Source organism: Papaver somniferum, chromosome 9 (genome assembly GCF_003573695.1).
Source record: "Papaver somniferum cultivar HN1 chromosome 9, ASM357369v1, whole genome shotgun sequence".
NCBI classification, from domain to species: domain Eukaryota; kingdom Viridiplantae; phylum Streptophyta; class Magnoliopsida; order Ranunculales; family Papaveraceae; genus Papaver; species Papaver somniferum.
The window spans coordinates 88,213,077-88,285,165 of NC_039366.1; the positions used below are offsets into that span (position 1 = coordinate 88,213,077).

The following is a 72,089-nucleotide window of genomic DNA, read 5'->3' on the forward strand; positions in this document are numbered from 1 at the left end:
ATATAGACGAACCTTGTGTTCAAACAAGACAGACAGGCTCAGAGACGAGTATTTCCGATTACCCTTCAAAAGAGTCTATTTCTCTAAATGAACGGGAAACAGCTAAAGAGAGTGTCTTGATTATAAAATTTTGCTAGAATCCAAGCTGATAAATTTAATCGGTTAAAACACCATGTCGATGTTCTGCTTGGTGTAATAAGGGACTGCAATTTCAAAGAAAATACTGAAGATCACTCTTCACGTATGGTTCTCGAGGTAGGCCTCAAAAAGGATGCTTTGGAAATAGAACATCACTTGAGTAAACTCTCTATTCCAGGATGCTGTAAGCAGTCTAATATACCAAGTACTTATGCTACGCCTGAAAACGTTCCAGCTCCAGAAGTAAAATCGGAATCCTTTCCTGTCAAAAATAATGTGTCTGAATTTCCCATTGATCAAGGATGTTCCACATCACATGGAAGGAAGAAATCTCCTAACGAAGTTGTTAAGACTACCTTGTCTAATCACTCTTGTGATCAGAAAGTATGCCTCTTTTGTGATGCAAAAGGCTCTGCTAAACAAAAGAGAAACTCTAAGTTGAATAAAACTTCCTTGGTTCAACTTCAATACACCTTAGACTTAATTCTCAAAGGTGTAACTGACATTCGTATGTCTAAACCAGTTGGTTTTCGTACTTATCATGTGTATGTTACCAGGAAGGTCAGTTCAATGAGTTCCTCAAATGCTCTAAAGCAGAATAGAAGTCTTAACAAGAATCGTATAAGGAAATATCAAGTCGTTTCCTCTGGAAACAACATTTCCCTTGATGTGAATGAAATCCCAGGAGAAAAGAAAAAAATTAATGACATGAGAAATAACCTGATGGAGATAATTGAAGGGTATAAAGAAATTGTCGACAGGTTGTCATGCTCCTCAAGTCAAAATTCTTCTGGTAAGAACTCAAATTATGTCTCGTATTTTGATGACAATAAGTTTTATGATAATTTCTCACATCAAAAGGGATCCCTCTCTAGATTCAGAAGGAAAAAGAGACTCGATCATAAACACAATTCTTTTAATGACTCAGATCTCATACTTGTGATAATTAATCACAAGGGTTAAAGAACTTACTCATTAAAAATCCTGTTGAGTAAGATGTGTCGTTTTTCAGGTACACTTTAGCATACTACTTCTGTTTAGTGAAGCTATTTTCTTATCGTCTATAACCAAACTACTGGTTGCAGAAATGGTTGCTTAAGTATCTTTTTATTGGTTCAGTTTCTATTAAGAATTAAAAAAAAAAATTGTGGGTCAAGTTTGTCTTCACACGGATACTCGTTCCTATACGAGACAACTATTTGTAAACCCTAAAAACTCTTCCTTGAGAAACCTTTAAATACCAAACCTCTGAGTCGTTTGCGTACTCCAGGTTATTTTGGTTTGTCAAGAATGTCTTCCTCTTCACGAGCTTGTGGTTTTGCTAGAGGCTTTCTTGATAAAGGTATAGGTTTCGAGTCCAAAGGGAGGAAGAAAAGAACCCTAGTAGAAGATGATCATCCTAATGCCTCATGTTATTATGCATATACTCATGAGGATGTTGAGAAGGAGGATATGATTTCTGCTGAGGTGGTCCATGACTTTCTTAAGTATTTTGAGGAAGCAAAACTGCAGCTTGTTGATACTCTGAAAAATATTGATGTGTTGAAAACTGAGTTGAAAAAGGTTTCAACTGACCTTGGTCTCCTAAAATCTCACATCAATGATCTTTACAAAGAGAATCTCCTCTCTGAAGATGCAATGGATGTTGCTAATCACAAGCTCAAAGACGCCAAGACTCGTGAGGATCCTGAACCATCTATTTGACCTTAGTTCGTGTTCGGCCATGGCACTGGAGTCTGCTTTTGTTCCTTAGATTGTTGATTTCTTTTATTTGCCTAGTAAATCTTCTATTTTCTTGTTTTTGTTAGAAGAATAACTAGAGTTTGGAATAGCCATTATTGTGATTACACATAGGTATGTCCAATGTTTTCATCTTCATGTTTTTAGATTTATTGGTTTAAATTCTAAATCTGTTTGGAAGATGATTTTTGCAGTATTAATCTTTATGGTTTTATATATTGCAAAATTGTTATGGGATATGTGTGTTTACGTCCGTGAACTATGATTGTCCCATACCTTGTCAAAAGTAAAGTCTTTTGTATGTCAATATGCATGTATTGATAAAAGAATGAATAAACTTTTGACAAATACAAAAGTTAAGCCTATTATGTCAATTATTGATGGAAGATAGGTTAAAATCTTTTGTTTGCAAGGATTATGTCTATTGAATATCGTTATGCAAATAGTGATAGAAAATAGAATGAATCCTTGTGTATTCCGCAATATTGATCTTCCCTGATCCATATTTTATGTATTACAGTGAGGCTCCGTAAAGTGTCTTATGTTGAGCACTAAAACGACCAAGTTGATTATTTTTATGATTAGCTTAGTTGTTGTTCCGCGAGATACTTTATGTCGAGCATATTCAAATAATAAATCATCTTGTTTGGTTATTTAGTTGTTGCTCCGTAAGTTTTCTTATGATGAGCATGACAAATTAAATTGATTACTTTTGTGATTAGTTTGGCTGTGCATTTCAATTAGATTAATTATGGGTTCTCTTGTGATTAATCTAATTGTATATTTTTGAGTCTCCATAAGTTCACTTATGTTGATCATTTTCGATTAAATTAATCATTTGTTCTCTTGTGGTTAATTTAATTGACCTTTTTGGATTCAAATTCATACTTGTATGTGATTTGTTATGTCCAAAGAAATCCTTATTTTCTTTCGAAATTAAGGTCGCTCTTGTTGTTCTTTCGGGAATGACATTTTATGGTGGAAAGTTCTTAATTGAACTTGTGCTTAATTGCCAAATCTTTGTGGGGAGTGCGGCTGTGGAATATTATAAGGGTTATCTTGTATCTTTATAAACTCCTTGATGAATGCATTTAGCTTCGGCTTTATGATTGCATCTAAATAAGTTGATATTTTGATTTCTTTTGGTCAAGAAGTGTCTCTTTCGGAAAGGTCATTAGGATCCCGTTCTTGTACATTTGTCAATTTTATTGACAAAAAGGGGGAGAATTAATATGTAGTTCACACTACAAATGCATATGGTTTTCGGATCATTATGTAAGGGGGAGTGGTTTCCATGTGAGATGGAGTATTGACTAAGGGGGAGTGATACATATCACCATAGTATTGTTGTTGAAGTTGTGATACAATTGAACTTTGACGCTGTGTAATGATACTATGACACCGTATAACAATGATTGAGAACTCTTGTTTTCTCGTTGTTATAGCTACGAATTTTCAACAACGATGATGCTGAACTTACAACCTTTGGGATCATTGGAGTACTTGGAAGTGACGAAGATTTCAAGTAATATTGAAGATTAGACATGTGGAATATGAGCTACAAAAGTTAATTTATTTATTTTTTGTATTCCATATGTATTGATAATTTTTTTGTCACTAAAATTGACAAAGGGGGAGATTATTAGAGCATTGCTCGGTCGAACTCGCATGCGTTGCTATCTCAAGCATGTTTGTCAATGTTAGTGATCAAAACTATAAGTCTTGATTTCTAGTCTACTATAGCTAAGGTCTCGGACTAGGATAGAAAGTGTAGTTGAGCTCAAGAACTTCATGAAAATCATCATACAATACGAAGGACTACTCAAGGAACCGGTGGATCTTCATCGACTAAAAGGTATGTGGAGACTTGAACTTATCTATCACTCAAAAGTCTATTTATCTCCTATCTTGAGACAAAAGTCGTTTTGCTATATAGACTTAGATTATACACATTTGCTATTTCGAGCCGAGTTTATCTCGCTTATCAATTTCTCGAAATATGTGTTGGTAAGCTTTCGCTTTAGCCAAGTTCATCTTTACCTAGTGACGAAAGTCATGACAAGTTTCAATCACTTTGAAAATTGCTTACTTTGACGAAAAATAGTTTGTGAATAACAACTATAGAATATCAACGTCCTCTAAGAATGTTTCAAATGATTGAAATGAGAGTTTAGATAATATAACCATTGGAGGATATAAGCATTATTGTGGAAACACATATATGTATAAGTCCTTATTCCTTGAACCGAATTTTGCGAACTTTTTTGATCAAGAGAACCGGAATAGTGCATGAGACAAGTCCGCGAACTGGCGGAAGTTCTCGACCCGAGAAATTCTGCAGGAGTTTGTGAACTCCGTCCGTGAACTTAAGTCCGTGAACCCAGTCCGCGAACTTGAGTAGGTTATATCTAAAAACGATGTTTGTGAACTTATTCTTATATAAACTAAGGAATGCAAATTGCAAACAGTGGCTATATAGTTCATGAACCGATTCGAGTGAATCAAATCGTTTTTGCTTCAATTGTGTCTTGTGTAGTTACATAAGACTTCCTTGCAATTGAACAACTCTCTAACTAGTTCATTTGAGTCACTTGAACTAGTTATGGTGAAGAAGAATATGGTTGATATGAAAGTGATCATATGGCTAACCATTTGGTTGACTATTATTGAACCAACAAATGTAAAAGTTTGTGTACGGTTATACAAGCCTAGAAACGTGCATTTCATTTGTGTGTAACAAGCTAGTTTTCGATCTAACAGTTGAAAGATATTAGCTTGAATATAATCAGGTTTTCATCTAACGGTGAATATTGAATGCTTTGTTACCAAGCTAACATTGATTGCAAATCCTGATTTGAAAGACTATATAAGGGAGAACTCTAGCAACTGGGAAACCTAATCCCCACACCTTCTGTGTGATACTAGTTGTGCTAAGCTAGAGTCGATTCTCCTTTAACCTTTGGTTTCTTCTTCTAAACCAGGTTAACGACTTAAAGTCTTCACCGGGATTGTAAAGCCAGACCGATACTACTTTCTTGTAGTTGTGTGATCTGATCTTGTTGTTTCTATCGTACGAGTACAATTGTAATAATGGGCATGAGATTGATATCTCTGATAGGCAAGATATAAAAGAAATCACAAACACTTCGTCTCATCGTTTGTGATTCCGCAATATCTTTTTTCGCTGCGTCGATTAAGATTATTGTGAGGTGATTGATAATAATAGGCTGTTCTTCGGGAATATAAGTCCGGTTTATCAATTGGTTCATGTTCACCTTGATTTATCAAAAGACGGAACAAAACTCGTAGGTATATTCGTGGGAGACGGATTTATCTATTACCGTAGACTTTTCTGTGTGATACAGATTTGTTTATTAAAGTCTTCGACTTTGGGTCGTAGCAACTCTTAGTTGTGGGTGAGATCAGCTAAGGGAATCAAGTACGTAGCATCATGCTGGGATCAGAGACGTATGAGCATAACTGTACCTTGGATCAGTGTGTGATTGACTGGAGTTCAACTACAGTCCAGACCGAAGTTAATTTGGAGTAGGCTAGTGTATGTAGTGGCTTAATACAGTGTGTGTTCAATCTGGACTAGGTCCCGAGGTTTTTCTGCATTTGCGGTTTCCTCGTTAACAAAATTCTGGTGTGTCTGTGTTATTTCTTTTCCGCATTATATTTTGTTATATAATTGAAATATCACAGGTTGTGCGTTGTTCAATCAATTAGAATATCCGACCTTTTGGTTGTTGATTTAAATTGATTGACACTTGGATATTAGTATTTGGTACCATCCAAGTTATCTCTCTAGTATTTGATAAAGACTCACATATTTCTATTTGCTTGAGTATATATCAAATTGAGAGATTGAGATATAAACTCTTTGATATACTTTTTATCTAGATTGAGTCTGACTGTCTAGTTGATTCTCTAGAAAGTATATTGGAGTTTGTCCATGAGCAAAATATTAGGTGTGATTGTTGTACCCCCACTTTTTCAGAAGCCGCACTAGCTCACGTGCAGAGGCGCCACTTAAATCTGTTGTTAATCTTATAAGGAGATCAAGTATGTTGTCTATCATTCCCTTAATAAGGTCCATGTTCCTTGAGTAGATTTCTTGTACTCGCACCAACTCGATGAAGGTTAAGACTTCTCCGTTTCCGTCGTTGGAAGGAGAAGTGTTGGAAGAATAAAAGTGAGGAATATTGTTGTTTGAAAGATTGTGATTAGAGTCAGTCGAATCTGACCTAAGACCGACCATCTTTGAAAGTTGGGCTTGCCACAACGAGAGGAATTATCTTTAAGTGTTTGTTAATTGAATGACATAGGTTTGATTACATTTAGTCTAATGTTATCAAATCATAGGTTCAAAAACCTATTTATGGCAGCACATCAATCTTCTGTAAGTGGTGACAGTTGAAGGAAGTGGAAGAATGAAAAGTGGGAGAACGTTTAAAAACCACTTCCACTTTGCGTGGAAGACTTGGTTGATTGACCATCCACTATTTCATTTACTCCTTAACTGTCAGCACGACTTACTCACATTTCTCATCATGGATTTTCCTACATCACACATGTTGTAGGCCGCTAGACTGAAACCCTAGTGATATCCCTTTATATGACATGAATTTATGTCTCATGTGAAAGTCTGTTTCGCATACTTATTATATATGGTCAATCTTTGACCTAAGACTACGAGTCTTAATCGATGAACTAAATAGTTCATAGCTCAAGGTCATGATGGATGAAGCATGAAGTGCTTGCTGGAATAACAACATGCTCTGTGGACTATGTACGTTGAATTAGGTCACTTGACCATGACATATCATTATGCTAGTTGAAGCAGTAATGATAGTCGAATGACTATTATGCTAGTGGAAGCAATAATGATTGTCAAATACTTGGATATGGTTTAATGAGATTGCTAGATAAAATGTTGGTGCGTTGAGCACTTTTACAGAAAGTCGTAAAATAAGCATTGCTGAATAATCATATAAGGTTCATCTTGATCCATGTGTCATGAGTCAGTCGAATGACGAGGAGAGAATATAATTAATACTAAAATAATGGTCGACTGATGAACCAAATATTGGTTGATGAACCAACAAAATACTGATAGATGGATCAATATGAAATTCTTGAATGTTGATTGCCGAATCAACATGAGAAATATTGTCTTGCAGTTGATAGTTGAATCAATAAAATATTAATTAAATATTGGTAACCGACCGAATATTAAATTATTAATAAAAATGTTGATTGCTGGATCAACATAAAAATTATTGGTGTTTGAACCTGTTCAGAATTATGCTAGACAAAGCATTAGGTTCAAAACCCTAATTTTGATCAATGGATGATCAACTGAGATTCAACCAATGGATGAGATAGGGACCGTCTACATGAGGTGATGGACCGTCCATATAACATCTAGGTGCTCTACTGAGCACTCACCAAAGTCCTTTGCATATCAGTTGGTGAAAGGATGATTAATTGTCGTTTAATCATTATTACAATGATGATGCTTGACTGAGCATTAGGTATTAAAAGCTAATTATGAAGAGAGAAGGGACCGGCCAAGGGGTGTGGAACTGACCCTTAGTGTCCGTGGGACCATCTGATGGTAAGTGGATCATCTTCTCAATTGCTGGAGAGAGTTTGAACCAAATATGATTTGTGAATGATTAATTAGGCCATTAATCATTGAAGGAGGTGTGACCGGTTTCTGCAAGCCAAGGGGAGAACCATGACCGACCATAGTGGCATACCTGTTTCACTATGCTTCCCGCAAATCAATCCTGAGAATTTTGGTATTTATTACCGCTCTATGGAATTAAGCTGAGAAAAGCCATGGATCCTGAGTAAGTGAATATTAGTGTATTTCCAGGAATTTAACTGTTGAATACTACGACTAGAATCAATTAGTGGCTCTATACTAGCATGCAATATCTCCAGGAGCAGATATGATGTGATCAACATCATATTTATTTTATGGGTCAGACATCAGAGATGAATTCCGAATCCAAAAGAGACGCTGAGTCTTTCAGCTTAATCATGAAATTCATTTTTTTTGTAGAAGGTGAAGACATGAATTTCTTATGATTCCGATACTGACTAGAGATGCATAGTTCTCGATGTCATTTTACGAATATGACCTTCGTCAAAAATCCACCATAAACAATATTGTTTGAAGAGTTTTTCACAATAGTGCTTAAAAGATATTAATAGGAACTTATGCATTTCCTTTCACCATCTATCTCATTTTTAAGTAGTTCTTGGTTTCCAATAAGATCTACTCCTTCAAGTAACCAAGATGTTTTTAATTTAGAAGACGAAGAAAGACGAATAATGTGGTGAAAATTTTTAGCACAAGTTGCTAATCTTCTACTTTATAGAGAGTTCAATATATTTTTCAACCCTGTGAAGACAATGGTCACTGACAAACTTACCAAAAGTTATCCAATTGATGTTGTAAAGAATGTGATAACAATTTTTCTTCTGCATACGGGAAAGTTTGTCAAGGTTGTTGGTCTTCCACTTCAACCTTCAGAAGAGTATTCTAACACCATTTTTGAGAATCTAATCACAAAACTTTTTAAGATAAATATTTTGAAAGATTAAAATATATATCTTCTTATAATAGAATCCTAGAACTTGTATAACAAAACAGGTTTTTATATAAATTTCCGAAATAAAATATTTATTATTGTTTAAGGAAACAACATATTTTCGGAAATCAGAAACCTTAATATCTCAAGAAGATATTGACCCATGTATGAGCTTTTTGGAACCAATTAGGTCCACAAAATATGAATATAGTATCCGCAGTGATACCAATCCATTTGAAAAAAACATAACATAAGGGTCATAGGCTATGTTCAGAATTTTAGAAATAAAAGTATGAACATTTTGAATTGTGGCATACTACAGACGATGATGAGGATAATAAGATTAATAATGTTGTGGATTTTGAATGAAGTGACACAGAGGACAACGAGGGTGATGATGGAAATGCCAAAGACTATAGAGATGGAGATAATAAAACCCACTTTGTTTCCCTAATGTTCCTTTCTTTTTACCTCTCCCGCGGAAAAGAACGAATCCCAATTTGTTTATAATCAAAGGTGAACATCTAAAGAGATTAACCCCAAAATATTATATTACTATCAAACTTAAGCTGCCAATCCTCTATTTTTCAAAACAACATTAAAAGTCAACATAACTATTCTTTCCTCTAATTTTTAAAAGAAAGCCATGTAAGCACCACCTAATACTGATTGGAAATTGGTGCAAAAAAGTGCGCATAATATATCATTTTTGTATAGATTAACAATAAGGATATACTTGTTATAACCCTTGACAATCAACAACATGTTATCTATATCTTGTGATGGTGATGTTTTTGAACAACAATGAATTTAATGTTTTAAGATTAGTGAAGAGAAGAAAAATAACCGTATTTTCCAAAAAATTATCAGCGAATAAGGTAAAAGATGCTTTTACCATCCCAAAAATATTAAAATAGGAAGTCAATACAAAATCAAACCTAATATTGTACCATTTTAGGGTGATAATTTATTATGGACCCGTAATATCATCCTAATGATGAGCCTTGAAGGGAGAGAGGCTCACAAATTTTCGCTTTTCTAACTCGGGGTACCCCGTGGCTAAAACTAGTAGCCGCGTGGATTGACGGTTCAATACAGAGTTGGTGAGTAAAAAGGAAACCAGTTCCCAAAGGGATTTTCTTCATCTTCCTCCGCCGCTTCTCATTTGGACCTATACTCTTCTTCTTATTTTCCGAAGGAGGAGCAGGTCCTTTCCTAGTTCTTCAAACTGCTGAGCTTTAGAACCTTATTTGTTCCTTCATCTCTTTCTCATCTCAGGTTTCTTTTTCTAATTACATATATATCTCCTGTTGTCTAACAACTTCTCATTCTCCATTCAAAACTAGGTTCTTAGAAAACCTAAGATTTGCAATGAATAGCCGGACCAATAAGCCTAATGATTTCCCCTTATATTCATGAAACAAGTTCATAAATGTAAATCCTTTAAAAAAATGTAAAAGATTGTTTCCTAGGATGAAATCTTCACCATAACCCATACACATACACATAATCATAACAATATATACAAGATTATGTCGATGTCATATTTATGAAGTTCAAAAGATAAGCGTTATACTTCATAGTCTAGTTCCCTAATACTATGATCATGTCACACCACTAGAGTATTATACAATATGAACAGTATATACAGCTTCGCAGTTATGTTTTCAATATGCACGACTTGAAAGATATGTTAGGAATGAAACAAGTTCAAGTCAGTATTATTAACCTCAAGTGGAAAGATAGTGTCGTCGTTGTAGTTCATTACTTCTTCACATTCTTCAGGTCTTCAGAGTAATACTTGTATGTCTCAACATTCCTAAACTTTCTAGTCTAACCTAAACAAAGTTGACTCTATTATTAAATCAAGCGACTCTAGATGAGTTTTGATACTAAAATATGACAACCAAACTTGACATACCAACGCTTGGTGAGTTTAACCGAGCTATGCTCTAACACATAGTTTCCTAGGATGAAATCACACCTAACCCCACACATAGTTAAGTAATAAAATACATAAATTATGATGATGTTATATTTACGAAGTTCAAAAGATAAGCGTTATACTTCGATATTCGATATAACTCCATGATACTTTGATGATAATGTTATGACCAAGTCTAATCACTAGAGTATTATAAATATAGATTCTTATGTTATGTTTTCAATATAAAGCGACTTGAAAGATACGTTAGGAACGGAAACAAATCAAGTCAGCATTACTAACCTCAAGTGGAAGGATGGTGTCTCCGTTGTAATCGTTACTTCATCACATTATTCAGGTCTTCAGAATAGTACTTGCAAGACTCAACATTCCTAGACTTTCTAGTCTAACCTAAACGAAGTTGACTCTAGTAATTAATCAAGCGACTCTAGACGAGTTTTAATACTAAAATATGACAACCAAACTTGACCTACCAACGCTTTGTGGGTTCAACCGAGCAATGCTCTAATAAACCAAATAAGTAGCTCTTGGTCACATAATGTTCATGGATCTGCTGCTTTTAAATTGAAGAAAAAACTAGATACTAATATAAGAGATCTATTTAAGTGGAATAGAGAAACTTTTGGAAATACTTATGATAATATTATTTGTCTTCAAAATAAACTAACCTTGTTGCAGCAGTCAAATACCAATGAAGAAATTACTCCTCAAGTTCAACAAAGTGATCAGGAAATTAATGAATGGCATGCACGTGAAGAAGAATTTTACATACAACAGTCAAGAGATACAATGTTTCATGAAGTTGATCAAAACACCATATATTTTCATCAACAAACCAACATGAGGAAAACAAGAAATCGTATTGAATCTCTACTCAAACCAAATGGTAGTTGGTGTTCTGGAAGGAAAAATCTTGAAGATTTTCTCACGTCACACTTCATCAACATAATGAGAACATCTGATCCAGTATACAATGAATATTTATTTAGCATGATACTGAACTGCATCACTGAAGCTGGAAATGCCATTCCCACTCGTATTCCAAATGAAGCTGAAATTTTTGCTGCTTTACAAAGCATACAACCATGGAAAGCACCTAGACATGTTAGCTTTCCACCATGATTTTTTCAAACACAATGGAGTACCATAAAAACTGATGTTATCCAGATGTTTTAAAGTTTCTTTGCAAGTGGAAGAATTCTCCGGAAAATGAACAACACCAATTTATGTTTGATTACAAATATCCAACTGCCACAATCTCCTGATGATTATAAACCAATAGTTATGTGTAATACCACATACAAGATCATCACACAGATTATGGCATTGCGCCTCAAACCACTAATGGACAAGTTAATATCACTAATGCAGGCAGCCTACGTTCCAGGGAGGTAATAGGTGATAACATCATTCTTGCTCATGAATTGACCCATTGCATGAAGAGAAAAAGAAGAAAAAGAGGTTTTATGGCTTTGAAGTTGGACATGTCAAAGGCGTTTGATCGTGTATAGTGGTCTTTTTTAAACAACATCATGAAGAGATTTGGATTTGCAGATCATTTTTGTAATCTTATACATGAATGCATCAGCAATTCTGAATTACATGTTATGTTAAATGGGTCTCCATGTAAGGAATTCAAAACAACATGAGGAATACGACAGGTGATCCAATTTTACCCTATTTATTCTTACTCACCATGGAAGTGTTCACTACAACTTTAGATAAATCTGAGATGGAAAAGAAGATACAAGGAATAAAAATAACAAAGAATGCTCCCCAAATATCACATCTTTTATTAGCGGATGATTGCTTGTTGTTTGTGAAAGCTGATCTCCACAATGTCAATAATCTTCTGCAAATTATCAACGACTTCAGCGCAGTCTCAGGTCAACAAATTAATTTATAGAAATCTGCAGTTTTCTTCTCGAAGCACTTGCATTCAAGGCACTATAAAATCTTATTAAGAAGGTTGAAGATGAAAAAATATCTTCATGAGAAATATCTTGGCATTCCCTTGTTTTTTAACAAAAGAAGAAAAATATCTTTCTCATCACTTGTTGCAGGGATGAAGACAAGACCGTTGAAATAGAATGGCAAGTTCTTAACACAGTCTGGAAATCAATAATGGTTAAGCATGTCCTAAATGCTATGCCTTCACATCAAATGAGAGTCTTCAAAATTCCTAAATCAACTATAAAAGAAATGGACAGAGTGCAGAGAAGATTTTGGTGGGGAAAAAATGATGAAAAAGGTATTTATTTGACTTCTTGGACCAAAGTTAATAGTCATACGCCTATGGAAGGTATGGGTTTTAGAGAATTAAAATGTTTTAATTGGGCATTGCTGGCTAAATCAGTATGAAGGCTTTTCCACAACTCTAACCAGTTATCGGTTAAATCTCGGAAGGAAAGATATTTTCCTGATACTTCCATTTTATATGCTTAAAAAAGGAAAACCTCAACATGGGAAGGGAGAAGCATTTACAGTGAAGTAGACTTCGTCCAAAAAGACAGTTTCATGCTTTTAGGTGATGGAAAAAAAAATACTTACTTGGAAAGATGATTGGACTATAAGCAAAAAAAAAACACTACTAGTTTCAACTGCAGACTTTGAAATGGCTGTAAAATATAGTACTATGTATGATCTTATTGATCATAAGCATGGAAAGTAACAATAATTCAAAAGATTTTCTCACCTGGGGATGTCACTAAGATACTCAATATGAGGATACTTGGAAACCCTCAATATAGAATAATATGGATACTCACTCGAGGATGATTGTTACTGTCAAGTCTGCATATAACAAATTAGTGGATATCAAAAATATACATGAACCATTAATGATGACGAAATGGCTAAGATATGGAAGCAATTTTGGGAGTTAAACACTTTACCAAGAATCAAGACTTTCCTAGTGGAAGTGCATTGGTGTGGTTAGAAAAGACACACAAAAGACTTGCAAGTATACAAGGCCAAGTTTTAGTATAGAAGGTAAGAGAGGGATCAGTCCACAGGGAGTAGGAGTGCTTAAAAACTTAACCTAAGCTGTCAATGAAGGATGCAAGCAATATGGCAGATGGGAAAGATGGGAAAACAGTTAACAAAGCAAAGCAAATGACATGTAATAAAAACAGCAAGGAACCAAGGCTGTAAGCCAAGGGCATGGGGGAGTTTGTGCACTGATTTCAGTGCACAACAGCTACAAATTGCAAGAAATTAAACAAGCAAAACAGGTAAGGAGATAAACTGAATAGGAAGCAAAACATAACTGAATTTATAAGTGACTGTAAAAAGGGATTGTGGCTAAGCCAAGGGCTTAGAATCCACCTTGTGACCTAATCAAGCAATGCAATTCTAGGTTGAAATTAGACTTAGCATACATTAGAATGGGAGGAAAATCAGCTTGCTCATGATATGCCCCTAGTATTGACTGTCTTTTGACAGCACAGTCAATCACAGGCATACAGAGCACTGATTACTTCCCATTGCTCAAGCAACAAGGCATCAAGACGACTATCCTAGCAATACATCATTCAACAGTGCACTAGGCTTCATCTGAGCCTTAGCTAGTGCAGTTTAGCTCATGCTAAGCATGTAAACAACATTAACATTCATCACATATGATAATCTAAACACAATATACAATTGAAGATAAATCAAAACAACATACACAATCAACTGTTAACTGCATAAAGAACTGGAATTTGGAATTGCAAAATAAAATTGTTTCAATTCTCTTCTGGCTAGTCCAGAGAGATATACCGTCCTTTTTTAGATACAACATAATTATACAAATATATACTCCAAAAATCCAAATTAGGTTCCAGCAACTTTCCCCCAAAAACAGAAATTAGGTAAAATTGATTTACCTAATTTAGATGAGATATTCACTCCAACTCGTCGACCCACTCTCCAATTTCTTCTCCTGGTTCATCTCTTGCTTCAATTTCTGCTTTAACATCACTTATATCCCCAATTTCTCACCTAGGGTTTCAGTGAGAAGAAAGGTGAGAAATTGGAGAAATTAGTGGTTGATAAAGAAATAGGACGTGTTGGCAATGATGGGTTTAGGTTTAGGGATGGTTTGGTGGCGTAGGGAGTGGTGGTGGTGAAGGCAGAGCAGGTGGAGAAGGTGGTGGTGGTCTGCAACAGGCATGGAGGGGGAGAGGTCGATGGAAGAAGGAGAAGGGGGTGTTTGGTAGGGGTATATGGCTCGGATGTTAGGGTGTTGGGCAGTTTCAGCGAGTGAAGATGTTATGCGATCCGGGCCGTAGGATGAGAAGATGGTAGGTAGATCTGACGGCGATTCGGAGGCAGGCGAGGAGCGACCGTCGGATGAAGGGATACAATGAAACGAACGGCATTTGATGGAGTTAGGTACTGTAGTGTGAAGCAGATATATCAAACTTTGATGCACAGCAAGGGAGCGACCGTAGGATGTTTCTGAGAATAAATCTGACGGCTGAAATCCGAGACGGGTATGGATTTGGGTTTTAGGATTTTGGGTTTAGAATATGGGTTTGAGAAATGAGTTTGGGCTTGGAAAATCTTGAGCCAACTTCTTCTTTAAGAACAAATTTCTTCTTAAAGCCCATTTCTACCCTTTTTGGTCTTCCGCACATCATTCTTCACAGCTTCCTTGCGTAATTCCTCCCGACTTTTCACTATTTTTCTGCTCTTTTCGCTCCGCAACTCATCCAAACTTTATTTATTCCCTAAAAATGCAAAAATTAAGTAAGAAAAATATTTATTCTTGAAAACAATGAAAATACAGAATATGGGATAAAATGTAGAATTAATGCATAAAAGATGAGTTAGATGCCAATAAAAAGGGATAAATATATATAATATTTGGCACTCATCAAATACCCCCAAACCTGAATTTTACTTGTCCTCAAGTAAAACAAAACTAAGGAAATCCTACCTATACCACTGTCGCTGGTCTCTCGAATGCATTTAGCATATGCACTAAGCCTTTTAAACCACTAAGTGTCCCTAGTGGACGAGTGAAGTCTCGTGAAGGTTTGCTTAGAACGTACCTACAAAGTTCTAGGTCAAAATATAAGCTCAGATTCCATCAAATGTGACATGTGCAAGACAGTTTAAGCTCACAGCAAAATGGAGATGTCAATCTAGCTATCTAAGGCACAATCCTAGCACTGATAACAAAAAAACATGTGATAAGAGTGTAAAGTGTATCTACACATGTGTCTAGAATGACCTGAAGTTATGACTACTAATCACCAAGAGATAGTTTTTAGGCTAAGAACCGAATTCTAAGCCAAGCTAGCTGTCCGGCTTTACGAGAATTGTGAATGTTCACCCAATGAGTTGGTGATATTTCAGTTTACCCGCGTTATACATCGATGGCTGCACCCTCCTTGCTTATTACAAGACTATTTACAACAAAAAGATGACTCTTTACATGACTCTTATTTACATTGATTACTCTCTTTTATTTTTGGAACAAGAGAGAACTATTGTCTTTAACATGACAAAACATGAATAAATAATTTGATTGATTTGATTTTTTTTTTTTTTTTTTGAAGAAAAAACTTTGATCTTTACAACATAATGACACTTTTGATACATGAACAAAAAGAAAAACATAATTACATGACTCTTAGCAAGAGGTGGCCCTTATCGAATGCATCCGGTCAAATTCTATGGTTGCTTTTCTTAACGTATCCTCCAACTTCTATCCCAGCCAACCAAAGAACAAGCTAGTCAAGTCTCATTCAGTATTCTAAAGTGATTGGCAATCTAACTTCCTATCAAACACCTTGAAGATCGAGGCTATACATGTATTGGTAGATCGTGCGCGTGCAAGTTTCTTATCACTATGTGAATTGTGCTAGAATCAGGGTGCCTAAATATCTAGACTAAGACTCCTAATAATTACATATTTGCACAAGAGTCAACATTTCAAGGTAAATGAGCTCCATTTTTTTATGATTTTTTAATTTTTTAATTTTTTTTTTTTTATCATTTTTAAATTTTTCAAAAAGAAGGAGTTCTTGTTTTCAATTATGGCATATTATCGTGGTATCTACTCTATACCCCCAAACCTAAACTAAACATTGTCCTCAATGTTTAAAAATATGGAAAGAATTAAAATGCAACATATGGAAAGGGACATGCTGAGTAGAGTAAAAGGAGAGAGAATACCCGATTTCGGCGAAAGCAGAATTAAAACTCCGTTATCCAAGGAAAAACTCCAACATATTCGGAGTCACAATGGATGAGCACAAAATATATACAAAAGGAAATTTAACTAACACATTATCTACAAGAAAATTTGGTTTTTAATGGGATTGGACTTTTTGGAAAAAATTTGGTTTTGTCGGGATTGAAAACTTTTTGGTTTTTTAGGGAAAAAGGCTTTTTGGTTTTCAATGGGGAGGAAAACGTAGCTACTTATGTACAAGGGTGGACCAGCTTAGTCCACATAGACTGGGTCCTCCAGGTTGGTTGTTTCAGTGTCGGGTGGGAATGGTTCAAGGAATGGTTTTAATCTCTGCCCGTTGACTTTGAAAATGTTCTTGTTGGAGACATCTTCAAGCTCTACAGCTCCATGAGGGAAAACTGTGTGTACTAGGTACGGTCCCTTCCATCTGGAACGCAGTTTTCCTGGAAAAAGATGTAACCGGGAGTCATACAGCAAGACTTTCTGACCAGGAGTGAAGGATTTGCGTAGAATACGCTTGTCATGAAATATCTTCATCTTCTGCTTATATAACCTGGCACTGTCATAAGCCTCATTTCTCAATTCTTCCAACTCGTTGAGTTGAAGTTTCCGTTGAATTCCAGCTTCTTCCAGAGAAAAGTTCAGTTGCTTGATTGCCCAATAAGCTCGATGTTCTAACTCCACAAGAAGATGGCACGGCTTTCCATACACTAGACGATAGGGGGACATGCCAATTGGTGTCTTATACGCTGTTCTATAGGCCCAAAAAGCATCATTCAATCTTATTGACCAATCTTTCCTAGACGGGTTAACCGTCTTTTCTAGAATGTGCTTGATTTCCCTATTAGACACTTCCACTTGTCCACTGGTCTGAGGGTGGTACGGAGTAGCAACCTTGTGAGTTATTCCATACTTGCGTACTAAAAACTCGAAGTGCCTATTGCAGAAATGTGAACCACCGTCACTGATGATAGCTCTCGGGGTACCAAAACGTGAAAATATGTTTTCCTTTAAAAAGGAAAGTACCACCTTGTGGTCATTTGTTCTGGTTGCGATGGCTTCTACCCACTTGGAGACGTAGTCAACGGCGACTAAGATGTACAACTTGCTGTCAGACATGGCAAATGGACCCATGAAGTCGATCCCCCAAACATCAAAAATCTCAACAATCAGAATAGGATTCAATGGCATCATGTTTCTCCTTGAAATGCTTCCCAGCTTCTGACAACGTTCACAGGCAACACAGTAATCATGGCAGTCCTTGAACAACGATGTCCAATAGAACCCACACTGCAAGATCTTTGCAGCGGTTTTCTTGGCACTGAAATGGCCTCCACAGGCTTGGTCATGACAGAAAGATATCACATCTTTATGTTCGGTGTTGGGGACACATTTCCTAATGATTTGGTCTGGGCAGTACTTAAACAAATATGGGTCATCCCAAAGGAAATGTTTAACTTCAGCCAGGAATTTAGAGCGGTCTTGTCTCGACCAACGTGAGGGCATCCTACCTGTAGCGAGGTAGTTAACAATATCAGCAAACCAAGGAAGGTCTGAGATAGACATCAGCTGTTCATCTGGGAATGATTCTCTAATCAGCTCAAATTCATCAATAGACTCTAAAGTCAATCTAGACAAATGATCAGCAACCACATTCTCACAACCTTTCTTATCACGGATTTCGAGATCGAATTCCTGTAATAATAGTATCCATCGAATAAGGCGAGCTTTAGCATCCTTCTTGGAAAGAACATACTTCAAAGCCGCATGGTCTGTGTATATGATGATCTTAGACCCTATCAGATAAGATCTAAACTTGTCTAATGCGAAAACGACGGCAAGCAATTCCTTCTCGGTAGTTGAATAATTGAGTTGGGCATCATTAAGGGTTTTGCTAGCATAGTATATCACATATGGTAGTCTATCAACTCGCTGTCCTAAAACAGCACCAACAGCATAATCAGAGGCATCACACATAAGTTCGAACGGAAGCTTCCAATCGGGTGGTCGGACTATAGGAGCGGTGGTGAGAAGGGTTTTTAATTCCTCCCATGCCTTCACACAAGCATCATCGAAATTGAAGGCAACATCTTTGGAGAGAAGACTGCACAGAGGTCTGGAGATTTTGCTGAAATCTTTGATGAATCGCCGGTAAAAACCAGCATGACCTAGAAATGATCTGATCTCCTTCACAGAGCAAGGTTGTGGTAGATGTTGGATGAGGTCAACTTTAGCTTTATCCACTTCAATTCCTTTTTCTGAGATGATGTGTCCTAGAACTATTCCTGAATTCACCATAAAATGGCATTTTTCCCAATTTAGAACAAGGTTCTTTTCTTTACATCTGGATATCACGAGGGCAAGATGCTTCAAACATTCGTCAAACGAGGAACCAAAAATAGAGAAATCATCCATAAAGATCTCGAGAAAACTATCTATCATGTCAGAAAAAATGCTCATCATGCAACGCTGAAAAGTAGCAGGTGCATTACACAACCCGAAGGGCATACGTCTATAAGCAAACGTCCCAAATGGACACGTGAATGTAGTTTTTCCTGATCTTCCGGAGCAATGTGAATTTGGTTATAACCGGAAAAGCCATCTAGAAAACAGTAGTGACTGTGTCCAGACACACGTTCTAGCATTTGGTCAATGAAAGAGAGCGGGAAGTGATCCTTCCTTGTTACTGTGTTCAACTTCCTGTAGTCGATGCATACTCGCCATCCTGTGGTTGTACGAGTAGGGACTAATTCATTCTTGTCGTTCTGAACTACAGTAATGCCTGACTTCTTAGGCACAACTTGAATGGGACTAACCCAGTTGCTATCGGGAATTGGGTATATGATACCCGCATCAAGCAGTTTCAGGATTTCTCCTTTGACTACATCTCTCATGTTAGGATTAAGTCTCCTTTGCATTTCCCTAGATGGTTTGGCACTCTCTTCGAGATTAATGTGGTGCATGCAAATGGTAGGACTTATTCCTTTGAGGTCTGAGATGGTCCATCCTAATGCCTCCTTGTGTTCCTTAAGTACTTCTAAAAGCTTACTTTCCTGTTCCGTGTCTAAACATGATGAAAGAATGACAGGTAAAGTATCATAAGAACCTAGGAATGCGTACTTCAACGTACTAGGCAATGTTTTCAATTCAAGCTTGGGTTGCTCAACAATGGATGGAATGAGCTTGGAATCAGAGAGTAAGGGTGGTTCCACTTCATATTTCCTTTCAGTGACGTCCATTTGAGGTACAGATTCGAGCAGAGATAGGACGTCACTACAGTATGCATCATCATAGGAATCCGAGTTAAAGTTCTCCATACATGCTTGAAAGGGATCGACGGATAGAATGTTAGTCAACGAATCTTGTATTAATCCTTCAATCATATTAACTTCATGCACATCATCATCATCAAGATTCACAGGTTGTTGACTAATATCGAACACATTCAATTCTATCGTCATGTTGCCAAAAGACAGTTTCAACATTCCGTTACGACAATTAATAATCGCATTGGACGTAGCTAAGAAATGACGTCCTAAGATGACTGGAATGTGACAGTCTGGGTTTTTTACAGGTTGAGTGTCTAAGACAATGAAGTCTACGGGAAAATAGAATTTGTCAACCTTGATCAAAACGTCTTCGACCAATCCACGAGGAATCTTGGCAGATCGGTCTGCCAGTTGTAGAGTGATAGATGTTGGCTTCAACTCCCCAAGACCTAACTGCTCATAAACAGAATATGGCAGAAGGTTAACACTTGCACCCAGGTCTAATAACGCTTTATTGACCGTGTGTTCTCCTATAGTGAAAGAAATTGTTGGACATCCTGGATCCCTAAACTTGGGTGGAGTTTTGTTCAGAATGATGGAACTCACCTGCTCAGCTAAGAAAGCACGTTTGTGCACATTGAGCTTGCGCTTTTGAGTACACAAGTCTTTGAGGAATTTGGCATAAGCAGGGATTTGCTTGATTGCTTAAAGAAAATGAATGTTGATGTTGACTCTCTTGAACAGATCTAACATCTCATTGTAATGGGTACTTTTCTGTTGATAGATCAATCTCTGAGGAAATGGGGCAACAGGAGAATGAGTTGGCAAAGGGACATTCATAGCGGTAGAATTGTCAGGTTTTCCAACTTGCTCAGATTCTTTGGTTTTTTGGGGTTGTGGAGACAGCGTGGAATTTGTATCAGATTCATTAGGTTCACCCACTTTGTTCTCGATGACTTTACCACTTCGGAGGGTGGTAATGGCATGTACTTGATCGGGAGAGGTTTCCTTGCAGGATGATGAGCCTGTTTGAAATATACTCTTTGGATTTTGTTGGGGTTGGCTCGGAAGTTTACCCTTTTCTCTCTCACTTATGGAATCACAGATTTGACCCATCTTTTGATCAATACTTTTCTGACTTTGCACCAGACTCTGGACAATCTCCTCGATGTTGGATAGTCTCTTGTCGGTATTGTGTTGAGGATATGATTGTTGAGGGTTTGATTGTTGTTGAGGGTTTCTCGGGTGTTGATAACCTTGATTGTTCTGATATCCCTGATTGTTTTGATAGCTCTGATTGGGTTGAGATGGTCCTCCCTGAGTGGGTCCTTTGGACCATGAAAAGTTAGGGTGGTTTCTCCATCCTGGATTGTAGGTCTGTGAATAGGGGTTATGCTCTTGTTTTTGAAACATGGCATGTGCCTGTTCAAGCCTAGATTCCTGGACTGCAAGCAAATCGGGACAATTTTGGAATTGATGGTTGGGATCGTTACAAGCGGCACATACAGACGAAGCGACATGTTCTCGGAGAGTAGTGGTGGAAGGTTTTGAATTTTTATGTAGTTCTAACTCTTCTAATCTCCTAACTATTGATGCCATGTTTGCTTTTCCCTCGAAATTTGCTTCAATCCTAAAAGCCTTAGCTTCTGATGTAGTCTTTCTGGGTTCACGGATGGATTCCCACTGTTGCGTCTTTTCAGCTACTTCATTCAAGAAGTCCCAAGACGCATCAGCAGTTTTGTCTACGAATAGACCATTGCACATCGACTCAACAGTTGTTCGGGTGGACACATCTAGACCTTCATACAAAATTTGCACAAGTCTCCATTTTTCAAAACCATGATGGGGACATTGGAGCAATAATTCGTTGAATCTCTCCAGGTATCTAGCTAAGGTCTCACCCTTTAATTGCACAAAGCTATTTAGACTTTGACGAATTGTCGTAGTCTTGTGATTTGGGAAAAACTTTTTGAAAAACTCCTTTATGAGGTCATCCCATGTCATGATGGATTGAGGCTGTAAAGCATACAGCCAGGCCTTTGCCTTATCTTTCAGGGAGAAAGGAAAGAGCCTTAACTTTAGGATTTCATCGGGCATTTGAGTGAAACGCAGAGTTCCACAAATCTCCTCGAATTCTCTCACATGGTGATAAGGGTTTTCATTCTCAACACCTCTAAAATAGGAAGCATTTGTATTGTGCTCGATTTCAGCTATAATGGCCATTAACCTCGGGTAGCACAATACAAGAAGGTTGACTGGTTCTCGTTGGGTACATATAATCCTTGAGTGTACGGGGTTCTCCCATTGTTTCTGGTTGATCTGGACTGTCTCCCTCAGAACTTAGAATTTCGATAGGTTCGTCTGGGTTAATTCTAACAAGTCTGTTTGTTTGGTCTCTGTAGGTCACAATCATGTCCTAGCAGGTACCTTAACTAACATTTTAGTCAGAGCAATCGGAAACAATTTTGGACCACAAAAAGGCCCAATATTTTGGTTTAAAATGGGTTTTGATGATTTGGTTTTGAGTGGGTTTTGGTTTTAATAAGGGATTTTGTTTTTGGTTTAAAATTGGGCTTTGGAAAAAAAAAATTTGAACTAAACCTAGCATAAATTAGCACAACCCATAAAAGAAAATAAAACAATAATAATAATTAAGACAAGCCCATAAAAAGAAAAAGAAAAAGAAAAAAAACAAAAAAAAAACAATCCCAAATAAAAAAAAAGAAAAAGAAAAAAGGAAAATAAAAATTAACAATCCCAAATAAATAAAAAATTACAAGCCCGAATTTGAATTTAAATGAGGCCCAAGTGGGTTAACTCATGGGTTAGGCTTACTTGATTTTTGGAGGGAAGCCCAAAAATAGGCTTTTGGTCCCCTTTTAGTTGCACAGCCCAGTTGGGCTTTAGGATCGTCCTAAGTAGCTCACGCCCAAGCCCAGCAACAGTTGGAGTTGGTTCAGCAACACGAGCCCAGGAGGATCAGCTGCGAAGCCCAGGAGCAGAAGATCACGAGCCCAGCAACAGAAAAAGGCGAGCCCAGCAGCAGCAGGTGACTAAGCCCAGTTGCAAAGTTTGGCGAAGCCCAGCTCAGGTGGCCAGCAACACAGCTCTGCAGCAACTCAGTGGCACCTGCAATGATAGTGAAGAAGCTCAGACAACTCAGTGCAATGATCACAGTGCAATCATTGTAGTGCAATGATAGCAAGGCAGAACTGCAATGATTGCACAAGCAGTGTGCAATGATAGTGAAGAGGCTAAACAGAAGTTGCAATCATTGCAGTGCAATGATTGCAGAGGTTATGCTGCAATGATCTGGTGCAAGTATGCAATGATTTGCTGCAATGATTGCAGGTCAGGACAGCAAAGGAAATCAGCAGCAGCAAGCACCACTCCCCGGCAGCGGCGCCAAAAACTTGGTGTGGTTAGAAAAGACACACAAAAGACTTGCAAGTATACAAGGCCAAGTTTTAGTATAGAAGGTAAGAGAGGGATCAGTCCACAGGGAGTAGGAGTGCTTAAAAACTTAACCTAAGCTGTCAATGAAGGATGCAAGCAATATGGCAGATGGGAAAGATGGGAAAACAGTTAACAAAGCAAAGCAAATGACATGTAATAAAAACAGCAAGGAACCAAGGCTGTAAGCCAAGGGCAGGGGGGAGTTTGTGCACTGATTTCAGTGCACAACAGCTACAAATTGCAAGAAATTAAACAAGCAAAACAGGTAAGGAGATAAACTGAACAGGAAGCAAAACAGAACTGAATTTATAAGTGACTGTAAAAGGGATTGTGGCTAAGCTAAGGGCTTAGAATCCACCTTGTGTCCTAATCAAGCAATGCAATTCTAGGTTGAAATTAGGATCTTAAGCATACATTAGAATGGGAGGAAAATCAGCTTGCTCATTGATATGCCCCTAGTATTGACTGTCTTTTGACAACACAGTCAATCACAGGCATATCAGAGCACTGACTTCTTCCCATTGCTCAAGCAAGACAAGCATTAAGACGACTATCCTAGCAATTCATCATTTAACAGTGCACTAGGCTTCATCTGAGCCTTAGCTAGTGCAGTTTAGCTCATGCTAAGCATGTAAACAACATTAACATTCATCACATATGATAATCTAAACACAATATACAGCATTGAAGATAAATCAAAACAACATACACAATCAACTGTTAACTGCATAAAGAACTGGAATTTGGAATTGCAAAATAAAATTGTTTCAATTCTCTTCTGGCTAGTCCAGAGAGATATACCGTCTTTTTTTAGATACAACATAATTATACAAATATATACTCCAAAAATCCAAATTAGGTTCCAGCAACTTTCCCCCAAAAACAGAAATTAGGTAAAATTGATTTACCTAATTTAGATGAGATATTCACTCCAACTCGTCGACCCACTCTCCAATTTCTTCTCCTGGTTCATCTCTTGCTTCAATTTCTGCTTTAACATCACTTATATCCCCAATTTATCACCCAGGGTTTCAGTGAGAAGAAAGGTGAGAAATTGGAGAAATTAGTGGTTGATAAAGAAATAGGACGTGTTGGCAATGATGGGTTTAGGTTTAGGGATGGTTTGGTGGCGTAGGGAGTGGTGGTGGTGAAGGCAGAGCAGGTGGAGAAGGTGGTGGTGGTCTGCAACAGGCATGGAGGGGGAGAGGTCGATGGAAGAAGGACAAGGGGGTGTTTGGTAGGGGTATATGGCTCGGATGTTAGGGTGTTTGGCAGTTTCAGCGAGTGAAGATGTTATGCGATCCGGGCCGTAGGATGAGAAGATGGTAGGTAGATCTGACGGCGATTCGGAGGCAGGCGAGGAGCGACCGTCGGATGAAGGGATACAATGAAACGAACGACATTTGATGGAGTTATGTACTGTAGTGTGAAGCAGATATATCAAACTTTGATGCACATCAAGGGAGCGACCGTAGGATGTTTCTGAGAATAAATCTGACGGCTGAAATCCGAGACGGGTATGGATTTGGGTTTTAGGATTTTGGGTTTAGAATATGGGTTTGAGAAATGAGTTTGGGCTTGGAAAATCTTGAGCCAACTTCTTCTTTAAGAACAAATTTCTTCTTAAAGCCCATTTCTACCCTTTTTGGTCTTCCGCACATCATTCTTCACAGCTTCCTTGCGTAATTCCTCCCTACTTTTCACTATTTTTCTGCTCTTTTCGCTCCGCAACTCATCCAAACTTTATTTATTCCCTAAAAATGCAAAAATTAAGTAAGAAAAATATTTATTCTTGAAAACAATGAAAATACAGAATATGGGATAAAATGTAGAATTAATGCATAAAAGATGAGTTAGATGCCAATAAAAAGGGATAAATATATATAATATTTGGCACTCATCATGCATCAACAACAATATTCCTTTAAGTGAACGTTTGGGAAGAGTTATGCATTATGGTGAAGAGAATTGTTATCTTTGTCATCAGGTGGTTGAAACCACTAGAACATATTCTATGAGATTTCCCTATTGCGCAAGTTGTCTGGATGTCTATAACTGGATCTAAGAGAAGCATGGATGCTAATGACACTAGTGTAGATAAGTGGATAATGAGTTGGTTTATATGTGACTTTAATAAACTCGATGAGCACATGATATGGAAGGCAAATGCGAGCTGGGAAATATGGAAGGCACGTTGCAGATGTGTTTTTCAAGGCCAACAACCAAAGCTAGTTGAATTAATTCGTAGCATATAATATCTTAATAGCATGACAGGAAGTGATGAAGAGAATGCATAATAGTGACAACAACAACAGTCTAGCCATCGTTACTCAGACTACATGAACACCTCCTAATACATTAACTTATTTTATACGTTGTGATGCTTCCTTTAAAACTATCAAAAAATCATACATGTCTGGACTAATCTTGTGTAATTTTGCAGGTGAATTTGAACAAGGACGCTGCATCTACGAGCATGGACACTTAGACGCGGAGCATGCACAAATAAATGGGATGCTGCGGGGATACTATAAGCAGAAGAACTCAGTGGGCAGAGAGTGTGCTTTGAGCTTGATGCACAGAAGCAGTAAATGGAGATTACCAAAAAATCAGATGGGAATCACAACCTCTTATTTTAGACATTTTAGAGCATTTTAGCAAACACCCATTATGGACCTGCAAGCTTATAAATAGGAAATTTAATAAACCAGTTGATAAGTTATGCAAAACACTCTCGCACTTTTAAGATTACCAGAAGTCCACCAAACTTCATTTTATTAGCATTTCATGCTTATAGTTTCTAATAAATTTCTTCTTTGAAGAAAAAGAAAAAAAGAAAAAAAAAAAAAAGTAAGTAAGGTGATTTAACCAAAAAAAAATATTAAAATAGATACAGTAGTCAAAAACAAAATCTAACCTAATGTACCATTTTAGGGTGATAATTTTTATGATGGACCTGTAACATCATCCTAATGATGAACCTTGAAGGGAGAGAGGGCTCACAAATTTTCGCTTTTCTAACTCGGGGTACCCCATGGCTAAAACTAGTAGCCGCGTGGGTTGACGGTTCAATACAGAGTTGGTGAATAAAAAGGAAACCAGTTCCCAAAGGGATTTTTCTTCATCTTCCTCCGCCGCTTCCCCTTCGGACCTACACTCTCCTTCTTCTTTTCCGAAGGAGGAGCGGGTCCTTTCCTGGTTCTTCAAACTGCTGATCTTTAAAAGCTTATTTATTCCTCCATCTCTTTCTCATCTCAGGTTTCTTTCTCTAATTATATATATATATATATATATATATATATATATATATATATATATATATATATATATATATCTCCTGCTGTCTAACAACTTCTCTTTCTCTGTTCAAAACTAGTTTCCTAGAAACCCTAAAAGTTTCAATAAGATTTATTTTCATATTCCATTGGAAAAAGCTCAGATTTTGTTCTTTCAATGACAGATTCTAAGGTAATGTGTTTTTTTGTATATATAAATTTGATTAATTCTCTATTGTTAAACTGCTTATGCTTAGAAGAATTGGATTATATTATTTATTTTTTTAATGATTTTTCAAGTTAAACTGAAAGATTAAAGCCTTAAAGGTTGCTCCTTTTAACTTAGGTTGACGGATGATTCTTGTGTTATAGCCGGCATAAATGTTCTTTCTCCGGTAGTATTGTATGATTGGGTTAAGTTGACTGTGCTTAGGAATGGTGGACTAAGTTCACATCACCCGCATACCCAAATTTCCTTCTAGTGAGACATTTCTATACCAATTAGGGTGAATAGTTAGATCTTCAACTGCAGACTTGGTTTTATTGCTTGTGTTTCATATTTTATATATGCTTGGATCCTGCACAATTTGAAAATTCTTCGTATAATGTGGTAAAGTTACCTTACAGAAATAAAGTTTAAGTATATTAGAATAAAGTAAGCCAACATTCTGAAGTTCTCCAGACTATTAAATACGAAAGGTTACACAATTAAATGAATTGTTATCTTCGTAGAGGTTGTTCAATGATGTAGCTTACACCACTCTATATGATACAGTAACCCACTGATCTTGATCCAATTGCCTTGCCCTATTACTATTATAATAGCTTCAGCTGTGAGGCAGTTGCCATTTTCAATTGCTGTATCATAATTTGGTCAGTGCATGAGTTGGATATCCACATGAGGCGAAATCTCTTCAATGTGTTGGTGCTACTTCTTTTTTTTGCCCATCGATTAGTTTTCTTCTTAGTTTGAATTTTGATATGGTTCAGATAAAGGTTATAGCTTACAGAGTTGCTTTTTAAACTTTCCTTATTTTCTAACTACGAAAGCAATCTCACTTAGAAAATCAGGTATCCAATCCGAATAAGATTGTTATCTAAACTACTTATTGGTAACTGCACTGCTGATTTGTTGAGTTTGTATTGGAAAGTAATTTAAACATTGTTGCTATGTATTGGATCTAGCAGGATCCTGTCATTGTATATATGTGTATGGTTTTGTTTTGCATACTAATATTTTGATTATTTCGTTATGATTAAAGGAGGTATTTGTTTTTGGGTCATTCACTAAAGAAGATGTCAGTTTGTTCAAAACCCAGCCATCCGCTAGTCAGCCTATGGAAAAGAAAGAATTACAGTTTGGCTCTTTAGACGCAGCAACTATAAGCTCCGTGGGTTGCTTTAAGGTTGAACACAAGCAGGATGATATTTCTAAAGAGGTAAAAAATGTCAATTCACCAAACCCTACGAGAAAGGAAAATCCACTCAAGAGTGTAAATACAACAAATGACGAACAGCGTAGAGTGTTCGCAAGTATTGCAGAGAATGGAAATGATACATCTTCCTCCAGCTGTCCTCCACTTGTCAACGGGGTAGTAGAGAGAACTAGCGCAGACATAAGTTCATTATGTATATCCCAAACTACAGAATGTGCGCAGGAGCAATCAATTTCAGACCTTGAGTATGGAATAGAAACTGTTACCTCTTTCCCAGAGGGGATAAATGCCGTGGACTCATCAGAAGGTTTGTCATCAAAACAGGATACTCTTAAGGTGGTATCGAATGGGCCAGCTGCATCTTTTAAAGCGTTATTACCTCGAGGTTTAATCAACTCAGGGAACCTATGCTTTCTCAATGCATCACTTCAGGCTCTTCTCTCCTGTTCTCCATTTGTTCAGCTTCTGCAGGAACTAAGAGCTTACGATATTCCAAAGGTTTGTATCCTCTATTTTATTATTTTTATTTATTTATCATATGGAGCATAGTACTAAGCATCCTTGTATTGAGAATTTTTTTTCGGTATCTATCCATAGGTGGAATGCTGTATAAGTTTCTTTAGATTTATAATCTCATTTATGTGATCCTTATCATAATCTTCTTTTTTTGCCAGATTGGATATCCTACATTACATGCGTTTATCGAGTTTATCTCCCATTTTGATACTGCTGATACAAGCTCGAAGAAATCCCAAATGGTGGTAACTCAGACTGGGATGCCTTTCATCCCCGCTATGTTTGAGCCGGTTTTGAAAAATTTCACTCCCGATGTACCAAATAGTGTGTCAGGAAGGCCAAGGTTGGTATTAATTTGCATTGTCTCGTCTCTTCCATTCTTGTATTCTTCTGTTGCCTCTCCTTATAATTGGTTGCGTAGAAGAGATTGTGTTGTTCATTATTATTTATATTCGAGCTCGACCCATCCATTGCATTTGTGTTTTTTGTGGCTTTGATTAATTTTGCCTTCATATACTATGAGCATGTGAAATTAATCTAGGGGCCTCTTGTAAGTACACATCAGGCATTTAGACATTACTGATGTAGACAATCATGACTATCTTAATTTTTGGACCTTTGATTTGTGAGTTAAAATCAAGCTAGCTATCGAGTCCCTGGCAAGGGGCAAGACCACTTTGCTGACTTGAATTGCTGGATTATACCCATGCCTAGGTATGGCAAGATTTTCAGAGACATCTCCGTAGAGTCTCCGTAGCTGACTTTAAGTGGGCAGAATGATAGTAAGAATGGTGATAAACATTGCGTTTTTCCAACAAGAATGAAGCCCCTGGATCTAGTAGGTTTGGTTTCCAGTCTAAGCATAGAGGAGAATGGTGTTCAAAAATATAAATCAGAGTAATGATTTATGGATGTCCTGCCAAACCCATGTCAGTTTTTGTGCGAGTTATTCAGGTGAACTACTGGGAGGAAATTCTTTAATTTCTCCTTGAGAAGCGAAAGAAGAAGTTGAGAAAATCTTTTACTATTATGTATAAGGAGAGTTCATGTAAAGCGACATGCAATTTTAAATTTCATATTTAACGACATTTTATTAGTAAATATTGGTACTGAAACTCCTTTTCTTTTACAGACAAGAAGATGCTCAGGAGTTTCTCTGTTTTGTGATGGATCAAATGCATGATGAAGTGCTCAAGCGTTTTGGTCAGGTTTCAAATACAGGTGGGGGGAATTTCTCTACCACTTCTCCTTCAGAAGATGAAGGGTGGGAGACTGTGGGTCCAAAAAACAAATCTGCAGTTACCAGAACACAAAGTTTAGTTCCATCTAAAATAAGTGAAATATTTGGGGGACAGCTGAGAAGCGTTGTGAAATCTAAAGGTAACGGATTTCTTACTAGTTTAGTTGCACCTATATAAGAAACATATTTCAATGCAAGGCACAATGAGTTGGCAAAGGCCAAAACACAGACGTGGTCCATACATCATTATATGTTTAACTTTTTTATTATGAACAAATGAACTTATAGTTGTTCTAGGCTTTAAATTCCTGCATATACCTGGAAAGAAATGATCTTGTACTTATCTCTATGTTCGAAACACTATCATGTTTAACTGCACACAAGATATACCCGCACTATCTAACGATATCCTGTGCAAATACCCATTACTTTGTCTGTGAGTGTTGGACATGGTAAGAAAACTAGAAAGTGGGTGGTGTCCTTGTTAGAGAGCTTTATCGCATATGCATACAACATGTAACCTGTCCGAGATGCTTTAATTAGTTATTAGTCTATCTTTGATTAGTGTTCGACTATTTTCTCAAATTTTCTCTATGTTGGCCGTTCATGTATTTGTATTTCATAGTACATTGTCATCCCCTTTAGTCTTGTTCAGCTGTTTTTTCTTTTTTATGCATGTGTGTTCCTTTTTTTTGTTTATCTATTGTCAATGGGGTAAATTATTGTCTGAATAGTTCTGACTGGCTTGGCCTGACAATTGAATAAAATGACGTCTTTTATTTTAATTATCAAGTGTTATGTTGTTTTGTAAATACTTGCATTTCTGTTTTGCTGGAACCATGAAATTCCTTGTTTACCTCTCTTCTATCAAATGCAGGCAACAAGGACTCTGCTACGATTCAGCCTTTCCTCTTGCTCCACCTTGATATTTTTTCAGGATCTGTTCGTACTGTTGAGGATGCACTTCGGCTGTTTTCTTCCCCTGAAACATTGGAAGGGTACAAAACATCTGCAGCTGGCAAGGTAATCTCTAGTGAGCTAATTGGATTAAGTCACAGTTAGACAGACAATTTCTTGCATCAAGTGTATGGGCTTGGTTGCTAGATTTTTTTTTTGAATTTCCAATTCTAATGTGAATTCTTGTTTGTTGCTCTATTAATTTGTCTGTTCAAATTTTCTTATGTATCAAACATTAATGGTCCGTGAACCGTAATAAGGTCTTGGTCATCAAAAGACAGATCCAACATATCTCACGAGGTCATGTCTCAACATATACTGATAATCTGGGAGTGTACACTTGCAGGCTGCGTCCGTGAGTGCGAGCAAGTCAATAAAGATACAAGCAACTTCCAAGATAATGATATTACATCTTATGCGGTTTAGTTATGGAAGCCGCGGAAGCACCAAACTCCATAAGCCCGTGCGTTTTCCACTGGAACTAGTCCTGGGCCGTGAGTTGCTTGCTTCTTCGTTATCTGAGGTCAGCTTCTGGTGTACCTGTCATTACTCTTTCACATTTTGTAACATTTCATAAACGTCGAAGTATCAGTAATTTTGGTGCGAGTCTATTTGGTTATTCAATCTAATGTCCTTAGTCTATTCAGAACCAAACATCACTAAAACCAATGGACTATATTTCGCAAAGAAAGTTCCATATTATGGAATCTTGCTATAAAACTCTATACCTCTCCTGGTTTAAATTCTATAATGAATAGAAAAATAGGCATACAGATCCAGTCACCTGACCTGTCAGCTACTTTCAGAATGTCAATACAAGTCTACACATAGGTTGATTGTTTTCTAATTCTGGTGTCCCAAGTTCTAAAGCATCAGGTTCCTGGTCCAACTAATGAGGAGTATATGAAGGCATAACAAGACTCTTACTCTTACACAGTCGACATTTAATTTTCCTAGAAAACACGACCTCAACATTGAATTCACAGTGTTGTCCTTTGTGGTATGCAGCTGAAATAGTGAAATGAACTGTAGCGGTATCTTGAGCATGATTAGCGTTTGAGCTACCACATTATTTTGATTAATGTTCCAGTCCTTTTGGGTGGTTGACCCTGGGGTGCGTTTATTGCAATATTTGGTTTAAATGTTCCATCAAAGTACTCTTAGGATCGTTTGCATGTCATTAGGCTGCTGAAACTTGGATGTGTCACTAAATGCAGAAGTTGTTGACATCCAAGTATGAGGAATATCATCAGAGCATGTCACATTTTGCCTTTCATTCGACATCTGTTTTAATATACTAACTGTTACAGGGTCGAAGGTATGAGCTCTTTGCAACAATAACTCATCATGGAAAGGAGCCGTCGAAGGGCCATTACACTGCCGATACTCGCTGTTCAGATGGAAAATGGTTGAGGTATGATGATGCTTCTGTAACTGCGGTGGCTGTAAACAAAGTGTTGCATGATCAGGCCTATCTCCTATTCTACAAACAAGTATAGGTAATTCAATTATTATCCTCTATCACCATTGTGTAAAAAGATCAGCGACAATGTGTGAGAGCCTACGCATTGTAACAATCAGAAGTCTTCTGCATCAGAACAATCAGAAGTCTTCTTGGATCTTCATCTCCTACATAGAAAAGTGCTATTACATGGAGTTCTCTCACTGTGAACGTTTTATTATTTCAAGGGGTTCCTGAAGGAGATGAAGAATCTTGAAGTTTCTGAACCAAGACTTTGTCCTTTTATCGTTTTATAGTTGATGGGTCCCCCTTTTCTTTGTTGGTAAAAAATGGAATGTACGAGTTTAGTTTATTAAGGGCAGAAGCTGGTTCCGGTGGTGTGTTAAACCAGTGTGCACATATTTCGACCAAGCTCAGACGGTTACGATGCGTGTTAACGTGACATCAACAAAGTTGTTTGCAGAGACGGGCCTATGAAGGGGTTAACTGAGGCTCTCACCCATCCTTCGATAGAGGAGATTTTTACTGAATTAGATATTTGCCCAATTTTACTCGTTATTAGCCCATGTATCATGTTATAACATCACCTTATTTTCGAAACCTGTTTTGGGGCATACTCATTTTTTTTTTTGAGGCATACTCATTCATTATACCATCTAGGGTGGGTTTATAAGGGGTGTCTAAAGATAGTATAATTACCTATATATCCTTAAACAATTTAAATTACTTGAGTGTCCTTATCCTCAAAAACCTAAAATCAAAAATCAAAATAAATTTTAAACTCAAACATCTTGGACTCCAATTAAATCAAGATATCGATCAAGCAAAGCAAAGCAGACACGAATCGAAGTGAGTGAGCGATGTTGAAGTGCGAAATCCAAATCTCAATTGCTCTTAGATGTATTTTAGAATGTATGTGTAACAAACCCATCTTGTTTTTGATTGATTTTATTTTGTTTGATCGATAAAATATGATTTCAAAGATAAAATTAAGATTTTCAGAAGATCAATTCGGCTGATCTTGGAGTATCAATTTTGAGCCAAATCTAGTGTATGATTTAGAGAAACACTATGTTCGGCTAATGTGACTTTACTAGATTTTGTTTGAACCAGCAAAATTCGTCAGTTACAGAGTGAAGTTCGGCTGAAAAGTTATCAGCCGAACTGTTCATCTGGTCAGTAGATCTGGGTTTTAAAAATTCAATTTTTTGACGGATTCAACTTATAAAAAGAAATTAAACCTCGTATAGAAGTCTACCTATGATTTGAATCACACATTTTGGTCACTTCTAATCATTAAAATCTCAATTCAAAGCCCAATTTTTTTTTTTTAACTTCTTCTTCTTCCTCTCAAAAATCCCAACTCTCTCACATAAATTTGATTTCTCTACTAATTCACCACTAATAATTTAATTTTTAATCAATCCTTAAAATTCTTAGCTAATCAAATCTAATCATAATCATTAACACCAATTATGTAAGGATAGTTATGCCATTATCAAAAAGAGTGGATAAGGGGTGATGTTGTTTTTTATTTAGTGACCCTATTTTTGCATTATTTAGTATGCCTCAAAAAAATTCAGTATGCCTCAAAATAGGTTTCTTATTTTCAGCCCATTCGGTTCCTTTTTAAACAATCATATTAAGTTTGATCTGATAACTAAGAATGATTTTTTAGGGACCATGGTTTTTTTGGGGGACCATGGTCTTATTAGGTCACCTTCCCTATAGTTATAAGGGGTGTCCTATAACATTGAAATGACTAACCTACCCTTAACCTAATTTAATTTAAAACCAACCCAATAACCACCTCTACATACATATATATATATATACCTCCATATATATATATATACCGCTGATTACCACCACCAACCACCGATTACCACCACCACCGCCGCCCACCACCGCGGATTACCACCACCACCACCAACCACCGATTACCATCACCATCGCCGCCCACCACCGCCGATTACCACCACCTCCAATTATCACCACCAACAACCACCGATTACCACCACCACCACCGATTACCACCACCACCACTATATATATAGCTTAATTTAAAACATTACAAAGATATTCTCACAAACCCATTACTTGTCATTCGTTTTTGGTTGAATAAATGAGAACTAATCATCAAAATGAGTTGAAAATGGAAGTTGTAGAGAGGTTTAATGGAGTTTTTTTTTCAGTAAAAAGTTCGGCTATCACAAATTATTTTTTTCTTAACCGAACTCAAAGTTCGGTTGATTCGCAAAAAAATACTTTTAACCGAACTCCTTGTATTAGAACAATACAAGTCCATAAGTTCGGTTCGTTCGCAAAATTATTAAGTTATCTTTGTAACCGAACTCTACCTATAAGCCCAGTTCGGTTGATTTGCAAAATATGTTGAAGTTTGCGAACCAACCGAACTTCTAACACTAGGTTACTTTTAACCTGCAGTTCGGTTGGGAACTTGGTTGCGTTGAAGTTTGCGAACTAACCGAACACACAAGATGTACTCAAATAAATTGTCAAGTTCAAAGTTCGGTTACCTACCATTTATCCTAGGTAACCGAACATTGCACTGTACGACCAAAATCTCCATTAACGAGCGAGTTCGGTAACCTGCGTGTTTGGAAAACGTAACCGAGCTACACTTTCAGATGTGTTCGGTTACATGTTCTTGACATATGGTTAACCGAACTGGCCCAAAATTACATAAAAAATTTCATTTTTTTGAAAGTTTGGAGCAATTCAACCAACATTATCTAAGTTTGAAGCGTACCTGGGTACCCAAATACCCTTCCTCCGGTTGTGGTTGGTAAAATCCATCGTTTTTCATGTTTCCTTCTTCATCTTCTCTAACTTTAGTCTCTCAATAATTCTACTTCTTTAAAAAAAACCATCTGATTTTTTAATCTCACTAATTATCTTTAACTTAATCATCTCACTAATCATTACACTAACTATTATTAACATTAACAAATCATCACCCAAAATTAATCAGGAGGGTAATCTAGGTATTAATATAAATATCTAGATAAGGAGTGAGCTAGATTTACTTCTAATGTCTTTACCCAAAATAAAACCATGGTCCCCCAAAAAATCCATGGTCCCCAAAAAATCGTTCACAACTAAGGGGTGAGCATTTGAACCCAAACCCGCCAATCCGACCGAACCCAACCCGTTTATGGGTGGATTGGGGATGGATACATATTTGAAAACCCAATAAATATTGGGTTGGGTGCATGTGCAGGTCTAAAATCCATTGGACGCCCACACCCGCTAGGTTAGGGGTAAATAAGAATACATAGCAATATAAGAATGTTTTTAAATATTATAAATCAAGTGTTAATGTTTACAAAAAAAGCAGCCTTTCATTTTTTCCTTATTTGCTTAGATTTGGTCCTTTAGCGGCTGATTCTGAGCAAAGATTACTTGTTTTTGATTAGTTTTGTTGATTATAATAAATTTCTTCGCTATTAGAGTTTTGCGCTATTAAGGCGTATCTATCTGCACCCTCATAGTGCTTCTTTCTTTAGATTTCTTCGTGATTCGTTATCTCGGATATAAGTACATCGGCGATTCAACGCGACCAAATTAAAATGGTCGAACTATAATTTCGGGTACCATCCCTTCTCCAATCTCTATGTACAAGAATTGGGTGTTGTCGTTATAGATCGCTCTTTCTCTTCGCGATTTATTTGCGTGTCGCATCTTACTTATATTTGTTTTATGTGTTTTGATGTCCTTGTCTTTCTTGAAAATCATCATGTAAATTTCTTACATGGAATGAAATACTTATGGTTCGATTATTAAAAAAAAAATTTTTTTTCACAAATAACGATCATTTATATTTCTATTTTTATAAATTATATAAATAGTAATATCTAAACCAACTTCGTATAATTGAGACCAAACAACTACCCCTAGTTCACTTAGTTTCCTCAGTATCCCTACGCTTCCGACTTCGATGAGTGCACGCACTGGAACAATTCCTTTGGATCGTATTCCAAACAGTAAAGGAGGAACAAAAAATCTGTTTGGTAACAACTCTATTGATTCTTTAAGATAAGACTAGATTTTGTGCCCGTGCTACGCATCGGGCGGACCCGAAAACCGCTTTCCCTCACCTCGTCCTGATGCATGCTTAGGATTTTTGATTTGGGGTAGATCGGCTTCGCCTCGCCCCGATACATGTTTAAGATTTTTGATTATGTCCATGTTACGCATCTGGCATTTCTTTCTTTTAGCCATATTTTTGATTTGGTATCGCTCGGCTTCGCCTCGCCCTGTTGCTTAGGATTTTTGATTTGGTATGGTTAATATTTTTCTAAGAATGACTCAACATCATAAGCAAATATTCAACACCAATTCTTGTTTCTTGACTCAACAACATAGAAAAACCCTCATTCACATCTTAGCTGCAACCGCACACACACACTGCACCCTATTCTCAATCATTCATTCAATACAGCTGCAATATTTCATCCACAACAAACCATAGATGCTAAACATGCAATCACCAGCTCATCTGCAGCAGCACAACTCCTCAGGACCCCATGAGCTGCAACCACAATAGGCTTAACATCTCCATCTTGTCTAACTCCACCACCTAACTCACTTCAGTGATCACAATGGTGAGTAATGTTAGTGCTAACATAGCACATTATGATCCTGCACTTACACATAGTGAATAACAAATTCAGATCAATGCAACATCAAATCAAAAAAGCCAAAATGAGATACAATACAATGTAATTCATTATTACCCAAGATGTCCCTTAATTCGATCCATAAGAACGTTTTTCTTCCATGTTAATCCCAATCCAATGTTCCTCAAATAAACTTTAAATTCATTTTTTCCAACTGACCACCTGTTCTCATCCATCAAAAACAAAACACAAACTACATTTAAATCAACCCACAAACTTACATCCTCATTGAACCATTATATCAAACACCTTACCAGCAGTAACTTTCTCAATAGTTTCCAGGGAGTTTCGAATCATTTGGCATTAAGTTCAGGTCCTTTTATCTCTACATCATCTGGTTCTGCATCATTTCCCGATTCAATAACCTTAGAAATCCTGCAAAATCAAAAAAAGAAAAAAAGTTAGCTCCATCACTCTACATAAAGAGGTGAATCAGTCGACGAATAAAATTAATATACGAACCCGGATTTAGTTTTCTACAATGAAAGTCTGGATATACTTGATGTCCCAACCCTAATCCCCTACAAAGACGAATTAGTGATTTCCTTCTTGGTTGATTATTTTCTGAATCACCATCTCCATCAAATCATAGAACTGAATTACCTCAGAAACATCACTACCAACAATTCCCTGATTCTCAAATCTCAGATCGAATCCATCTGCTTCATCTATAACTTAATTTCTCAATTATCGTCCCGCAAATTCGAAACAGACAACCAACACCTCATTACCTGTTGATTTCCATTGAACCCATCTTCTAATTCTTCATAAACCCTTTGAAACACGCCCTACAATCCATGAGCACAGTCTTTTGTTTCTTGTGCTCGGGCTCAGAGTTTTTAGATGAAAGTGTGAAAAAGGAGGTTGCTTTCTCTTTTAGATCGAAATAAGAAAATTGGAAGCGGCCGGAAAAATCAAGTTATCGTTTCGATTAGGTTTGGGGTTACATTTAGACAGAGGTATCGTCTACATCAGACGGGGTTAATAACGCCTCGATAAGTATTTGGTGTAAACCAAGTGTAAGTAATTAGTTAGGTGTGAATTCACACATAAGTATTGTATACCCACATTTTGGCTATCAGTGTTACAAACCGCCAGTTAAATACAGGGTGTAAACATAGTCTAATTCCGGTTTTATTGTCTCTACCAACAGAGTCTCGCCACTTGTCCTCTTCAGAATTGCTTTGTGTGAAAGATTTTATCTAATTTAATTTGAGGGGGGGTGTCATACTCACCGTGCGACGTGGGAGCTCATATGATTTAGTATTTTAAACGAGGGGAGATATCTCAAGTCATATGCAAAGGTTCTTCCATTTAAGCTAATAAACTTTTTTGCCTAGTTAGATCAATCTATCCAATAACTACAAAAGTAGTCAAGTTTACAACGGTGTACTGGATTAGGATTTATATGGATAAAAATAGATACTAGTTTTACCTGAATCTTACAGATTCATAATGTTTCTTAAAAGAATCACGTAGATTCTTATAGATATATAACTTTGGATTATAACAGATTGAATTTGAATTAATAGATTTATAAAAATTAAAATGAATTACCAAATTGTAATATAGTTGAATAAATCAAGGTTATCATGTGAAGGTGGGTGGTGATGGTGGTGGTTAGTGGTCGGTGTTGGTGGGTGATGGTGGTCGGTGTTAGTGGTGATAGGTAATCGGTGTTGGTGGGTGATGATGGTGCTGGTGGTTGGTGTTAGTGGTTGGCGGTCGTTGTTAGTGGTATGGTGGTGGTTGTTGGTGGTGGTGATAGGTGATGGTGGTCGGTGTTGGTGGGTGATGGTGGTGGTGTTGGTCGGTGCAGGTGGTGCACGTGTTGGTTGGTGGTGTGTGGTGGTGGTTGATATTGGTGGTGGTGGTGGTGGAAAAACGTAGCATGCTATGATAAAAAAAAAAAACCAAAAAAATAAAATGTCCATAAGAATCCATGAAACTCTTGTGGTTTGGGTTGAGATTAGTATGAGATAATAACATACATATTTGCACTACAAATATCCATAAGAATCCTAATATGTCTTGCTTATCAACTATCCTAAGAAATCTTAAATAAATTGAATATCTAGGATAATCGTGGAATCTAAAATAATCCAGATTGAATACCATGGATATATAATGATTCCTTACATATCCTAAATATTAATGAATACCTAAGAGTTTTTAGGATTGTTAAATATCAATGTAAATCCTAATCCAATACACCCCTGTTAGATTCACACTCAATCCAAATAAATCTCAAAGAGATATATTGAGAATACCGATCTCACGCAACTAATCAATCGAATAAATCCGATTTTAGTTGGATCCCAACCGATCAAGGTTTGTGCAACACAAAGATATGAGAAACCAATAAGAAATCTTCTTCGTCTTCTTTAATCTTCAATTAAAACCTGCACAACACCACTTGAATCTCTTGTGATCAATCACGCACAGAACGTAGTTTGTTAACAATGGATTATCGCAAGATGTATTTAGATCTACAAACAGTTCTAAAGATCCCGTCGATACTTCGATCTAGTCTGAGTGAATCTTATATCAAAAGAGAAGATTCTCAAGAATAAACGTAAGTATTCTGCTTAACAATCAGGTTCACGGACCCTGTGTCTGTACACATACTGATTGATCATAGGTTGAGATATAAACCCTATGTACATATTTTTAAGGATCATTCAGTTGGTCTACTTGCTCTTGTATTAAGCTTTGTCTATAAAGGTTTCCGAACGAAAAAGTTGGGTGTATTTGGTATCCCCTGCGTTTTCATCTTTGTTATGAGAATCTAAAACTATGATTTTTTTTCTTGCATAAGTCAGCATAACTTTGTTGGAATGAATACCAGCCTTTTACAAGTAATCATTTCTCGTGCATCTGCCCGTGATTTTCCTCCTCCTTCCTTGGTTCCTTTTCAGTTTTAAATGCTAATTGCGAAAATTATTCGCTAGGCAGGGTTTACTCTACATCCTTTTATGATTGACTGCACAAGATAACAAAACCCTAAATGAATCTAGTCATAAATTTGGGATGTCATAATTGTAGATGAAACCATGGGAGACTAAAAAGCAACTTAGGTATCCCATGGTGGCGAAACCAAAGATTAATATTAAGGGGAGCCAAAAAATAATTTATATAAAATACATGATTATACTAGTCTAAATACTACATACTAGGTGGGCTAAGTATGAAATCTAGTTTAATTTGAAGGGATTTTATATGATCGTTAGGAATTTAGGGGAGGGGGCTAGAGCAAGGATTAGTTAAATTATGGCTCCGCCCATGCCCTTGGACTTAATCTATGAAATCCTTTGGCATCTAGACTGTATCATACATGGTTTCACAATCATCTCTCATTTTATATAATAAATTTTTTTATATAATGTTTTCCTTTCCTATTTTTCTTATGTTATTACCAAGCATTGTCATTGCAGCAACGACAAAGATTATTACCATAGAAAATCCAGATCCCTTGTCAAATCTTCAAGTACTATCATCATCTCACATCGATGCTAATATCACAATACCCTCCCATCATTCTCAACTTTTGTAAGAAAATAAGTGAGTTTTCAGTTTGAACCTCTTCCATATTGTGATGGATTTCCTATTATTAGTTTGATTCCACATTAAGGTGGGTTTCCTAATCTAGGTAATGTAGAGTTTAGGATAGATTTTAGTTTCTTATTGAAGACTAATAATTTTTCGTGTTCTCTATATGTATAACTAGAATTGTGTGTTTGTAGATATCCAACCCAGAAGAGTGGTGAAACCTTGTGCTTAGGTTATTGGTCTCGTTGTTAGGGAGGGTCGAGTGCTACCGTGAATGTTAATATCGATTTGAAAGAAAAACTTGTAGCGATAAGATTTGGTGTTCAATTGTTTTGTCCCTAAACCAAGTTTCTAGTCTTTCCATATTTCTCCTATGTTGCATCAGTTGTGAAGAAGGTAAAGAAGAGAAGAAATGAGGCTGGTTTGAAGAATGGTTTAGAGAGTTGGTTTCTATGGTTTCTTCAATGGTCTTTTCGGGTATGTCTTATTAACTCTTTTAGTCTTGTTTTGGGTTGCATAAAGAGCATGCATAATGGTCTTTGATTTTAATAGAATTTTTTATGGTGGTATTGGCCGTTGACGTATCCTGGAAAGGTAAACCACGTATATCTTGTGTAGTGTGGTGTTTATCTTATGTATCTCTTATTATTTCTCCTGGCTTGGTTCAACTCACCAACTGCTCTTTGTGATCATGTGTTTCTGTTAGAGCATTGCTCGGTCGAACTCGCATGCGCTGCTATATCAAGCATGTTTGTCAATGTTAGTGATCAAAACTATAAGTCTTGATTTCTAGCCTATTTATAAATATCTTAGACTAGGACATAGATTGTGTAATTGAGCTTAGACTTCACGGCGTTCATCATTTGAAGACGAAGAACTACTAAAGGGAGCTTGTGGAACTTCATCGACAAAAAGAATGTGGAGACTGAAACTCATCTATCACTTGGAAAGTCTATTTCGACTCTATCTCCTTTATTGAGACATAAGTCGTATTACTATATAATTTTCTATATACACATTTGAGATTTCGAGTTGAATTTATCTCGCTTACTGGCGGTTGTTGGATGTCTGGCAAGTATGCGTACCCGTATGCATATTGGTGGAAGTCTCACGTCCGTGAATTTCTGCTGGAGTTTGGAATGTAAATTGGTATGTGCACCCGTACGCGTACTGGCGTAACCGAACTCGGTCCGGCTACTTAAGTATGCGTACCTGTTTGCATACTTGAGTTGGCTACTTTCTAAATTCGGTTGTGTACATGAACTTAAACATTTACAAAATAAGGAATGCAATCTTTGCAAACCGTGGCTATAATGTTCATGTATTGATTCGAGTGAATCAAACCAATTTTGCTTCAATTGTGTTCTTGTATACTTCTATGAGAAAATAGCAATTGAACGGCTTTTTAACTAGTTTTGAAAAAGTGGGGGTCTAACAACACCACCCAATAATTCAATTAGCAATCTGTATGGACAAACTCCGAAATACTTTGCTAGAGAATCAACTAGACAATCAGACTCAATCTAGATTAAAGTATCTCAAGGAGTCAATATATCTCACTTGTTTTGATTTACTCAAACTAAAACAATAACGAGTCTTTAATCAAACACAAGGAATAACTTGGACGATACCAAAGACCAATATCCAAGGATCAATCAATATCAATCAACAACCAAAGGTTGGATTTCCAATTGATGATCTTAACGCACAACCTGTATTATTTCAATTATATAAAATATAATGCGGAAAAGAAATAACGCAGACACCAGAAGTTTTGTTGACGAGGAAACCGCAAATGCAGAAAACCCCGGGACCTAGTCCAGATTGAATACACACTGTATTAAGCCGCTACAGACACTAGCCTACTCCAAGCTAACTTCAGAATGGACTATAGTTGAACCCCAATCAGTCTCCCACTAATTCAAGGTACAGTTGTACTCCTACGCATCTGATCCCAGCGGGATACTGCGCACTTGATTCCCTTAGCTGATCTCACCCACAACTAAGAGTTGTTGCAACCCAAAATCGCAGACTTGATAATAAACAAATCTGTCTCACATAGAAAAGTCTATCAAAGGATAAATCTGTCTTCCACAGAAAAACCCTAGGTTTTGTTCCGTCTTAAGATATAAAATCAAGGTGAACAGGAACCAATTGATAATCTGGTCTTGTATTCCCGAAGAACAGCCTAGATTAATCAATCACCTCTCAACAATCCTTCTTGACTACACAAGCGGTTTGCCGAGGAATCACAAACAGTAAGACGAAGATGTTTGTGACTTCTTTATCTTGCATATCGGAGAACTCTCACGGTCTCAAGCCAATCAAAGATTGTACTCGTACGATAGAATATGCAAGATCATATCACACAACTACGATAAAAGTAGTATCGGTCTGGCTTCACAATCCCAATGAAGTCTTTAAGTCGTTAACCTGGTTTTAGAGAAGAAAACCAAAGGTTAAAGGAGAATCGACTCTAGCGAGCGTACTAGTATCACACAAATGTGTGGGGATTAGTTTTGCCCAATGCTAGATGTCTCCTATATATAGCCTTCAAATCAGTGTTTTTCCTTAGTTACAAAGCAATCCATATTCACCTTTAGATGAAAACCTGATTTAGATTCAAGCTAATATTTCTCAACCGTTAGATCGAAAACTTAGCTTGTCACACACACTTGGATAGACGTTTACTGGATTTGTCAAAACCGTGCCCAAACGTGTATGTGTATGTTGGTTTAACATAGTAACCCAAAAGGTTAACCATATGAGCATTTCATATTAACCTAGTTCTTCTTCACCATAACTAGTTCAATTGACTCAAATGAACTAGTTAGATAGTTGTTCAATTGCTATGAGATCTTATGTAACTACACAAGACACAATTGAAACAAAGATGATTCGATTCGATGAATCGGCTCATGAACTTTATAGCCACGATTTGCATAAAGCATTCCTTAGTAATTTAAGTTTCATGTTCAGATCACATCTTTAGATCATAACCACTTTAGCTCACAAACAAGTTCGCGGACTTAAGGCAACCGACAAAGTTTTCCAAACTCAGCAGAAAATCTCGGCAAAGAGACTTCCTCCAGTTCGCAGACTAGGTGCGGACTGAGTTTGCGGAATAAACACGCAAACGAGTTTTTGGAAAATCCCAGCAGAAATTCTCGGCAAGAGAACTTCCGTCAGTTCGCGGACTTGGCAAAGCCAATTCCTCCGGTTTCTCTCAATCAAAAAAGTTCGAAAACTTCGGATTAAGGAATACATGGTTATGTAATCTAAACTCTCATTCCAATCATTGAGACATTGTCAGAGGACGTTATATAGCCGTTATACACAGACCGTTTCACGTCAGAGCAATTCTCAAAGTAATTGAAACTTTTCATGACTTTCGTCACTAGGTGAAGATAAACTTGATCAAAGCGAAATGCTTTACCAACACACAATTTCGAGAAAAATATAAGTAGTGAATACTCAACTCGAAATATCAAATATGTATGATCCAGTCTATATAGCATACAACTTTTTGTCTCATAAGAAGTAGGAGATAGAATAGATAGACTTTTGAGTGATAGATAAGTTCAAGTCTCCACATACCTTTTTGTTGATGAAGTTCCACGGTTCCTTGAGTAGATCTTCGTCGTTGTATGATGAATCGCCATGAATTCCTTGAGATCAAGTACACTTTTCTATCCTAGTCCGAGACTTAGCTATAATAGACTAGAAATCAAGACTCATACTTTTGATCACTAACATTGACAAACATGCTTGATATAGCAACGCATGCGAGGTCGACCGAGCTATGCTCTAACAGTCTCCCCCATTTGTCAATTTTAGTGACAAAACTATTAATACATATGGAATACAAAAAAGATAAACTTTAGTGGCTCCTATTCCATAGTCTAATCTTCAACGTTCCTTGAAATCTTCGTCCTTCCAAGTACTCCAATGATCCCAAAGGTTGTAAGTTTAGCACCACTGTTGTTGAAGATCCGTAGGTATAATAATGAGAGAAATCGAGATTCTCGATCATTATTATACAGTGTCATAGTATCATTATGTAACATCAAAGTCCAATTGCATCACGAATTTAACAACAATACTATGGTGATATATATCACTCCCCCTTAGTCAATACTCCATCTCGATCATGGAAACCACTCCCCCTTACACAATGATCCGAAAACCATATGTGTTTGTAGTGTGAACTACATTATTTCTCCCCCTTTTAGTCAATAAAATTGGCAAAGGTAAAAGAACGGGATCATAATGAAATTTCCACAAGAGACATTTCATAGACTAAAAGAAAAAAAATACATACCAACTTAATTTAGATGCAATCATAAAGCCGAAGCTAAATGCATTAATCAAGGAGTTTTAAGATACAAGATAACCCCTATAAAATTCCACAGCCGCACACCCCGCAAGATATTACCATTAAGCACAAGTTCAAAAGAACTCTCCCCCATTTGATGTCATTCCCGAAAGAACAACAAGAGCGACCTTAATTTCGAAAGAAAAGAAGGATTTTTCAATTGGACACCAAAAACCATGGAAATGATTTTTTATATCCAAAACTCAACCAAATTAATCACAAGTAAACCCATGATTAATTTAATCGGAATATATAACTAAATCAAACCACAAAAGTGATCAACTTAATTGATTGTGCTCAACATAAGAAAACTTACGGAGCTACGACTAAGATAACCACTCGGAGATAACTACCTTAATCGTTCAAATACTCAACATAAGGAAAATCTTACGGAATATACGACTACATCAACCAATAGAACATGATTAGTATAGCCGTTCATATACTCAACACAAGAACTTGTGGAATATATGAAAAACTCAACTAGATTAATTACAAGAGAACCTATAATTAATCTAATTGGAATATACAACCAAACTAATCACCGAAGCAATCAATTTAATTGTCAAAAGATTTTGCTCGACAAAAGAAGACTTTCGGAGAAAATAACTAAATAACCAACCAAGATGATTAATTTAGTTCAAGAATGCTCAACATATAGCATCTCATGGAACAACCAACAAGGCCAATATTAATCGACATAGTTGTAAGGTGCTCAACATGGAGCCTTCACGGTAAAACATAACAAAATGGATCAATGTAGATCAATACCGTGGATAACATACAAGGATCTATTCTATTTTCCATCACTATTTTCATAACGACATAATATACTTTATCCTTGTCAAACAAAAGATTTCATCCTATTTTCCATCAAATAAATGACTGCATAGGCATAACTTTTGTAATTGTCAAAAGTCCATTCCTCTTTTCATCAATACGAATATCAATTTATGAACGACTTTACTTTTGACACAATATGGGACCTTCAAGTTCACGGACGCAAACAATACATATCCCATAAAAATATTGCAATACTTCAAAACAGATTAATACTGCAATAATATCATCCTCCAAATATTTTTAGAATTTAAAACCAATAAACCTAAAAAATAACATAAGAAGATGAAAACAAAAATAGCTATGTGTAGTCACAATCTTCGCTATTAAAAACGCTAGTTATTCTTCCAACTAATTCAAAAGAAGACATACTAGGTATATGAAAATATCCTCAGTTTTCCTTGATAATTTCATACCTATGAAATGGTCCATCAAAGTATGAGTCACTGATATCCTTGATCATGTTGACTGTAGACGCACCATGTTCATAAGTCAGAACATTAACTTTCCGATCAACAGTGCGAGCATAATGACGAGCCTTTGCACCATCAAGGATAACTTTCTTCTGATTTCTGATCAAGATATTCTGAGTACCAAGAGTTTTCGCCTGTCTATCAATAAGCTGGTTTATCTGCAATTGAAGGTTAGCCAGTTCGTTCTTAACTTCATTCTGAACACGAATCAGATCCTTGACAGATTCTCCAATCCAAGAGTTATACTCTTTTCTTTCAAGCATCTTCTTCAGTATAAACTCTTGACCAGAATCACATCCTTTGAGATCATCCTCAACCATAGGGTTAACTTCTTCTTTGGGAATAGTTTCCATAGAGCTCCTTTCTGAAGAAAAATGAAACACATATAAGAGTTATACATGTTTGTGAATGCCCTGGCTAGAAACCCTAGAGTTCCTTGAGGAGATGCGGACGTTCGTGGGCTGACCAAAAGACAAATGACCCTAAGAAGAAATATTGCACACTGTGCAACTTTCAAAGATTCTCCATCCCAAAAGGTCATAGTGACAAAAGACAATGAAACTAGAGAAGAGCATTATATCAAAAGATATACAAGCTAGAGAAAAATAGCACAATACTTGAGCATCTCTCAAATCCTTATCCTTGTATCTCTCAAGTTAGACACAAGAATAAACATTCTGCTGTTAGGTAGCAGAGGGAGACATAGTCTCACCATAGGTTCTGAGAGAGTAGCTGTAATTTCCTCCAGGATATCTTATCTCAGCATTTCTTGTCCTTTCACTGCAGCTTCCAGGAAAAAGGGTGCGTCTCACAGTCCTTTTGGGAATCACTGGTGAGAAACCTTTCTGATAACAAAGTCTAGGACCTCTAGAAATAGGTTCTAGGGAATTTTCCGAAATTGGTCTCCACACACTAGACTTAGATTTACCAGATTTGTTCTTATAAGCACAGGACATGCTTTCATCGGTAGCCCAAGAGTTTACAAATGTCCTGTAATGATTTCTAGGAGAGAGATCATTTTTATAAGATGCATGGTTTCCTGTGAAAGGGACCTTCACTGTAGCAGTCGTCCGACTATTTACTCCATTGACAGTAGAAAGAAGCAATTTGTGAAGTTCAGAAACACGTTTCTTTCTGGCAAAACAATGGATAGCATAGTGATTTCCTTTTCCACAGAAGGTACAGTTTCGTGGAGGAGAAGCAATAACTGGTACTTGTTTAAACTTCATATCCACCGGAGAATATTGTAAGTTATGAAAACTTTTCTTGACACAATCTTCATCTGGAGAAAATTTCATTCTGTACAGTAACTCATGAGAATTAGTTTGTGCAGAAGAATTTTTCTTTAAAACATAGTTTTCCTTTTCCAAGGAATTGCACTGTCCCTGGGCTATGACAAGTGATGCTTCAAGTTTCTGTTTCTCAACACGAAGTCTGTCAAGATCAGATGAATGCGTCTTGATAAAACATTTTTCTCTAATTGAGCCTTCTTTAACCAGCTTTTCAAGATCACAAATCTTTTCACGCTGTATATTGTTTTCTTGAAGAAGTTTCTCAATTTCCTTAGAGAATGACCCTATAATGTTATAGAGTACCTGTTCACGATCAATAAACTTTTCAAATTCATCAATGAGCTGTACATGATCCTTGAGATCAACAAACTCTGTAGAATTTTTTGAAATTCTGGTGAGCTCCTTTTCAGCCTTTGCCATTATGTCCAATTTCTCATTGGAGGAATAATGACCAACAAAGGATGGAATAATCTTCTTACCTCGGGATTCAGAAGAATCATCTAAGGAGTGACCCTTTGAGGTATTTCCGAGACAGTTGACAAAATTGACAGCTTTAGGAGGCATTTTTGGTATGCTTATGTGATCGCTGTCGTAGGCGTCAAAAATAATTACACTTTCTTACTACTCAAAATATATTATGAAGCAAGGGCAAGAAAGGTTCGTTCCCACAGAGAGGTCTTAGGTTGCCAATATGTTTCAGTTTCTTATGTAAAGCCAGGAGGATTTTCTGATTTTTATATTACTAAAATAAAATAATAGCAAAATAAATAAATAACGCAAAATCAAGGATTGGTTTTCATTCACAAACATGTATTTGAAACAATAACTAGAATTGATATTTAATCTCAATTTATTAAAAGTCCTAGGATACCTTGATCGCAAGAATATACCGCTAATTTCCTCTTGTCATCAACAAACACATTAAAAGATGCGAATGTGAATTGTACCTAGAAAGCAACCTAAAGTGTAAAACCACAATTAAGTTTAACTCCCTAAGAGCACTAAGTTCTATGAAATAAGACTAATCAAGGCAAACGAACGTATAAAAGCACTAATCCGTTTTAACAAAGGTTATGATCCACTTGTGACTACTAGGATGTATCACTACAAGCAATACTCACAATTATGCTACTTGCAATCAGGAATTATCACTTTTGCGTATATAACCCTAATCTAGCAATAGAGATGAAAACTAATTCAATCGATTCGCGACTCGACTAAACATGCATTCAAATCATATAACAATATTAAAAGTGAATCATAAGCAACAAAATATGGAGACAAAACTAATTCATTGCATAAATATCATAGTTGGAACTCCAACTTATTCCTTAACCAAAAGAGAATTATCTAAACATGTGAGTGGAGTTCATAACAAGAAAGAAAAGAAAACCTATCATGTTTCTAAACCCTAGGCAAAAATAGAAGTGAAGATTCCAAGAGATAGATGTCTCGGCCCTTTTTATGATCCTCTCCTGCCTTCTCAACTTCCGAGCTTAACCCCCAAATCCGGCTAACTGTAGCTACAGCTTAAAGACAACCCAAAAAGTCAAGCCCAGGTCCAAGTCCTCCTGAGTCAGGCACCTAGATCGGTGAGTCAACTCGCTGAAAATCTAAATCTGGCCGAGTTCTGACTTATTCCAGGCCAAATCATGCCTACTTTGAGTCCTCTTCCTAGCATTCATCTAATTCGAATGAACTGCACCCATACTCAACAACACATAATGAAGTTCACTTCCAATAGCTCTACCTGTATCTGCATTGAATTCACTTCCTTACCTTAAATCCTCCAGCCATCGAACCACAACTACAACTCTAGTGCGGCTTCAGTCTAGCCCTTACATCACTGTTTCAGGCTCTAACCATTCTATTCTTCCCATCAAAGGCTGCAAATGCTCATCACTGCCTCCAGATCCATTCAGCTCCACTATACACCCTGCTTGCGCTATATCAACAGATCCCATGCCTGTGTTCATCACCACTTGTTGTCGCCACCACTTTGTATCACCAGGTCCAGCTTCAACCTCAACTGCCACTCAAGGCTCAATTTCAACAGCAACTGCATTTACCACCTGACTTGCATCCACACTACAGTATCATCCCATTCTCAGCGTCTTATCCTTCAGCTCTGCCCATCTCTCAATTCTGCTCTCATTGTCACAGCCATTGAACCTTTGCTAACACCAGAACAACCACCAATTTTATCTCAGTTTGAGCTTCAACTCCATACATTCTTCTCTGCACCTCAACTCCTCCTTGAAACAGCACCGTTTACCCATTTTGTAGCTTCTCTTGTAATTCCAGCAATCTCACTATCTCTCAGAACCTCAAGCACAACACCAATTGCTTCTCTCAAATCCACTACCATTCTTCTTTTCATCACACCGATCAGCACCAACAACTCTAGTTCAACTCAGCTCGACTCCTTCATTCGACCCACTAACAACCACAACACGACTCCATTCTCTGCCATCAGACTCAAACCACCTTTATCGTTCTCACTGCCATGGTAGCAGCATCCTTACTTCAAGCATAAAAACGACTCAGCTCATTCTCGTTACTGCCGTATTCCTCTCCTTCCATATCTCTCGGTCTCATAACAACTTTCATCTCCATCAGGTACTAGCACTAGAATCCATTTTCTCTGCCAGCATTCCCATCACCGATGCCTCAAACCCCGAACTCAAGCTTCCATCATCAACACTGCCAAGTTCTTCAACCACAACTCACTCCAGTCACAGCCAATGATAGCTGTTATGGCAGCAACACCGTGACTCACTTTTCTCTAGCTTTCCTCCCACACTCGAACATATCTGACATTACTGCTCCATGATGCTCTTATCACCTGGCGAACGACCCTCAACCCCATTATTCTTCCTTGTCTTGAAACTCCACCAAGTACTCATCATTTCCTTCTTTTGGTTGGCTCTAAAAGAAGCTATTGATCTCAGCTTGATACCCATCTTTACCCTTGATAAGCAGTCACAAGAACCATGTCTAACAGATGTAGAGAATTAGACTGGCAAAACACTCAGCCACTTAGGCCTTTTATCGAACATGTGATGGGTGTAAACTGGTGGTCTTGTTCTTTCTTTGTAGCTTGATTCTGCCTTGAGCTCAACTCAAATTCGAAATCCTTCCCTGCAATGTAATCGAATTTCACACAAAACCCATTCATACTGACCTATTACAGATCCTAAAACACACATCAATTGCACCAATTTATTGAGATAAACAGCAGCAGCAACTCAACTCAGTTTCACTGTCTTCTTGGTTCAAAACTAGCCTCAAACTCGAATCTACATCAAACCCATCCTTCATATTCAATTCAAAGCTCAAATGCCTTCTTTAATCTCTCCATTTATCATCTATTTCAATGGCAGGACTTGTTTTCTTCCTCCCTGTATTTCCTTGGTTTAAACTAGGGGTTTAAATAATACCCGAAAATACTCGGCCTGCGTGTATCCGTCCGAGCCCGCCTGTATCCGAAGTAGCCCAAAGCCTTTTATGGCCCGTCATGGACCACCCGGCCTGAACTGGATTAATTTATTGGGCGGTCTCGGGCTTTGCGATTAATTATGATACCCGGCCTGAAAGCCTTCTATGTGCCATTAATCATTTAATATCCTCTTAAAAAGACTTAAAAGTTACAATTTTATAATTGTCAATTTTGTGTCAAGAAAAATAAAATATATAATTGTTTTTTTACTTATAATTAACCTTTTCAAAACATTAATGGTAATATATTTTTCTTATTAGAAAGTTTATTGTACTCTAATTAATTATTTATTATAGGCTAAAATTAAAAATTTGTCAGTGTAATTTAAATATAAAATAATACTATCACTTATGATATGCGATGTTGGAAAGGAAAGGATATTGTATTTAATACTGTTCATTTGAAAATTTAAACTTAAAAAAAAAATCAAAATAGTGGTATGTCCGGCCCGATCTGGCCTGCCCGTATAAAAAGCGGGCTTTGGGCGGTCTTTGGGTAGCAAATTATATACTTGTGCCCGACCTGTCCGGCCTGAGTTTGTTTACGGGCTCACAGATATTAAGCCTGGCCTGCCCGGCCTGTCTTAGTTTTTGGGTCGGGCGGCCCGGTCTGCCCGAATTTACACCCCTAGTTTAAACTGGACCCAAAACCATCGAACTCCCGTTACAGTTCATACCTAACTGGCCATTCTTTGTCTTGAACTCGAAATGCTCTCTTGAACCTTCATAATTACTGATGATGGCTAGCCGACAGTTGCTCCTTGGTGCAGCACAGGGAAGTGAATCTTGGCAGAGAACTGAGTTGCTCGACCTGATTTTCAGCTGCTAAGTTATAAGGCATAGAGGATGTATCCTGTCCTTGACAATGATTTCATTGGCAGCCCTCAGCAGAATATGTCTGGTGCTCCAATAATTTCTGTTTCCTATGCAATATAGGCTTGTGTTCTGTCTATGTTTCCTGCCATCAGCGTCTAAGGCTTCCGAGCATTACTTTGAGCTTCAGTTTCTTTCTTTTCTTGTCGCATGACTCCAAAGTACTTATAGAATGCAAAAGAAGCGTAATATACAAAAATACAAGAGAAATAGTCAAGAAAAGTATAAGAAATTGACATTCAAAAGATGTATTTAAGGCACTTATCAAATTCCCCCACACTTAATCTTTGCTAGTGCTCGAGCAAACAAAATAAAACTAAAACATACATACAACTCCGTGTCGCCGATGATACGGTTACTCTTAGCATGAATAACAAGCCTTTGAACCGCAAGGTGTCCCTAGTGGACGAGTTATAGTCTCGTGAGGGTTTACTAGAGATATACCCATAAAACCTATATTTTTCAACTCCATCAACCTGTGACAAATGTATGAATGAATCCACAATGGTTGCAAGAGGAGGTACCTTGTTATGAATCCAAATTAATATATATAAATTAAGCTCTGTTAAGAAAGTCGAACAAGCCACAATCTCGGAATCTAACAAACACAATCACATATGAATAGATAAAGAAGATGGAAATAGATATAGATGGTTGCGATGTTGACTAAGTGATTGGTGTTTCCTATATCTGTCTGAAGGTCGCTGCCAATGATGAACTTATGAATCCTATCAGATTGAGCTACTGGTCTGAATTCTAATATCAACACACTGGCATATACAAGGGAACCAACAGTCAATAATCTTAAATCTAGATCGACTCACTGGCAAATACAAGGGAACCAGGAGTCAATTTTATTGCACCATAACCATTTTTTTTTCTTTTTCTTTTTCTTCCTTTTTTTTTTTTTCAATGACATCATGATTGGATCTTGTGGATTCAAGCGCATGTTTCTTGTTAGCAGATTACATGATCGTTCCCTTGGATCCTGCACTCCACGCTTACTTAGGCGACGGAGACAGGGAGAACACACACATATTGCTTTATCCAAGTGTCAAATTTATTCCGTTTGGTCAATTGGTCTGTCTTTTTTTTTTTGGTAGTGACTCAATCACACTATTTCATCCTAGCAGCATAACAATTCGATGTTAGTGACCCACCAAATCACATAGATATAACATAAAGTTTGCAAATGTAAAAACAGAAAGTGATATGGTGATATTCCGAGATATGGTAACAACTTTCATATTATTTCTAACACTTGAATAATTTTGTCCCTTGTAGTTATTGGGTTCCTCAACTCCTCCAGCCAATATGGTTCCATCCATTTAGATTGATAGTGTCATCCTAACCTTTTTTTTTTTTTTCAGTTTTTTCTTAACAAGGCTAAAAACTCTATATGTAACTCAAACTTCACATTGTTCTCAGTGTGAAAAACTGAAAATTCTGAATTCTGACGTACCAGCAGATAAAACACAAAAACTGTACAAATTGGTAAGGAATCTGGCAAAATACTATTTCACGAAAGTTGTTCGCCTACGTCTTTTCTAGCCAGTGTCAAAAGGGAACAGTGTTTCAATAAATGGTCTGACAGTTATGGTCTCTGGAATCAACTACGTGCAGTCTGAAATTTTCTGACGAAAAAGTATTCGTCATAATTTTCTTCTAAAATAGATCATGGAATCAAGGAAGTTAAACATGGGGATGCAAATATGATATGAAAAACGAAAGATAGAAATACAAACTCAGTGGGTTGCCTCCCATTTAGCGTTTAGTTTAACGTCTTTAGCCCGACTTGCAAGACGAATTCCCCATACACCAATAATCTGAAAAGTTGGGGATCCACCCATAGCACATGTTTTGAAAACACTAGCTTCGCACACATATTAGTAATATAAAACAGAAATGAAGCTATTAACCGACAAAAGTTTCCCCCACACTTATTCTTGTCCACACTTGGAAGTGTATAAAGAATATAAAAATCAGGAACTTCTATGGTTTCTTCTTTGCAAAAATCCATAGTATGAGAATCAAATGTTTCTAATGGTGAAAATCGAGAAATAAATTCATTCAACAATATTCTCGAAGCACATACATTCAAACCAATAAGAGGTAAAGGAGAAGAAACAATAGGCAAAGGGTTAGACAAACCTTGCACAATCTCTTGTATCACATAATCCTCTTCATCCTTGAAAAACTCAAGTGAATTACTCACCTCTTTTATATCATGGTCCTCTATCAAACCTTGCAACCATTCTTCATCCGTTTCTACCTTAACTAAAGTCTCGGCATCAACATCTTCATTACAATTCTTTGCAAGCTCAATTGGGTCTTCCACAATATTGGTCATATCGGTTTCATTCTCAAGACACTCCTCTTTGTTGTAAGGCACATACTCTTTTGCGACTTCAAATTTCACTACAAGGAACTTTTTTAGAAGACTCAAAAATGCATCATCCTCAAGCTCCACCCTTTGAATAGGCTCTTGATCATTATAAAGATCAATTCTTGAGTAATCTACACAAGTGTCAACATATTCCTTTTCGTCTTCATTAGATTCAAACCTTGTTGCAACGAAATTCTGAAAAACACTAGTTTCATCATACTCATGTACCTTTTGAATAGGTGCTTGATCATTATAAAGATCAAGAGTTGAGTCCTCTACACTAGTGTCATCGAATATCTCCAAAGGTTGGTCCTTTTCAACACACTCATCTTCATTTTCAGACTCACCGTAATAAGAATCTTCATCGGTTTCCCATCCTTTATCACGACGCCGTTGAAGCTCCATATGAATGGTCCTACTAATTTCATCGACAAGCTCTTCCGAGTTTCCATCATCTTCCAACTTGTATAATTTATGTGCAAGTTTTCTAACATTCACACGCTTACCACCATTGGCTGCAATAGGTTCTCTTGCCCATGACTCTTCCCTTTGAATGGGTAAATGATCATAACTACGATCTAAAGTCGGGTAAGAAAAAGTGTTGCAGAAATTGGTTTGTGCGACGTTCCCTTTATCAATGTCAAGTTGGTCTAGTCCATTTATAACACTCATACATCTCGGATAAACAAAATAAGAAGTAGAATTGTCCCACCTAGGTACTTGACTTGCATACCTACTACAAGGCTGTTGTTGGTATGTATGAAAATCACCATAAGCTCTTGGATATTGATCATAGCCAATAAATTGGTTTCGATCGTATCCCATAAGTGGTGGGCAATCGCCATAGTGTTGAGGAGGTTGAAAACCGTATCCATTGTTCTAATATGCTCCTTCCATAATAGGTACCTGAAACAAGAGTTCTCAAACCAAGGTTAAAAACCAGAAAATTAAGAAAAACAAAAATAATAAACAAACTAAAAACAAAAATAAGAAGCCAAAAACAAGTGACAACCGCTGCCTCCCCGGCAGCGGCACCAAAATTTGATCGCTGTCGTAGGCATCAAAAATAATTACACTTTCTTACTACTCAAAATATATTATGAAGCAAGGGCAAGAAAGGATCGTTCCCACAGAGATGTCTTAGGTTGCCAATATGTTTCGGTTTCTTATGTAAAGCCAGGGGGATTTTCTGATTTTTATATTACTAAAATAAAATAATAGTAAAATAAATAAATAAAGCAAAATCAATAAGATTATAATATTGGTCAAGGATTGGTTTTCATTCACAAACATGTATTTGAAACAATAACTAGAATTGATATTTAATCTCAATTTATTAAAAGTCCTAAGATACCTTGATCGCAAGAATATCCCGCTAATTTCCTCTTGTCATCAACAAACACATTAAAAGATGCGAATGTGAATTGTACCTAGAAAGCAACCTAAAGTGTAAAACCACAATTAAGTTTAACTCCCTAAGAGCACTAAGTTCTATGAAATAAGACTAATCAATGCAAACGAACGTGTAAAAGCACTAATCCATTTTGACAAAGATTATGGTCCACTTGTGACTACTAGGATGTATCACTACAAGCAATACTCACAATTATGCTACTTGCAATCAAGAATTATCACTTTTGCGTATAATAACCCTAATCTAGCAATAGAGATGAAAACTAATTCAATCGATTCGCGACTCGACTAAACATGCATTCAAATCATATAACAATATTAAAAGTGAATCATAAGCAACAAAATATGGAGACAAAACTAATTCATTGCATAAATATCATGGTTGGAACTCCAACTTATTCCTTAACCAAAAGAGAATTATCTAAACATGTGAGTGGAGTTCATAACAAGAAGGAAAAGAAAACCTATCCTGTTTCTAAGCCCTAGGCAAAAATAGAAGAGAAGATTCCAAGAGATAGATTTCTCGGCCCTTTTTATAATCCTCTCCTGCCTTTTCTCAACTTCCGAGCTTAACCCCCAAATCCGGCTAACTGTAGCTACAGCTTAAAGACAACCCAAAAAGTCAAGCCCAGGTCCAATTCCTCCTGAGTCAGGCACCTGGATCGGTGAGTCAACTCGCTGAAATCTAAATCTGGCCGAGTTCTGACTTATTTCAGACAGTTTCAAGGCAAAATCATGCCTACTTTGAGTCATCTTCCTAGCATTCATCTAATTCGAATGAACTGCACCCATACCCAACAACACATAATGAAGTTCACTTCCAATAGCTCTACCTGTATCTGCATTGAATTCACTTCCTTACCTTAAATCCTCCAGCCATCGAACCACAACTGCAACTCTAGTGCGGCTTCAGTCTAGCCCTTACATCACTGTTTCAGGCTCTAACCATTCTATTCTTCCCATCAAAGGCTGCAAATGCTCATCACTTCCACCAGATCCATTCAGCTCCACTATACACCCTGCTTGCGCTATATCAACAGATCCCATGCCTGTGTTCATCACCACTTGTTGTCGCCACCACTTTGTATCACCAGGTCCAGCTTCAACCTCAACTGCCACTCAAGGCTCAATTTCAGCAGCAACTGCATTTACCACCTGACTTGCATCCACACTACAGTATCATCCCATTCTCAGCGTCTGATCCTTCAGCTCTGCCCATCTCTCAATTATGTTATCATTGTCACAGCCATTGAACCTTTGCTAACACTAGAACAACTACCAATTTTATCTCAGTTTGAGCTGCAACTCCATACATTCTTATCTGCACCTTAATTCCTCCTTGAAACAGCACCGTTTACCCATTTTGTAGCTTCTCTTGTAATTCCAGCAATCTCACTATCTCTCAGAACCTCAAGCACAACACCAATTGCTTCTCTCAAATCCACTACCATTCTTCTTTTCATCACACCGATCAACACCAACAACTCTAGTTCAACTCAGCTCGACTCCTTCATTCGACCCACTAACAACCACAACACGACTCCATTCTCCGCCATCAGACTCAAACCACCTTTATCGTTCTCACTTACACGGTAGCAGCATCCTTACTTCAAGCATAAAAACGACTCAGCTCATTCTCGTTACTGCAGTGTTCCTCTCCTTCCATATCTCTCGGTTTCATAACAACTTTCATCTCCATTAGGTACTAACACTAGAATCCATTGTCTCTGCCAGCATTCCCATCACCGATGCCTCAAACCCCAAACTCAAGCTTCCATCATCAACACTGCCAAGTTCTTCAACCACAACTCACTCCAGTCACAGCCAATGATAGCTGTTATGGAAGCAGCACCGTGACTCACTTTTCTCTAGCTTTCCTCCCACACTAAAATATATCTGACACTCATTACTGCTCCATGATGCTCTTATCACCTGGCGAACGACCCTCAACCCCATTATTCTTCCTTGTCTTGAAACTCCACCAAGTACTCATCATTTCCTTCTCTTGGTTGGCTCTAAATGAAGCTATTGATCTCAGTTTGATACCCATCTTGACCCTTGATAAGCAGTCACAAGAACCATGTCTAACAGATGTAGAGAATTAGACTGGCAAAACACTCAGCCACTTAGGCCTTTTATCGAACATGTGATGGGTGTAAACTGGTGGTCTTGTTCTTTCTTTGTAGCTTGATTCTGCCTTGAGCTCAACTCAAATTCGAACTCCTTCCTTGCAATGTAATCGAATTTCACACAAAACCTATTCATACTGACCTATTACATATCCTAAAACACACATCAATTGCACCAATTTATTGAGATAAACAGCAGCAGTAACTCAACTCAGTTTCACTGTCTTCTTGATTCAAAACTAGCCTCAAACTCGAATCTACATCAAACCCATCCTTCATATTCAATTCAAAGCTCAAATGCCTTCTTTAATCTCTCCATTTATCATCTATTTCAATGGCAGGACTTGTTTTCTTCCTCCCTGTATTTCCTTGGTTTAAACTGAACCCAAAACCATCGAACTCTCGTTAGATTTCATACCTAACTGGCCATTCTTTGTCTTGAACTCGAAATGCTCTCTTGAACCTTCGTAATTACTGATCATGGCTAGCCGACAGTTTCTCCTTGGTGCAGCACAGGGAAGTGAACCTTGGCAGAGAACTGAGTTGCTCGACCTGATTTTCAGCTGCTAAGTTATAAAGCATAGAGGATGTATCCTGTCCTTAACAATTCTCAAAATGATTTCATTGGCAGCCCTTAGCAGAATATGTCTGGTGCTCCAGTAATTTATGTTTCCTATACAATATAGGCCTGTGTTCTGTCTATGTTTCCTGCCATCTGCGTCTAAGGCTTCCGAGCATTGCTTTGAGCTTCAGTTTCTTTCTTTTCTTGTCGCATGACTCCAAAGTACCCATGGAATGCAAAAGAAGCGTAATATACAAAAATACAAGAGAAATAGTCAAAATATGTATTTAAGGCACTTATCAGTATGAGATTCTGTCCACATACTCAGATTGCCACAAACACAGACTTATAAGGTCTTTAACGTGTTTGCATGCTATGATACCAATTGAATAAGCGGGGGTCTAACAACACCACCCAATAATTCGATTAGCATTCTGTATGGACAAACTCCGAAATACTTTGCTAGAGAATCAACTAGACAGCCAGACTCAATCTAGATTAAAGTATGTCAAGGAGTCAATATCTCTCACTTGTTTTGATTTACTCAAGCTAAAACAATAGCGAGTCTTTAATCAAACACAAGGAATAACTTGGACGGTACCAAAGACCAATATCCAAGGATCAATCAATATCAATCAACAACCAAAGGTTGGATTTCCAATTGATGATCTTAACGCACAACCTGTATTATTTCAATTATATAAAATATACTGCGGAAAAGAAATAACACAGACACCAGAAGTTTTGTTAACAAGGAAATCGCAAATGAAGAAAAACCTCGGGACCTAGTCCAGATTGAATACACACTGTATTAAGCCGCTACAGACACTATCCTACTCCAAGGTAACTTCAGACTGGACTATAGTTGAACCCAATCAGTATCCCACTAATTCAAGGTAAAGTTGTACTCCTACGCCTCTGATCCCAGCAGGATACTGCGCACTTGATTCCCTTAGTTGATCTCACCTACAACTAAGAGTTGGTGCAACCCAAAGTCGCAGACTTGATAATAAACAAATCTGTCTCACACAGAAAAGTCTATCAAAGGATAAATCTGTCTCCCACATAAAAAACCCTAGGTTTTGTTCCATTTTAAGATATAAAATCAAGGTGAATAGGAACCAATTGATAATCCGTTCTTATATTCCCGAAGAACAACCTAGATTAATCAATCACCTCTCAACAATCCTTCTTGACTACACAAGCGGTTTGTCGAGGAATCACAAACAGTGAGACGAAGATGTTTGTGTCTTCTTTATCTTGCCTACTGGAGAACTCTCACGATCTCAAACCAATCAATAGATTGTACTCGTATGATAGAAGATGCAAGATCATATAACTACGATAAAAGTAGTATCGGTCTGGCTTCACAATCCCATTGAAGTCTTTAAGTCGTTAACTTGGTTTTAGAGAAGAAAACCAAAGCTTAAAGGAGAATCGACTCTAGCGAGTGCACTAGTATCGCACAGACGTGTGGGGATTAGTTTTGCACAATGCTAGATGTCTCCTTTATATAGCCTTCAAATCAGGGTTTTGCCTTAGTTACAAAGCAATCCATATTCACTGTTAGATGAAAACCTGATTTAGATTCAAGCTAATATTTCTCAACCGTTAGATCGAAAACTTATCTTGTCATACACACTTGGGTAGACGTTTACTGGGTTTGTGAAAACCATGCCCAAACGTGTGCGTGTATGGTTGTTCAACATAGTATCCCAAAAGGTTAACCATATGAGAAATTCATATTAACCTAGTTCTTCTTCACCATAACTAGTTCAATTGACTCAAATGAACTATTTAGAGAGTTGTTCAATTGCTATGAGATCTTATGTAACTACACAAGACACAATTGAAACAAAGATGATTCGAATCGATGAATCGTCTCATGAACTTTATAGCCACGGTTTGCATAAAGCATTCCTTAGTAATTTAAGTTTCATGTTCAGAGCACATCTTTAGATCATAACCACTTAAGCTCACAAACAAGTTCGCGGACTTAAGGCAACCGGCAGAGTTTTCCAAACTCAGCAGAAAATTTCGGCAAAGAGACTTCCGCCAGTTCGCCGACTGAGTTCGCGAACTAAACACGCAAACGAGTTTTTGGAAAACCCCAGCAGAAATTCTCGGCAAGAGAACTTCCGTCAGTTCGCAAACTGAGTTCGCGGACTTGGCAAAGCCAATTCCTTTGGTTTCTCTCAATCAACAAAGTTCGAAAACTTCGGATTAAGGAATACATGGTTATGTAATCTAAACTCTCATTCCAATCATTGAGACATTCTCAAAGGACGTTATATATCCGTTATTCACAAACCCTTTCACGTCAGAGCAATTCTCAAAGTAATTGAAACTTTTCATGACTTTCGTCACTAGGTGAAGATAAACTTGATCAAAGCGAAACGCTTTACCAACACACGATTTCGAGAAAAAGATAAGTAGTGAATACTCAGCTCGAAATGTCAAATGTGTATGATCCAGTCTATATAACATACGACTTTTTGTCTCATAAGAAGTAGGAGATAGAATAGATAGACTTTTGAGTGATAGATAAGTTCAAGTCTCCATATATCTTTTTGTTGATGAAGTTCCACGGTTCGTTGAGTAGATCTTCGTTGTTGTATGATGAATCGCCATGAAGTCCTTGAGCTCAACTACACTTTTCTATCCTAGTCCGAGACTTAGCTGTAATAGACTAGAAATCAGACTCATAGTTTTGATCACTAACATTGACAAACATGCTTGATATAGCAACGCATGCGAGGTCGACCGAGCTATGCTCTAACAAGTTTCATTTGGGTCATTTGAAATAGTTATGGTAAAGATGAATAAGGTTGATATGAGAGTAATCATATGGCTAACTTCGTTAAATATTGTCGAGCCAACATGGTGTACAGTTTGGGTACGGTTACATAAACCTAAATGAGGGTAAATTTCATTTGTGTGTAACAAGCTAAGTTCGATCTAACGGTTGAAAGATATTAGCTTGGTTGAATCAGGTTTTTCATCTAACGATGAATATTGAATGCTTTGTTACCAAGGTAACTTGGATTGCAAACCGTGATTTGAAATCTATATAAAGGAGAACTCTAGCAACTGGGAAACCTAATCCCCACACCTCCTGTGTGTTACTAGTTGGATCAACTAGATTCGATTCTACTTTAAACTTAGGTTTCTTCGAGACCCTATAGGTTAACGAATTTAAAGAATTCATTGGGATTGTGAATCCAAACCCAACTATTTTCTTTGTAGTTGCGTGTTCTGATCTTGCCCATTCTACCGTATTGAATATAATTGAAATAGTTGACTCGAGATTAATTTCTACGATAGGCAAGATAAAAGTAATCACAAACATCTTCATCTCATCGTTTGTGATTCCACAATATCTTGTTTCGCTAGTCGATTAATATTATTGTGAGGTGATTAATAATGCTAGGCTGTTCTTCGGGAATATAGGTCCAGTTTATCAATTGGTTCATGTTCACCTTGATTTATCAAAAGACGGAACAAAAACTCTTGGGTATTTCTGTGGGAGACAGATTTATTCATGCTATCGATTTTTCTATGTGATACATGTTTTTTTTATCAAGTCTTTGACTTTGGGTCATAACAACTCTTAGTTGTTGGTAAGATCAGCTAAGGGAATCAAGTGCGTAATATCCTGTTGGGATCAGAGACGTAAGGAACGCAACTGTACCTTGAATCAGTGTGAGATTGATTAGGGTTCAACTATAGTTCAGTCCGAAGTTCATTGGTAGTAGGCTAGTGTATGTAGCGGCTTAATACAGTGTGGTGTTCAAACTGGACTAGGTCCCGAGGTTTTTCTGCATTTGCGGTTTTCCTTGTTAACAAAATTCTGGTGTATGTGTTATTTCTTTTCCGCATTATATTTTGTTATATAATTGAAACATCACAGGTTGTGCGTTAAGATCAATAAATTAGAATATCCAACCTTTGGTTGTTGATTTAAATTGATTGACGCTTGAACATTGGTCTTTGGTACCATTCAAGTTACTCCTATTATATTCAATTAGGCTTGCAGATTTCTATTTGCTGATTGCATATTGAATTAAGAGTTAGAGATATTAAACTCGTCGATATACTTTACTCTATATTGAGTCTGACAGTCTAGTTGATTCTCTAGAAAGTATATTGGACTAAGTCCTCTCAGATTTCCATGAATTGTTGGGTGTGGTTGTTAGACCCCCATATTTTCATTAGGTATCAGCTCAGGCAAACACATTAAAGACCTCATAAGTCTATGTTTGTAGCGATCTGAGGATGGACGATATTGTCTCTGATAAACGCATCGCCAGAAATAAAAGTTTTGTTTCTTTAAAGTCTATTAAAGAGAAATATTTGTCAATCTCGAATACAGAAGAACCTTATGTTCCAAGGAAACATACGTACATTGACAAGTGTTCTCCTGACTACCTTACTGACGAGTCTGACTCTGAAGTTGAAAGGAATGCAACCAAAGAAAGTGCAGTGATTCTAAAACTTGTTAGAATCTAGGCTGATAATGTCAACCGATTGAAACACAAAGTAAATGTTCTTGTTGGTATGATAAATGAGCGTGACTCTCATCTAAAGGTCCTTAAAGAGGGAAAAGTCTCAGTATTTTCTTCACAAACTCTACTTGAGGAAAAACTCAAAAAGGATGCTTTGGAAACTGAACTTCTTTTGAGTAAACTCTCTATCCAAGAATGTTCCAAAGAGTCCACTATACCAACTGCTTCTGTTTTAACTGGAAAAATTTCTCATTCAGAAGCAAAATCGAAATCCCTTCCAGTTGTAAAAGATGTGCCTGTGTCTTCCTCTAACCAAGGAATATCCAAATCATACTGAAGGAAGAAGTCTCCCAACAATAGTGTTGAGTCTGTTCCTTCTAATCACTCAAGTGATCAGAAAGTATGTCTCTTTTGTAATTCAAAAGGTCATGTTGAACAAAAGAAGAAATCTAGGTTGAATGACAATTCTATCATTCGTCTTCAACACAGCTTAGATTTAATTCTCAAAGGTGTAACTGACAATCGTATGTCTAAACCAATTCGTTTTAGTACTCACCCTGTGTATTCTACCAGGAAAGTCAGTTCGAGGTGTTCTTCAAATGTTCAAGAACTTAACAGACTCCCAAACACTTTTCGGTCAAGAAGAACTCATAGTTTTTCTTCTTTCAAAAAGGGAGATAATGTTGTACATGATGTGAAAAAGGTACCAGAAGAAGGAAGAAATAATGGAGGTATGAATGACAACTTAAAAATGATATTTGAAGGATATAAAGAAATCATCAATAGGCTGTCAATCCCCTCTGGTCAAAATTCTTCAGGTAAGCATCAATACTATACGACGTATTTTGATGATAGTAAGTTTTATGATAACTTTTCACATCAAAACGGTCCTTCTTAAAAGATTTGGAGAAAAGGTTTAACCGTAAACAACGTTCATTTAATGAGCTCAAAGCTCATACTTGTGCTAATTAATCACAAGGTTGAAACCTCACTCTCAAGAAAAATCCTGGTAGAGTGAGAATTATTCAGGTATACTTGATGGCAAGATGTTTTCTGATTCTCTACGCTATTTTCTTATCGTTCTTAGCTGGATTATCATTCACAAACAGTCGTGCATAAGTATTTGTTAGTTCTAATAGGTGTCAGGTTCTGCTGATTTCTTCTTGAAGTTTTTGTTGTGTCGAAAATTGCTACTCTTATATGCTATGAATTTTTCTCTTGTGAGAATATAATATTTGTTAAGCTTAATTCTGTGAATTTATTCACGTAGCAAACACTTTGGTGAAGAAACAACATTCTTGGTCGTTTGATCCCTTCTTGGGTCTTTTACGTTTTTAAGGGTCAAGGTTGTGTTCATACGGGTACCCATATTATTTGTCACGGACCAACTTAGGAAAACCTAAATTCTGTTTCCTGTGAAACCTTATAAATTCCTAAAAAAAAAAACTTTATGAGAGTACGCATACTCTCTCTTCCTGGTTTTAAGAATGGGGTCTCCTTCAAACCCTTGGAAGTTACCAGCTGATTCAATTGATGATTCGATTTACTTGGAATTTGTTTTAAAGAAGAAAAGAACCATGGTTAAAGCTGACGAACTCGAATCCTATGCCTCATGCTATTATGCGTTTTTTCATCAAGATCGAGAAAATGTTGAGATGGTCTCTGCTGAAGTGGTTCATGGTTTTCTCACTGACCTTGGGAAGACTCAACTTGTTAGAGCATTGCTCGGTGGAACCCACTAAGCGTTGGTATGTCAAGTTTGGTTGTCATATTTTAGTGTACCAAAACTCTTTAAAGAGTCGCTTGATTATTTACTAGAGTCAACTTCGTATAGGTAAGCTAGAAACTATTAGGATATGAGACTTAGAAGTATTACTCGAAGATTTGAAGAATGTGAAGAAGTAAAGAGCTACATCGATGACATCATCCTTCCTCTTGAGGTTAGTAATATTTTGACTTGAACTGTTTTATTCCTAAGGTATCTTTCAAGTCGTGCTATATTGAAAACATAACTGTGAAGATGTGAATGATTATACTCTAGTTAGACTAGTATTAAGCAACTGTAATGCGAAGTATTACGCCTATCTTTTGAACTTCGTATATAAGACATAGACATAATCGTATGAATGCTATTGTGATTATGTATGGGTACGGGTGAATATTTCATCCTAGGAAACAATGTTTTACATTCGTTTAAAGGAAGTACAATTCATAAACTTGTTTTATGAATCGAAAGGGAAATCGCTAGGCTTATTGGTATTGTTATTCATTGCAAATCTTTCGACTACCAATATGTGTGTTTAGTATAATCGCTCATAACTTGTTTATGTATCTTGGTAAAACTATTCACAATTCCTGACTTATGTATCCATATGACTTTTATTAGTGAAACCAATCTTAAGTAATCACCTGAGATGGTATGATCGATATTTGTAATTGGTGTGACCATTCCTAGTCATTGGGTAACCGATCCTAGAACTTGGCGGGACTAATCACAAGATGTGTAATCGATCCTTGTAGTAGGTTAGCAAGTTTTAGTAATTGATGTAACTGATCCTATAACTTGTGCAACCGATCACAAGTAAGTACCATAAATAATGGTAACCGATCCTGGTACTTAGTTAGGCATTTTATGGAAACTAGTGTGACCGATCCTAGTAGCCACTTGGAGGTAGAACCGAACTTGTGTTTGGTAGAACCGTTAAACCCATGAATGTTGATTGAATATTTTTGATCAATCACATATTTCTTGGAAATCAGATGAACCAATTCTAAACTCGTTTGGAAGTGTGGAAAATCGGTTCCAAGATTGTAAATATGAAAACAAATTTACAAAGTAAAGATGTTTGAAAAATCGGGGGTCTAACAACACCACCCAATATTTCGCTTAGCAATCTGTATGGACTAACTCCGAAATACTTTGCTAGAGAATCAACTAGACAGTCAAACTCAATCTAGATAAAAGTATCTCAAGGAGTTAATATCTCTCTCTTGATTTGATTTTTACTCAAGCTAAAAACAATAGAGAGTCTTTATCAAATACAAGGAATAACTTGGACGGTACCAAAGACCAATGTACAAGTGTTAATCAATGAAATCGACAACCACAAGGTCCGATCTCCAATCAATTAACCTTTAACGCACAACCTGTATTATTTCAAATATAAAGATAAACAATATAATGCGGAAAATGAAATAACACAGACACCAGAAATTTTGTTAACGAGGAAACCGCAAATGCAGAAAACCCCCGGGACCTAGTCCAGATTCAATACACACTGTATTAAGCCGCTACAGACACTAGCCTACTCCAAGCTAACTTCAAACTGAACTATAGTTGAACCCCAATCAGTCTCCCACTAATTCAAGGTACAGTTGTACTCCTACGCCTCTGATCCCAGCAGGATACTGCGCACTTGATTCCCTTAGCTGATCTCACCCACAACTAAGAGTTGCTGCAACCCAAAATCGCATACTTGATAATAAACAAATCTGTCTCACACAGAAAAGTCTATCAAAGGATAAATATGTCTCCCACCGAATAACCCTAAGTTTTGTTCCGTCTTAAGATATAAAATCAAGGTAAACAGGAAACAATTGATAATCCGGTCTTATATACCCGAAGAACATCCTAGATTAATCAATCACCTATTAACAATCCTTCTTGACTACATAAGCGGTTTGTCGAGGAATCACAAACAGTGAGACGAAGATGTTTGTGACTTCTTTATCTTGCCTACTGGAGAACTCTCACGATCTCAAACCAATCAATAGATTGTACTCGTACGATAGAAGATGCAAGATCATATAACTACGATAAAAGTAGTATCGGTCTGGCTTCACAATCCCAATGAAGTCTTTAAGTCGTTAACTTGGTTTTAGAGAAGAAAACCAAAGCTTAAAGGAGAATCGACTCTAGCGAGTGCACTAGTATTGCACAGACTTGTGGGGATTAGTTTTGCACAATGCTAGATGTCTCCTTTATATAGCCTTCAAATCAGGGTTTTGCCTTAGTTACAAAGCAATCCATATTCACTGTTAGATGAAAACCTGATTTAGATTCAAGCTAATATTTCTCAACCGTTAGATCGAAAACTTATCTTGTCATACACACTTGGGTAGACGTTTACTGGGTTTGTGAAAACCATGCCCAAACGTGTGCGTGTATGGTTGTTCAACATAGTAACCCAAAAGGTTAACCATATGAGAAATTCATATTAACCTAGTTCTTCTTCACCATAACTAGTTCAATTGACTCAAATGAACTATTTAGAGAGTTGTTCAATTGCTATGAGATCTTATGTAACTACACAAGACACAATTGAAACAAAGATGATTCGAATCGATGAATCGTCTCATGAACTTTATAGCCACGGTTTGCATAAAGCATTCCTTAGTAATTTAAGTTTCATGTTCAGAGCACATCTTTAGATCATAACCACTTAAGCTCACAAACAAGTTCGCGAACTTAAGGCAACCGGCAGAGTTTTCCAAACTCAGCAGAAAATCTCGGCAAAGAGACTTCCGCCAGTTCGCGGACTAGGTTTGCGGACTGAGTTCGCGGACTAAACACGCAAACGAGTTTTTGGAAAATCCCAGCAGAATTTCTCGGCAAGAGAACTTCCGTCAGTTCGCGGACTTGGCAAAGCCAATTCCTCCGGTTTCTCTCAATCAACAAATTTCGAAAACTTCGGATTAAGGAATACATGGTTATGTAATCTAAACTCTCATTCCAATCATTGAGACATTCTCAGAGGACGTCATATAGCCGTTATTCATAGACCGTTTCACGTCAGAGCAATTCTCAAAGTAATTGAAACTTTTCATGACTTTCGTCACTAGGTGAAGATAAACTTGATCAAAGCGAAATGCTTTACCAACACACGATTTCGAGAAAAAGATAAGTAGTGAATACTCAGCTCGAAATGTCAAATGTGTATGATCCAGTCTGTATAGCATACGACTTTTTATCTCATAAGAAGTAGGAGATAGAATATATAAACTTTTGAGTGATAGATAAGTTCAAGTCTCCACATACATTTTTGTTGATGAAGCTCCACGGTTCCTTGTATAGATCTTCGTCGTTGTATGATGAATCGCCATGAAGTCCTTGACCTCAACTTCACTTTTCTATCCTATTACGAGACTTAGATATGTAGGCTAGAAATCAAGATTCATAGTTTTGATCACTAACATTGACAAACATGCTTGAGATAGCAACGCATGCGAGGTCGACCGAGCTATGCTCTAACAATCTCCCCCTTTGTCAATTTTAGTGACAAAACTATTAATACATATGGAATACAAAAAAAAAAAAACTTTAGTGGCTCCTATTCCATAGTCTAATATTGAACGTTCCTTGAAATCTTCATCCTTCCAAGTACTCCAATGATCCCAAAGGTTGTAAGTTTAGCACCACCGTTGTTGAAGATCCGTAGCTATAACAATGAGAGAAATCGAGATTCTCGATCATTATTATACAGTGTCATAGTATCATTATGTAACATCAAAGTCCAATCGCATCACGACTTTAACAACAATACTATGGTGATATGTATCACTCCCTCTTAGTCAATACTCCATCTCGACAATGGAAACCACTCCCTCTTACACAATGATCCGAAAACCATATGTATTTGTAGTGTGAACTACATTATTTCTCCCCCTTTTTGTCAATAAAATTGGCAAAGGTAAAAGAACGGGATCATAATGAAATTTCCACAAGAGACATTTCATAGACTAAAAGAAAAAAATACATACCAACTTAATTTAGATGCAATCATAAAGCTGAAGCTAAATGCATTCATCAAGGAGTTTTAAGATACACGATAACCCCTATAAAATTCCACAACCGCACACCCCGCAAGATATTACCATTAAGCATAAGTTCAAAAGAACTCTTCCCCATTTGATGTCATTCTCGAAAGAACAACAAGAGCGACCTTAATTTCGAAAGAAAAGAAGGATTTTTTTAATTGGACACCAAAAACCATGTAAATGATTTTCCATATCCAAAACAATTTTACCGAATATCGACGTCAAGTATGCATACGGGTTTGCAAACTTAAACCCCTGGATTTTGATTTTGAATGCTGTTATGCATACTTGGTATGTGTACCATGTGGTCCAAACATCCCGAACTATTATTTTCAAACCTAAACATTTAAGAACTTTAAACACAGATCAAGTTAGGTAGAAATGAACGATAAGCAAGATTACTATAAGTATTCTAAGCAAATAAAAGTATAAATCTTTCTCAAGTTTATAGACATACCTTTTTAGATGAATCCAATCGAATTCTACCTCCTTACCGAACATAATATGTGTGCCCCAATTTTTGTGCTTCCCTTATCGTATACAAAGCAGGGCATTACTTGGTGAGGATGCACTTCCAACACAATCAAGTTGCGTTGGGGTGAACAAAGTCTTGCTCACCACAAGTGACCTTTCGATTATCATGAAAGAGATAAATTTTAGAACCTTTCACATCCAATTCCATTTTTCCAAAAAACTTGTTAAGTTCCAACATCATGGATACTGCCTTTTCCATGGTCATGGAGTTTTCTGGAAGATCATTCCTTTTCACACTCAAAACATCATTGTCTTTCTTCGGTATCCACTTTTGAGTGCGTTTAGGAACAGTCGGAACCTTCTTCCCATCACTCTGTTCTAGAATTCTTGGAAGAAAATTGGATTGACTATTCTTTTGCAAGTTAGTATTTCTCCAATTGGGAGCATCGGATCTTATCTCGTCTTTACGAAGTTGATAACCATTACGATTATGAAAAGGATTCGTACGACGTTTATAGGCAAATCTAGGTCTATCATAACACTGATTCCTTTGCCTAAAGGTTGGACAATTACAACCTGTAACGTTAAGAGGATCAGTCTTAATGTATGATCTTGGTTTCACAACTTCTTGTGATGCCAAAACAAGAACATCATGAAGTTTCTCATTCCTTATATGGAAACGTCATCTCTTTTCCAGGTGACCTTTATTTCCGCAATAGTGGCAAACATAAGGAATGTTCTTACCTCGATCCGTGTGTGCTAACTTTGGAGGTTGATAAACTTTGCTCTTTTGAACCTTAAATGCCGGAGAAGGTATTTCACTTTTTCCATTAGTGGAAACCTTTTGTTGGGAAGAATCACTAGCCTTGACAAATTTTACCTCTTTGCTAGTACTTGGAGCATCTATTCCCTTATAGCCCAATCCTCGTGTATCACGATGATTTTTACTTGCTACTAGCATAGTGCTTAATTTGCTTGAACTAGTATTGAACTTTTTCAAGTCATCTTCCAACATCTTGATTTTATCAAGAGCAGCAGCTAAATCAGCCTCAAGGCGTTTTTCTCGAGTGAGATAAGCGCTTTCTCTGTCGTCAAAACTTGTTTGCTGGAAGTTAAACCTTGCTTCAGATTCTGCAAGTTTCTCTTCCAACAAAAAGTACTTTTGATAAAGATTATCACATTCAAGTGACTTCATACGTAGGTTTTCCTCAGAATCCTTGGGGATCGATTCGTTAGAACGATTCGAAAAATAAATACCTGCGGAACATCTTCTCAATTTCTTGTTTTCTCGACAGAAAGGAGTCAGAAGAGGTGTGACATGAGAATTTGTAATCTTCTTCATTTTCCACGAATCTAAAAACTTAACATAATATCAGACTTTTTCATCAACATCTCTATCAATATCTGAATCACCTTCATCAGAAAGTTCATCCAATTGTTCTTCTAGGAGAGTTTCCCAATCAACAGTTTTTACATCAAGAGAATGTTTAGATATTGACATAGATGTGACAGTTCTCTCAGGTGAATCCAAGCTTTTAAAATCATCTGGTAATTTCTGAACTGGTACGTTATTAGAGATAGACTCGTCCATAATCAGATCGCTACAAACACAGACTTATTAGGTATTTAAACGTGTTTGCCTTCTCTGATACCAATTGAAAAAGCGGGGGTCTAACAACACCACCCAATATTTCGCTTAGCAATCTATATGAACTAACTCCGAAGTACTTTGCTAGAAAATCAACTAGACAGTCAGACTCAATATAGATAAAAGTATCTCAAGGAGTTAATATCTCTCCCTTGATTAGATTTTTACTCAAGCTAAAAACAATAACGAGTCTTTATCAAATACAAGGAATAACTTGGACGGTACCAAAGACCAATGTCCAAGTGTTAACCAATGAAATCGACAACCACAAGGTCGGATCTCCAATCAATTAACCTTTAATGCACAACCTGTATTATTTAAATTATAAAGATAAACAATATAATGCGGAAAATGAAATAACACAGACACCAGAAATTTTGTTAACGAGGAAACCGCAAACGCAGAAAAACCCCGGGACCTAGTCCAGATTGAATACACACTGTATTAAGCCGCTACAGACACTAGCCTACTCCAAGCTAACTTCAGAATGGACTATAGTTGAACCCCAATCAGTCTCCCACTATTTCAAGGTACAGTTGTACTCCTACGCCTCTGATCCCAGCAGGATACTGCGCAGTTGATTCCCTTAGCTGATCTCACCCACAACTAAGAGTTGCTGCAACCCAAAATCGCAGACTTGATAATAAACAAATCTGTCTCACACAGAAAAGTATATCAAAGGATAAATCTGTCTTCCACAGAAAAACCCTAGGTTTTGTTCCGTCTTAAGATGTAAAATCAAGGTGAATATGAACCAATTGATAATCCAGTCTTATATTCCCGAAGAACAACCTAGATTAATCAATCACCTATCAACAATCCTTCTTGACTACACAAGCGATTTGTTGAGGAATCACAAACAGTGAGACGAAGATGTTTGTGACTTCTTTATCTTTCATATCGGAGAACTCTCACGATCTCAAGCCAATCAATAGATTGTACTCGTACGATAGAAGATGCAAGATCAGATCACACAACTACGATAAAAGTAGTATCGGTCTGGCTTCACAATCCCAATGAAATCTTTAAGTCGTTAACCTGGTTTTAGAGAAGAAAACCAAAGGATAAAGGAGAATCGACTCTAGCGAGCGCACTAGTATCACACAGACGTGTGGGGAGTAGTTTTGCATAATGCTAGATGTCTCCTTTATATAGCATTCAAATCAGGGTTTTGCCTTAGTTACAAAGCAATCCATACTCACCGTTAGATGAAAACCTGATTTAGATTCAAGCTAATATTTCTCAACCGTTAGATCGAAAACTTAGCTTGTCATACACATTTGGGTAGACGTTTACTGGGTTTGTGAAAAACATGCCCAAACGTGT

At 37.1% G+C, this 72,089-nt stretch overlaps 1 protein-coding gene across 1 annotated transcript; it reads left to right on the forward strand.

The window, feature by feature from the left end:
- Nucleotides 1-26,655: 26,655 nt before the first annotated feature.
- On the forward strand, nt 26,656-32,952 carry LOC113309796 (ubiquitin carboxyl-terminal hydrolase 24-like). Its single transcript, XM_026558308.1, has 8 exons — nt 26,656-26,808; nt 27,878-28,549; nt 28,726-28,910; nt 29,700-29,947; nt 30,685-30,830; nt 31,111-31,287; nt 32,075-32,263; nt 32,454-32,952. Exons 1-7 carry the CDS (start codon nt 26,794-26,796, stop codon nt 32,261-32,263), a joined length of 1,632 nt encoding a protein of 543 aa, XP_026414093.1. The 5' UTR covers nt 26,656-26,793; the 3' UTR covers nt 32,454-32,952.
- The last annotated feature ends 39,137 nt before the right edge of the window (nt 32,953-72,089 follow it).

Coding starts and splice junctions, on each gene's coding strand:
- LOC113309796 (XM_026558308.1), top strand. Junction 30,831..31,110: donor AAACATCTGCAGCTGGCAAG/GTAATCTCTAGT, acceptor GTACACTTGCAG/GCTGCGTCCGTGAGTGCGAG. Junction 31,288..32,074: donor TTGCTTCTTCGTTATCTGAG/GTCAGCTTCTGG, acceptor TAACTGTTACAG/GGTCGAAGGTATGAGCTCTT.